Source organism: Aplidium turbinatum, chromosome 3 (genome assembly GCF_918807975.1).
Source record: "Aplidium turbinatum chromosome 3, kaAplTurb1.1, whole genome shotgun sequence".
Lineage (NCBI taxonomy): Eukaryota > Metazoa > Chordata > Ascidiacea > Aplousobranchia > Polyclinidae > Aplidium > Aplidium turbinatum.
Window position 1 is genome coordinate 13797132 of NC_137474.1, and position 65859 is coordinate 13862990.

The 65859-nt window shown below is 40.7% G+C and overlaps 1 protein-coding gene across 1 annotated transcript; it reads right to left on the reverse strand.

Annotated features, from left to right (window-relative positions):
• Nucleotides 1-4861: 4861 nt before the first annotated feature.
• LOC145766565 (pelle-like serine/threonine-protein kinase pik-1) lies at nt 4862-27678 on the reverse strand. The gene is made up of 13 exons (XM_082578283.1): nt 27525-27678; nt 24237-24422; nt 19644-19710; nt 18953-19011; nt 17877-18040; nt 16396-16596; nt 15719-15837; nt 11144-11321; nt 10627-10713; nt 8897-8986; nt 8081-8261; nt 7639-7760; nt 4862-6648 (listed from the first exon to the last, which is right to left on the reverse strand). The coding sequence occupies exons 1-13, from the start codon at nt 27676-27678 to the stop codon at nt 5758-5760; spliced, it is 2499 nt and encodes an 832-aa protein (XP_082434409.1). The 3' UTR covers nt 4862-5757.
• Nucleotides 27679-65859: the final 38181 nt, after the last annotated feature.

Sequence of the window (65859 nt, forward strand, 5' to 3'; positions counted from 1 at the left end):
GTTGTTTGGCATGTAAATTTCGTGTTTGGCATATTTTGAGTGAAGGTAATGATTTGAATGAAGACAAATAATTTTGAGCTGTTTGCTCCGTGGCGCCTCTGACCACTGATCTCATATCAAAGACCAGTTTTTCTTTTTTCTTAATGCGTGACCAATATGACATCACTGTACACTGTGACATCACAATTATTGTTTCTGCGTATTCAGTCGGTTTATCAATTCACTTTTACGTTTAGGTAGTCAAAAGATAAAGTCAAAAGAGAAGCGTTCGTTATTTAGTTAAAGTCCTACTGTCGTGTCGTAGACTAACGTTCAGCTGTTTAGGGCTTAGGCTTATAACGTACAGCTTATTCTCAATGCTTACTGCTTTCTATTGCAGATTATAAATGCCTCGGCTACCAGATCAAAGTTACCGAATTTTCTGTCATCTTGCTACTTTCCTGTCAAAAAAGAATAACTACTGCCTATATATACAATGCCATGTGGTACATGGAAAGACACATATAATTCAGATCGAAAGTATAAGCCTGTTTGGGAGAAAGAGTTTCCATGGGTTGAAAAATCTACTAACAGTAAACAAAAACTTTCTGCAAAGTTTGTAGAAGAACCATTATTCTACCTCGAAAATCTGCTATTCTGCAACATGCAAAGACTAATGAGCACTAGAAAAACAGAGGTGCAGTGTTACAGAATCAGCTTGTGTGGCAGAATTGCAATTAGCTATTTGTATTTGCAGCCATTGCAGCATTTCTTCAATTGACCATATGGGCGAAGTAGTTGCCAAACATGGAAAAAAAAGCAGTATTGGAGCAATAAGTTTGCATCGGACAAAGTGTTCCCGTTTGATAGATGCTGTAGTTGCACCTTGCTTAAAACAAGAGCTGAAGGAAAACATAAAAGGTAAAAAATTCTCACTATCCTCGGATGTTTCAACAAACAAACACTTCTGTGTATGTGTACGCTACTTCTGTGAATCAAAGAAGAATATCGCAACATCACTTCTAAGTTTAATCCTTGTTGTAAGTACAAGAGAAGCACTTCACACTGCTTTAAAAAATTGCTTAGATGACTTTGGTCTACGCTTGTCTGACTGTGTAGGTCTGGGCACAGATGGAGCTTCCAACATGGTCGGGGTACAAAATTCTGTGTGGTTGAGAATTAAATTGGCATCACCAGGCTGCATACCGTTTAAATGTATGTGTCACAGCTTGGCACTATGCATTGAAAGAGCTTTTGGAGATTTACGATCAAATTTAGGTTATCTTCTTGCAGAAGTTCCTGTGTGGCTTCGTCGGAGCTCATTAAAAGGTGAGGAGTATAAACAAATATTTAAAACATGGCAGCCAATGATAATACAGATGATGAATGTGATAACAGTACACTATCACTACCATTTCAAATTGTATGCACAACTAGATGGCTTGTAAGGGGAGAAGTGTTGCAGAGAATCCTATCAAACTGAAAAGAGCTGAAAGCTTACTTTACAAATGACAAATTTGACCATAATGGTCATTACAAAGCAAGATGCATATCTGACATGCTCAACGATGGTATTAATTACTTGTATAGGAGAAACCGCTGCATCAGCTTCTGGATTCAAGGTGGTGTAGAAGGCGATGTTTTGTGCACGTGCACTACTGTAATTACTTCGATGCAGTAGCTGCAATGTTTACCTCTTTTTATGTATTTAACCTTGAATATCCTCAGAAAGCGTCTCTCACGATGGAATTCATATAACGGTACGTTTTGTAATAATTGTATTGTAACCTATGTGTGCCTGTGTGGTTTACTTCACCTTGTCATGACGTAGGAGGTATCGATATTTTGAAGACTGAAACAGTTTTTTACCCTCTCCCTGAAAGGTTATTGAGGTAGAGCCGTTTGCGTCCTTAATGGCACGCCGTGGCCGCCTCTAGGTTTGTCAAATTTGCTCATTTTCCTCCAGCTTGGAGAGTTGGACCTGTTCCGACTTATAAGCACTTGCTATGCACCATTCAAGTAAAATTTTCTTATTCTGTTTAAATGTTATAAATCAACGTGAACTGCCATATCACCGGATATAATCCCATAAGGCAGTGTTTTTCAACCTTTTTGAACTGCGGCGCATTGTTTATATTGACAAAAATCCTACAGCACACCACACACTACCAATCAACTGAACTCCCCCAAAATATACTAAAGAATACATTGCAGGATAATATTGTTCTATAGTCTATACAATATAATGGGAATGTGATTTATCATCTTATTCGTACTCGCTCAGTGTTAAACCGGAGCCTTTTTAGATGGACAAAATAACGGAATCTTGGCATTAATTGCAGAAAGACGAATAAAATCGTTCATTTTCATGTAACATAGACTTATTAAGTAAATGAGTATAATTTCCCAAGGTACATCTAACGATCTCACACGACACACTGGTGTGCCGCGGCACAGCAGTTGAAAAGCACTGCTTTAAGGTAGCCTAATTGTCCAAGAAAGCATCTTGCACTGTTTGCAGGAAAGCATTTTTTACAGGTTCGTGGCGAAGATAAACGCTTAAGGAGGAAGAACCAAAAAACGGTGCAAACAACAGTCATCACCGCGCGTGCTGCGGCTGATAAAGAAAATGGCTGATTTAAAACGTACTCTGATGTCTGCAAATTAATAAACTTATTCATTCTCCATACATTGCCTATATAGTATAGGCTCGATTTCAGTTTGTGTATATACAGTGACACGTTCTTTTATAATACAATTGCTTCTGAAGAAAGCGTTTTTGAAGAATTTCTATTCGCGACAGTTCAGGAAAATCGTAAGTTCGTTAACACCCAATAAGACGCACCTATCCATTGAAAAGAAAAGCGTAACAATTCACTGTATGAAAACGCCAATGTTGGTGTTAATAGCTTGTCTTGAAAAGTTTAAGTCATCATGTTGTCATATTATATACGATGGAGTAAACACTCTTATCACCGTAAAAGTATCTACGGAAATTAGGAGTAAATTACTGTACGCATGCTCAGTACTTTTGCTGCCAGGAAAAGCACCGTAAATACATTTAACGGAAATTAGGAGTAAATTTACGCCAACAAAATACTTACGCTAACAGAAGAAATACCGTAAATATATTTAACGGAAATTAGGAGTAAATTACTTTACGCATGCTCAGTACTTTTGCTGCCAGGAAAAGCGCCGTAAATATATTTAACGAAAATTAGTAAATTACTTTACACTAACTAAATACTTACGCCAACAGAAAAAATACCGTAAATATGTTTAACAGAAATTAGGAGTAAATTGCTTTACGCATGCTCAGTACTTTTGCTGCCAGAAAAAACACCGTAAATTTTTTTTACAGTGTATATATGTTTTGTTACCCCTATGGTGAAAGAGTTTGATCGTGTTAATACGTTTTTTTCAAGCCACCAATGCTGATCCAGAATATATGGCTCAGCAGTTGTAAATGCTGTATTCTTCCCTTAAACGAAGAGTCTACGATTCAAATGGATACGACTATTCTGTAAGTAGAGTTTACTATGGGTCTAAGTTTCATAGTGCATCAATGTGTTGTCAAAACAAAAATGGCTTGGGGTTTAGTGTGAAACTTCAAAATGTTAAAGAAAGATGTAAATTGTTTCTAGTAAATGTTGTCAGGCAAGTGGAAACTCGACTGCCAGCTAACAAAAAAGTTTTCTTTGGCTTGTCTTTACTGAAGCCACACAAAGTTTTGTCACATGTTGGCCGGTCATCTTTCGATCAACTTCCAATGCGGCATTTACTTAATGATGGCAATGAAGATGAAGTAGAAGAGCAGTATCAAAAAATTCTTCTCCAGTCTTGGGCTGAAGAAGATATATTTGAAGGCTACTATTCCAAATGATGCCGTAAAGTTTTGGGCTGGTGTTCCTGATTTCAGGGACAGCAGTGGCTACCCTTCATATCAAAATCTGGCAAGATATGCTTTAAGCTGCCTAACTGCACGAGTGTCTAATGCTTTTGTTGAGCGCATTTTTTCTCATGTTAACGCCATCAAAAGAGACACAAGAAGTAGAATGGGCATAAAAATGCTTGAAGCTATAACAAAAGTGCGAACGACTTTGATGGCAAATGATACCTGCTGCAAAGAGTTTTCTGTAACAAAAGAAATGTTGAGGGAATTTAAGTCTGAAATAAATTACACATTACGTGAATAAATTTGTGTTCTTTTTGAAGTTGATTATTTGTAGTTGGTGCAATTTACACAATTTTTTGATAGTTGTAAATATTTCGTTTCAATTTTCAATTTTTTTTTATCTAATTTTGACCTTGAATTCTTGCTAGTTGTAAATATTTCGTTTGAATTTTCAATTGTTGTTATCTAACTTTGACCTTGAATTCTTACGTTTCTAATTAGGCATATTTAGGGCTTTAAAATCTGGCAACCCTGCTCCCATGCTCATGACGATTGTGTTTCCTGAAATACAAACATGAAATACAAACATTTTTCAAGTCATTTTTTGAATCGATTGCCTTTGAAAGGTTTTCAACTGGTTTTAAAAAAGAAAAGCATTTGCGACTCGCTGCGAAGTGGTCACCTCAAGGCGTTGTGCGCTCGTCAACAGCATGTTGGCAGAGATTTTGTGCAGTCTTTCACGAATCTGCTCAAGTTGCGAAGGGCTTTGTTGTTGTCGAACGGTCGTGATCACAAAGACGTGTTTTCCACTGGCCAGAAATAAACCGTTTTTTTAACGTTAAACGTTATGTTTCTCGGCAGCCGATTTGTAGCAAGAATTGACAGCGATAGACACGTGTTTCGCCCATGAGGCTGGGCTCATCAGTATCGCACCGTATTCTAGTAAACGTTATAATAACGTAAACTGCGTCGGGGATGCGTAGTCAATCAATTTTTCTTGCTGCAAAAGCAAGGAAGTGCCGACTTGACCAGACAAATCAGTCATTTTTACATTGATTCAAAGTCAGCAAACGTTAAATCGATGGTACATTTGTCAATTTTGCTGTCAGCCGAGCCGTGAAGCGGCAGCGAGCATGGAGACAGAACTAGATTTTTAAAAAACACTTATCTCACGATTACGTATATTGGCCAATAAAACTTGTTTTGCCAACAATTTTGAATGAATAGCGGGAACTCTAGAACGAAAATGATTGCACGCTGGCAGCATTCAAGACCAAAGTTTTGCAAGATGGAACTGTCAAAAATAAAAACGACGCAAAACAACATTATCCTGTAGTGGATCTCAACAGGATATCTGGATGGAACTTACAAACTTAGTAGTTTTGAATTTTGACAGGTATTTGAATTTCTTTCACTTTGTATCGTTTCTATTGGGCCACATGAAAATCTTAAAACTTTCCTTCATCCTTTGGTTTTCTTTATGTGAAATGTAACTGACAAATGCTTCTCATTTTATGTTTTCATCTCTGAGATATGATAACACTTCGTTTCGTACTCGGCTTTATACCTGCAAGTCCAATGCCCTTGTTTTCGCATGCCAATACACAGAAAAATACTGCACCAGTTTCAGTTTTACTTCAAACAGTTTGCCATCTCATCTGATTGGCACCCATTTCACAGGTCAAATCAGCCAAGCTTAACAATTCCCGTACTTCATTTGTGAAATGTACTGAAAGCTTTGGTTGAAACACTTGATCAACTTAAAAAATAACAAGCCACAGTCCAGAAACTAGACTCAAAGTTTAACCTACGTTCGAAGCGTATTTTTGCACCATGAGCCAGTTTATTCACTTTGGTGTTTGATCTCGCGCTTTGCACAAAACTTATTTTGAAAAGGTGTCATCTGATGATCCTTCAGTGGGTATTCTCTTAACATCCTGGAAAATTTGGGTGTATGTCTGTCCGTCTTTTAGTTTGTCCATCATGGACTCTTTGACCGGGTTAATGCTCAGCGGGGCAGTCGATTCGCTCATCATGGAATTAGAAGGGTGAAAATGAAAGGAGCTCGGAGGAGTCAAGGGAGTTTGTGATGCACTGTCTATCAGCGACTCCCTCAAATCAGTGGATTCACGGTGGATGTTTGAAGGTCCTGGCTGGCACGGCGATATATCGTCTCCATCCAGATGAGCTCCTTTACTGAACGAAGCCGGCCCCTTGTAGTCGCCGCTGGTGAAGGTACCGGGGGAACAGTCGGCTTGGCCATGCCAGTGGGTCGGCGTCTGATTCTGCTGGCACGAATTGCAGGCACAGGGAGGACGTGGGACTTTGCTTAAGTCCAAGTTGTACGGATTTTTGACTTCTCTATTGGCGGGACAACTGAACGGGCCGGCAGCATAGAGGTTATGATCGTAAGGATGTGGATCATGTGTTCTCAGTGGAGGAGTTCTACCATTCACGTAATCTCTTGGGTAGACAGGTTTGCAAGGCGAAGGGGAAATACGTTGGGGTGGACGAAGGGGCATTCCCGGTGCGACCGTAAAAGGGCTCAAGTGGGGACTTGGAAAAAAGCCATATTGGCCTGGGTTACGTACCGGCAGTGGGAACACAGGGGGCATTTGGTCTGGAGATAAATTGTGCATCCGGTCCCCGGCAGAAGGTCCTTGGCTGTCCGACTCATCGCTGGAAGAAAATTTCATCTTGCCAAACTTTGCTTCTAAATTTGAAGCTGGAGGCTTTTCAGGTCTTTTAACATTGTGGCCGTTTTTACCTGGTAGCTGCGTGAAACAAAATATAATCATTTCACGTTGTGTAATCAAAAGGATACATACGAACACTTTATTGAACAGGTGGTTCCAAAAAGAATTAAACTATAGCGATCTAAGCACACGCCTTGTCAAGATGCGAGCCTGCAATAATGACTGGAGATCTATGTAGTTTTGATTTTGAACTCTATACTCTTGTTCTCTTTGAAATGATGGTTACGAAAAACCAAATTTCTAAAGTGTAATCGCTGCAAATCTCCTGGTTTCATTCTGAAAAAATATAAATCTTTCCATTTTGCGGTATGGCCAGATGCTCTGCGGATTTCCAGCGCAAGAACCAAAATCCGGTTTAATATTTGCATGCTAGTAGCAGTAACACAAAAGTAGACCAACATCACACAAAAACTATCAACTTCTACTAACGATTCTAAGTGCTATCATGCGCAGCAGATTGTTCTCCAGCCAAATTTGAAGCTTGCACGTTGGCAAGGCTTGTGCAATGTGCATACTGCAGTGCATATAGGTTGTCATGGGTTAAACCTATCTAGCTAAGTAAATCGCCCTTTTTGTATTGATTCGTAAAAAAGTCAGATTACTCTAAATAAGGTGGATTCTGATAAATGTGACCTTCGATAGAACAAAAGAAGCAAAAACATTATATATACTTTGAAATGGAATTCAAATTGCCGAAAACCACCCAGGAACCTCAAGTACTGGAGTAAAGTCATCAACACATTCAAGGGTTAACAGAAATAAAAACGATAAAGAATCCGTACATTCAACCTATATATTTTTATAACATGGCAAATACAGTAAGGCGGTGTTTCTTCTCAGACAGCAAATCACCAAGGCATGAAAATCGACTGATTTGCTGTCTGGGTTATGGACTGCACTAACTGGGAAAAAATCCCTAAAAAAACACATGGTTAGGTTCAATTATGATCAAAAGAAGACATTGCTTAGAGACAGAAGTGGCTACTACCAATCTTTCTAGCAACTTACTTCATCCCCCCCGAACGAATGCGGGTCCACAGACTCGACAGGCATCCTGCTCGAGTTGGACACCTCGGATGGATACTTTTGCCGGTTGAACCGATCTAACGTGTTCGTCGCGCCTTTGTTGTCTGAATAGAAAAGAATTCACAAAACCTCTGGGATTGGAGAATAACATTTTGCGTTAACCACTACACTCTGGCAGTTTTTTGTGTTTTTTTAGCGTTCATGGTCAGAAATAGGCTAGTTTTAAACTGACATTTGCCGATTCAGAGCCGAGCACTTAACTCACACTATCAGCGTACAGAAATAAAGGCAATAGGCAAAAACATTCACTACATAGACTGAGATACACAATTGTTATAAAAATTAGGGCCAGTTGATAAACAGTAACTCAACTTCACATTCTCAAGACAAAGCGTAATAGCTTCAGTGATAGTGCAGCAGTTACCATTTGGCATTTGAATGCTTTCTTCTGGCTCTTTGCCGTTCGCCATAGCCACCGTTGTTTCGATCTCGTTTAACTCTGTGAGAGTTTGCAACATTTTCGGTCGTTCCTTTCTCTTCTGGTGGCAACATGCGAGGGCAAGATGTACGAACTTGAAAGCGGGGCCCTCGCTGAGCTTCGGAATCTGAAAGACATGGGCAACACTATTTACCAACGTCATTAAGTGTGTGGTTGGCAGCAAGAAAATGTTGTAGTTGCAAAAATGAAAAGACGTAGTAAAAGTAATCATTCAAGTAACAAGACAATTTACACATAAAAACAGCCTAAAAGAGTTTATAAGCCAGGCTGAATATTGCGAAAATAGGGAATCTTCAGCAAATCTGAGATTACACTTATAAAACTTAACACTTTCAATCTCGGTGACAGGGCATGCCTCATTGATAGAAAAACTCCACAAGTACGTAAAACTGCCAAGATTAAACTAGCAAAACTTTTGTGTCACGAGAATAGAGATTCTCACAATCAATCAACCTGCACAAAAGCTCAGTACACTCCCACAAAGTAAAACAATCTTTTGCTTGTTGGGTCGTCAACACCATCAACTTCGGCAACCGGGCCTGCGTCGGTGCTTCTGAAGGTATGCAGAACCGCCGAGATTGAGTTTAGAAAAAAAAAAAATTGTTTTGCACAAAAGCTTGACACACTCACTACTCACCAGCCAGCCAAGCAGTTTTTTTTTACAATGACAGAGCGTTTGCAGACATTGAAACGATTTAACAATAGCTACTTTTACTGACAGGGAAGCAACCAAATACTCACACGTGGGTCTTGAAGATGGTACAGCTTGGCTTTCGACTTTTCCTCTCCAATTTTATCAACATCATTAGCAACGTCGTCCATGTAGTCTCTCTGCGCGATAAGGAAAAATCGATTCACAATCAAGAAGAGTTTGGCAAAATGATGCTTATCATAACGACACCTTGTCGGAAGCTCTTTTTATCAACAAACAGCACAATACGTTGTCAAGGGGAAAGAGGATGATCTAGCTTTTGTCTTGTCTTATCTAGGTTAATATCTAGCAGTCGATATAGATCAAGTAGCCGGAAAAGCAAAGAAGTCAATCTTTTTGTCAACTTTCAAGCATGAGGTCATGTGCCATGTCAAAGACAAGTGTTATGGGTAGAAGTCGAACTGACGTAAGGTAATTTTAAACGTAGGACAATCACTCTCGGCACGCAGGCTACTTTTTAGTTAATTTTGTTGGTGAAACTCAAAACGCAATTCTCTTTGCAACACAAGCTCACACAGCCGAAGGCATTACGTTCGGAAACTTTACGGACGCGTGAAAGCAGTGACGTCATAATGTAGTTAAAAAAGGTTAGATGTTATCAAAAAATGCAATAGATAAAAAGCACAAAGCATGGTGGCGTTTGTGTGTGTTCAACACAAAAAGCGTACAATAAACTCTAAACACACAACGTGGCACACTATTGAGAGGGAGTGTGGCACCTTTAGAAAAAATTGCGGGTGTGACTCGCACGTATTTCGCGCCTGTACGAATCATGTACGCAGTCTGTAATCTTGTTTGGTAAAGGTGCAAGCCACCAGACAGCAAAATCCGTCATTTTTACATTGATTCAACATAAACAATGATGGATTTTGTTGTCTGGGTGAGCATGCCTTCACAAGAAAGCAGTGCTTCTTATTTCATGGTGTTATTGAAAAGATTTTAGAAATCATTGAATACCTCATCGAAACCAGATTGAAATTATGTAGCAATATGTCGGAAAACCTTGTTTGCTATGAGGGCGTGAATAAGGCTTTATTTCACGTAAGTTTTACGTGCAGTGATGCTACGTCAATGATTCAGTTGCAAGCTGCTGATATCTGCGATACATCTCAGCTGTGATAAAATTTGGTATTTTGCATTAACTTAAAGTTTGCAGACGCTGAAGCAACAAAAAAGGTTGGATTAGCTAAACTAGGCGTCCCATGATCGTCGGCACGATCTCCAGCTGTGTTGCACGAGTGTTACGCAAATGTTGAACTTTTTTCTATTGCTCTAACGCTTAGCGACGTGAAAACAATGTAAAAATGACAACTTTTGTCATCTCGAAAGATATAGTGAAACGTCGCTGCGATTTTAAAACTGGTAGAATTGATAAGTGCAATCAATGAAGGTACGCGGTAATACTGTGAGTGATTGATTAATTATTATTAGATCACCGGCATTTGAAAACGAACGAAAGGTGCATTAAATTTAATCCAACATTCTTTTGAAACTTTTCTAAAATGAGGCATTGTTATATGCAGTAAATCGCATACCATACAATTACACAGTATATTTTAATAAATCTTGCTACCAGAGTAAAGTTAGAACGCTGCCAAAGGTAATTGTAAACTTTGGTATCTAATAACGTTCGTAAAATTTACTAAAAATATCCTAATGGGGTCAACTAAAGTATAAACTTTGAGTAAAACTTTCAATGATTGTGTTTAAAAATATACACAAACGTTGTTATCGTAAGTTTGTACTTCCCAAGGCTTACCAACAAGGGGTTTTCCTTTTGTCTGTCATACGCTCTCCTGCCTGTGTATAGTTCCAGCAACACGACACCAAAGGCGTACGTGTCAACCTGCAAGACAACCTTATGTACATAACCCATACATATTATGTACATAGTAAATATTTCGTGTGAAAATACTCCAGTTGGAAAGTTTTATGATTTCATCAGGAAGTTTTAACCCAGTTCGCAGCATCCGTTCTTTTATATTGATTCAACGTCTACCGGGAACTAAAAAAAAGCAACCGGTCGAACATCAAATAATTTTAATTTTTTTTACAGGCAGTGGTAAAATGAAACACTGGTTTGCTTTTCTCAGTGAAATAGCGTAATTAAAAAAAATTCAAAAGCACTGCATGATTTATATAAATCTCAACAAACGACAATAAAAAAGCAACAATGCTTTGCTAGAAAACATGACTAACTTTATACTTCCAGTATTGCGAATTCGCGATATGCCTCCTTAAAAGATTTTTGGTGTACAAACTTGCATAACGCATACCTCTACGGAAAGCTTTTTCGTTTTAATGTATTCGTTGGCCAGGTAACCCAAAGTTCCGGGTGTGTGTTCATTCCCCAGCTTTATGTAGCTTCCAGTGGTGGCATTGTGGGGCATCTCCCTCGCCAACCCAAAGTCGCCGAGTTTTGCTGTGAAGCTGTTGTCGAGCAGAATGTTTGCTCTGTGGAGGAAAAAAAAGACTTTCTTTGAACACAATAGAATTATAAAATTTGTTATCAGCAACTAACGGGCCAAGTTAGACAAAAATTCCCAAAGTAGTCTCCAACAAGAGGTGAGGGGGTATGATAGCTTTGAAAAGTAAATTTTTAGATAGAGAAAAAACTTAATTTGAAAAAGCAAAATTGCTTGCTGAATAAAATGACGATTTTCTTTATGATAGGGAAATTAGGATTACTTTATGGTTATTGAGTTTTAAACGACCGGGAAAGGGCGGGGAATAAAGTTTCGTTGGAGATTTTTCATCTTCACAAATATTGACACAATCATTCATCTAACATCAAACAAAAAAGGTTCTTAGGAAATGACACTTTCATGATTAAACAAAATTTCCCATACTTTGAAATACAAAATCCCAAACGCATAAGTTTCATTCGCAAACGAAACAAAATCCCATCTAACTGCAGCGACTTCCGGACTTACAAAATTTGATATCCATAGAAAACCAAAACAAAGGCCACAATAGATAATGTTAATCGTCCGAAGCTACATAGGATGTGAAGCAATTAACAAAGATGGCCTTGGCGTAGCAAAAAAAAAAAAGAAATTAAAAATGACGTATCCGAGAAAGGTCCGATGAACATGATACTCTGCCACCTTACCGAGCAGATGAAAACGCTACTTTAGAAGTAATTAATGATAGAGCTTGGCAGAGAATTTGCTTAGTTTTTCCGCAACTCACATAGTAGAGTCGTTTAACGTTTTCACACTTGAAGCTCGTTGTCTTTTAGCCAGTTTTTAAATTTATTTCCGGTTGGTAAACTGTATTGAAACAACCGGGTAGTGCAGTCCATAGACTGTCTAAAAATTGGTAGGGTACAGTAATTTGGCAGTAACTGGTGGAATTAAACAGCCCAATGGCCCGTTTCGGCGAGTCCGATTCGGCGAGTCCGATTCGACTAGTCCGATTCGGCGAGTTCCCTATTCGGCGAGAGCCTTTTTCGGCGAGTGCCCTATTCGGCGAGTTTTTGAAATTTTTAAAAGGAAATTATCGGGTACCGTAGCCTAATTGCAATTGCCGTTTTTACATCGTTTTAACGTCGCTAAACGTTGAAATCGTGCAGAAAGGAATAAAAATAAAATGTTTGAACTATTAAATTAAAATTCGTCATGTTAGTTCAGTTATTTTTATTTTTGACCTTCATATCAAAAACAATACACGTCAACATAGCAAAGGTAGAAGCGACAAAACGCGAACGTTAAAACGTGCTTGAATTCGTCATGTCAGTTCAGTTGTTTATCTTTCTGATCATGATATCAAAAACAATTCACCTCAACATAGCAAAGGCGTAGAAAAAGGTAAAAGCGACAAAACGCGAACGTTAAAACGTGCTTGTGACCGAAGTAAGTTATTGAGTTGAAAGAAATTTGGCAAGGTTGCATCACCTTCAGAAAAATTAAGATATGAAGGAAAAATAAAACAAAGAAAATGTTACAAAAAATATAATGTTTATATATGTCTATAAGTTAGTACTACGGTACTTTTGAATAGTTAAAATCATAGGCGCCTAACTATTTTTTTGGCCGTGGGGGCGAAAGCGTGTTTCATCAGCAGCAACGTAAATTCAGCGAAATGTCACGCAGATGGATGACGTAATTATGTCGCCACACTAGGATTGCTTTTATTGCCACACTCGGAGTTATCGCTACGTTCGACCTACCGTTAATTATTATAAACAAAGCTCGACCAAAACACATGCTTATGCGTCTGCGTTGGCTAGCGGTTGATGGACTGCGACTCTTTAAGCTAAGCGCAACATAAAGTTTAGCAACAAACTAGATTTATTAGCATGAAACAAGAGACGAAAAGGTTTACTAAAAGGTATACTGTAAATGGAATGAAAATACTAACTTGATCATATGCTTGAAAATATACCTGTTGAAAGCAAAATCATTCATGTTTACAGCAATTCAACAGCACGTCACCTTTAATAAATTTAAAAGTTGCTGACATCCGTAAACAGCCCTTGAAAAATAGTTACAGAGAGACGTTTGATTAAGTTTTTGACTTGACATTGCTCCCTTTTCAGTTTTCACTACAATATCGCAACTTATGGCTGACCAGCTTTCAAGTTTCAATTCGCTGTAATACGCCCGTTTTCGTGTTGCAGATGAAACAAAAGATGCGCATATTCCCCGCCTTTGATCGGGTTTCTATGGCAACGGACGTGTGTGCGCCATGCAGTTTGCGCGAGGCCGTTGTTGTGTTGATTATGCCGCTTGTGCGACTGTGGGCAGTGCGGTTTGTACCAGCCCTTGTTACGTTGGTTAGTGGTAACCTCAGGCCGAGACTTCAAGTTCATTTTCACAGCAACCGATTCACTGCCGCGACAATTCTCTGCAGAGGTTTCAACTTTTCAAAGCGACAGCGAGGCTGTTTGCAAGCGCATTAAGTTAAACGCACGATGCGTCTACGTAGCAAATTATGTTGTTTTTGGGTGCATTCAACATCTGATGACATTGAATCGACGCAAAATGGTAGATTTTTGCTATGTCACAGGCAGCAAAATTAGTCATTTTTACATTGATTCAACGTCTGCAGACGTTAAATCAACGTAAAAATGACAAATTTTTTTGCCTGGAGTGGGATTGTAGCATCGCTACTCGTTCTAGTGATTATTTACTGCGAAGCTGTTGCGGTTTGCATTTAAAAATGTTTTCCTGCTGCTTATCGCTAGTTCATCTATTGTTTTATGTATCAATACAGCATAAAAAGTTGCTCCCACGCGGAAATGTGCGTGGGGGCCTGGCCCCCACGGCTTAGGCGCCTATGGTTAAAATGATTAGTTTGGATCAACAAATGTGTGACCTACACTCCTACAGCTTAGATTGAAAGGAAATTATCGGGTAGGCTACCGTAGCCTAGTTATCCCGACCAGCAAAAATTTGTTCCAAGAATCCAGTTAGCCTAACAGTTCATTTTTACATTGTAGTAACAGAATGAAAAGGCTAACCAAATGTGTGGCCTATCGTTTTAACGTCGCTAAACGTTGAAATCGTGTAGAAAAGGGTGCTTTTGCTGACTAGGATACTTTGAAACTGAGAAACATTCACAGAAGCCCTACGATTCGTTGCATTTTTAAGATAATGTATTCAGACGTTGATTCAACGTACAAATGAAATGTTATGCTAAATGGGTTCTTGGAACAAATCGTAGGGCTTCTGTGAATGTTTCTCAGTTTCAAAGTATCCTAGTCAGCAAAAGCTCCCTTTTCTACACGATTTCAACGTTTAGCGACGTTAACACGATAGGCCACACATTTGTTTAGCCTTTTCATTCTGTTACTACAATGTAAAAATGAACTGTGTTCTTGGAACAATTTTTTGCTGGTTGGGATAACTAGGCTACGGTACCCGATAATTTCCTTGCAATCCAAGCTGTAGGCCACACATTTGTTGGTCCAAACTAATCATTTTAACTATTCAAAAGTACTAACTTAGTTATAGACATAAACATGATCTTTCTTTTTTTTTTGTAACATTTTCTTTGTTTTATTTTTCCTTCATATCTTAATTTTTTCTGAAAGTGTTGCGACCGTGCCTAATTTCTTTCAACTGAATAACTTACTTCGGTCACAAGCACGTTTTAACGTTCGTGTTTTGTCGCTTTTACCCTTTTCTACACCTTTGCTATGTTGACGTGTATTGTTTTTGATATCATGATCAGAAAGAGAAACAACTGAACTGACATGGCGAATTCAAGCACGTTTTAACGTTCGCGTTTTGTCGCTTCTACCTTTGCTAGGTTGACGTGTATTGTTTTTCATATGATGGTCAGAAATAAAAACAACTGAACTGACATGACGAATTTTAATTTAATAGTTCAAACATTTTCTTTTTATTCCTTTCTGCACGATTTCAGCGTTTAGCGACGTTAAAACGATGTAAAAACGGCAATTATAATTAGGCTACGTACCCGATAATTTCCTTTCAAAAATTTCAAAAACTCGCCGAATAGGGCACTCGCCGAAAAGGGCTCTCGCCGAATAGGGAACTCGCCGAATCGGACTAGTCGAATCGGACTCGTCGAATCGGACTCGCCGAATAGTAGCAGACCCGCCCTCAAGTGCCACACGTGAGAAAAGAAGCCGATGAGGTTTGGACCTGTATCGTTTTTGCAGCACGTCACGATAACACTTGCTAGAGTAAATCACACGTTGCCTACCGTACACGACAAGGTACCAGGGGGATATTTGCAGGAAGTCACAAAACGAACTGGCTAAATAGTAGCTTGAACAGAGCATATACGAGAAAAAAGCTGTAACGCAGCCATAATAAAATGTGCTGACTGCTGAACCAACATTGGCACATATCCAATCAGATAGTTGTTGTTAAACTCACGTTTTTATGTCTCCATGTATGAGCGCCTTTGATTTCGTTGTGTGAAGGAATTGCAGTCCTCTTGCTGCCCCGCATGAAACTTTAATGCGGACTTCCCAGTCCATGGGAGGAGACCCGTTCTGAACAAAACAATTCAAAATAAACCGACGATTTCAAGACTCTTCAACGTCAAGTAGACTTCTAATAAGAATTTTTAAATCTCGCGATTGTGACAAAATGGTTATGAAAATATTCGCAAGAAACATGCAAAATTTACTACAATCAAGCAACTGTTGATGATTTTTTTGTACAGTAACTTATCTCAAGACAGCAAAATCCGTCATTTTTACATTGATTTAACGTCTGTAGATGTTGAACAAAATGTAAATATGACGGATATTGCTGTCTGGGATTGATACCTTCCACTTAAACCACCTTGAAAAGTGGTGAACAAACGTAAGGAAGCAATGACGCATTCGCACAAGTCGTGTCGATCAATTAACCTTGTGGTGACACGTTCAATGGAAGAAACATCTTCGGCGTTGATTTCTTACAATGAAATAACGTGACCGAGAGGCTCCGGCAACAGCAATTGCGAAATGCCATCAATGTGACGTAGCAAAACACAAATTGATTGATATGTTGTGACGAAGCCGTGACAAATCAACTAACAACAGTAGTAGGCTATTGCCACATACCAAACACTGCAGTCGGTCTTGCAAAGAGCCGTTTTTCATGTAAGCATATATCAAGCAAGGATCAGGGCCGTCTAGCGACCAGCCATAGAGATCTATCACATTCGGATGGCGGTATTCTGCCAGGTAATTGAGCTCGTTACGAAGATCTTCGTGCTGACGATGCTTTTCGATCAATGAAGTCGTCAGTTGATTGTCCTTGTCCTACGCATGTCGACAAGTTGAAACAAATCACTTCACAACCTTACATGTGCAGTGTGCACACCAGCCAGCAAACCTGTCCTTTTTCACATGGTCAGTCAGCAGACGTTAAATCAATGTAAAGAGTTGTTGACAGCTGAACCTAAAGCATCAGACGCGAACTATATTGACGTCATAATTGATGAACGCCATGTTTTATTTTTGTATTGCACTGGCCACTTTTTACCTGCACCTTGTACACTGTATGTACAGTGTACAGTGACATGCTCAGAATAAACCTTTTGTTAACGTGGTGGCAGCGGTGAAATTCGAACTCATACCATCGACATGATTTCCTGACTAGTACTTTCTCAAACAACACAAGCTCTGTGATTGCGGATAAGATTCTCTCTGTCGGGCCGAATTTAACACAATCGGGAATTCCAAGGAAAAAGCTCAAACATGTCACAAAACCCACTTTGGATTTTTAGATCGGCAGAATTATTTAAAAAAATGAGATTGTGTAATTCACGAAACAAGTGGGAGTTCAATTCAGTAGACTACTTCTTTTTAAATCGCGTTCAGGTGCAAGGATACTTCGTGGCTTTTGGGCAACGTGTTTTTTCAAGAAATATCAAGACAAAATATTGTCACTTGCCTTCTACACTTCAGCATTGTTTTTACACTAATTCAACACCGTAGACCTTTTTCAATGTAAAAAAATCCAATTTTAACTGGCGAGGTTAAAAAGTCATTATTGCAAATTCTTGGTAGAGGATAACGTTCTGCAAACGTCAATCTAATATAGTTGGTTTCGAAACAGTTTTATTTGGAGATAAAATAAAAAGAATTAGCTTGTTGAAAATTGTTTATGAAGCTATTGAAATTATATATATATAAATAATGTCACAAATCCTCATACACATCATATCTTGCTGACATAACGTCTGAAGACGTTAAAAAAACATCTTAAAACGTCGTTCCTTGAGACGTTTTGATGGACTAATTTGCTGTCGACAGGCACTACCATTTCTTTAATGATGGTGCGTATTTCAGCAAGATACGTCTGAGTATCAACACGCGAACACATGGAAATGTGAAGTCATGATTTATTTATTGTGCTGACGTAACGTCCAGTAAACGTATGAAAACATAACCTTTCTGTCATTTACAACAAAACATTCTTTTGAGATTAATCAGCACACAAAATTTACTGCGACCTTGGACTAGTTATCACGACAGGTGCAAAACACTGTCACTGGCAATCATCTGGTGACAAAAACAACAAACGAGCAGCAACTCACTATTTTGAGAACTTTGCAAGCGAATAGCGTGTTGTTCAGCATAACTTTGTAAACTTTTCCAAAAGCACCAGCACCAAGTTCCATGTTCGGACTAAAATTGTTCGTTCCTGCCTTTATGACGTCATGAGAAAAGTGTATGGTGTCGATTCCGCGCCATGACGGGCCTGTGACGCATCAATCAGTGTGAAAATAGGTAGTACGCCGACACGACTGGAGATAAAGATCCGGCAGTCCTCATGCTGCTAACATGTTATACTGCAATGTTTTTATATAACGTTGAATCAATGTGAAAAGGGACTGATCTGCTGTCTAGGGCAATGGCGGTACGTGGAGGTAGATTTGGCCACCGTCGGTAACGGGAACGATTAAAACTGGACTACTACGACTATAGAAACGATAAACGATTCAAGTTATTCAGGTTTGTGTTTGTTTCATAACCGAATTAGAGGTTATATTCCCTGAGGTCATAGAGCAGTGGACATCCTTCAAATGCTGTAATTTTTTTTACAAGCTCACCCAGTCATCAACTCAGTCTTTTTGACATTGACTCAACGACTGAAAACGTGGAATCAATGTAAAAAGCGCTTTGGTGAAGATATTTATTTATTCATGACTGCGGTTCACTTACAGTAATAATTAATTTAACTATCAGACTAATTATTGCCATCATCATTATTAGACACAAGTTTAATCTCACATGCGTGGATACAATGTGGAAGAAATGGTTAAACTTTTTCAGCAGAAGCCAATTTTCAAAAGTATATACTGAACTACGTCCGAAACTTTTCGTTATTGAGCCAGAAACTAACCAGACAACAAATCAGTCGTTCTTTACATTGATTCAACGTCTGTAGGCGTGATTTGTTCTCTGGGTATGCACCACCAGATACGCAATGAAAAGCAAAACTATTTGGACATTTGTGCATTTCGTTGTCAATGCCACTTCTATTTCATTCGGCCATGTGTTTCGCAACCATGCCAACTAGTTTAAGCTCGGAGGAAATTCCCATTTTGATGAATTAGGTGGGAACTTTTACAAAATAACAAACATAAAAAACATCATTCCTAGTTCCTACCTTTCGAGTTTTGAACATTACTTCTGTCCACTGAGCCATCGTATGAAGAAAATCCCTGCCTGCAATAAAGCATAAATAAACATAACAACGGCTCAAATAATCGTCCAACAAGTGAGTTGTTTAAGCTTTCAACCTTGTGGCCATCTTTAAATGTCAACATGAACTTAAGTAACGCCCTACATTTATACTTCATGTCTAGAGAGGAATGTCTACACACAAAATGTATCTCAAACTGTAGACATATAGACCACTGTAAATGACGTAAAATTTGATTTAAAACGTTTTCTGACAAACTACAAATGCACTGAAGCCAGGTACACTATGAGCAAAGTATTGGCATACAATTGCAGTACGGTACTTAACACATTTCGATTTTAATACAGTGGTCAGTAGTGTTGCAAAAAAGTCCTCACAATCAAAAATCTTCTTTGCACGTAAAAAAGTGGTTTATGCTTCATCCAAAGTAAATGCATGCACAGTTGCACAGCGGAGCCACTTAAGAGTCGTTCAAACTACCATGAAAATTTATTGTCTTGATTTCGTTTCAAATTGCAGCTTTTGCAAAGATTTTTGTTTCAATAAAAAAAGTTATTTCAATGACTCTACAAACTATTTTCAATTCTATTCTATATAATAGCCTATACATATCCCGATTATATATATGCATATTGCATAGGCTATGCTGTATTACCTGAGCCATGTGTAAGATTCGAAGTTGTTGTTAGGTACATGATAAGATGGGAGGGATTCTTCAGTATCTAGCACAAGCATAAAATACCGTAAAGGCTTTAGGTTTGGAATATATGTTTCAGCATGAAAATAAATAAAACCAAACCAAAAACCAAACCAACAACCACCATGTTCTTATGAATGAGTTACCGGTACTTTCTACTACAAAAATTTTACATTGAGAAATATTCAAATGTGTATAAACTTATTCTTAGCATACTTTTTCATAACTCGAAATAGTTTTTAGTAACGACAATGATGCAGCTTCACCCGTATATCAGGCAGAAATACACCTGGTTGTTTTAAAGGTGAACTCACTTAAAATAAATATGGGATGGACGACAAGTGGCTCCTCGTGCCCCATCCTGTGAGTAACATCTGCACCCAAGCAGATGCCAAACGAAACTTGTCAACCAAGAGCCTCCACCCGGACGGCACAGCTGCAAGGGGCAATGGACAAGTTCAGACGCCCCACCATTCTGCAGCTCAACATAGAAGGCTACACAACAAGCAAGATCAAAGTTGTGGAGCAGCTTGCCCATACCAACCGGGCACTCGTCATCCTCCTCCAAGAGACCCACTGCACCTCTGCAGATAGGCTAGCTATTCCCAACTACACGCTAGCCGGGTCTACCTTAAGCAGGAAGCACGGCATTGCCACGCTTGTGCATGAGAGCCTGAAGTGGACCTTTGTCGACCAATCTCCAATTGATGCTGAGATTGGGTGGGTGTGCAACTGTGCATTTGTATCTCAGACTACAACATCGTTAACATCTACAAGCCCCCACCCTCGCGAATGTTGCCACCATCCCTTCCAACGTTCCCCTCCCCCAGTCTCTACGCTGGCGATTTCAACTGCCAGCACATCGACTGGGGCTACAACAACACAAGCAGCGACGGAGAACTGCTGGCTGACTGGGCCTCTACAAACCATCTTGCCCTCCTATTCAACCCAAAGGAACCAGCCAGTTTCCACTCCGGCCGCTGGGGAACAGGGACAAACCCTGACTTGGCCTTCGCGAGTGTCGACAGCTCTCTTCCAGACAGACGTGTGCTTGAGAAGTTCCGCGGTCCCAACACCGGCCGTCCCTCATCATCGCCCCAAAACTTGTGGCTCCTGTCCCGAGTTCACCGGTGAAGCGATGGAACTTCAAAAAAGCCGATTGGAATCAATACAGCCTCCTGACCAATGAGTGTGCTGCAAAGTTGCCATCACCTGAAACATGCAACGCAGACGGGGCATACCAGGACTTCTGCAATGCCATAATAACTGCGGCAAAGGCCACAATACCACGTGGCCATCGAACCAGCTATACATACACCATGCTGGGACTCTGAGTGTGAAGCTCTCTATCGCTCCTACCTAAGCGCCACAAGTGGTGCTGCTTCTAACACCACCGCCACCAGACTACTTGAGCGGCTGGACACAAAGAAGCTTGAGCGATGGAACGAAGCTGTCCAAACCATCGACTTCTCACACTCAAGCCGCAAAGCATGGAGCATCATCAACAACCTCACTGGGCGCTCAGCAAACTCCCCTCGTCAGTGCCCCGTTTCTGCTAATGCCATCGCTTCCCAGCTAGTGCAGAACGGGGTCTACAAGACAAAGGACCGCAGGGCATCCCGCCTTGTTGCCAAGGAAGTATCTGCCCTTTGGCGAGTGGAAACACCACAAGAGGAAGCAATCTCTGGAGACTTCACTCCAGAGGAATTCGCCACCACCCTCCGCCTAGTGAAACCACACAAATCTCCAGGGCCGGATAAGATCTGCCCTGAGCTTGTGCTCCATGCTGGCCATGCCCTAAAGTCCTGGTTACGTAGATTCCTCTCTTCCTGCCTGCACCATCTCACAATCCCAAAAATCTGGAGAAGAGCTTTAGTAGTTGCAATCCCTAAGCCTCACAAGCCACCAGAGGACCCAAGGAGTTATCGTCCGATATCCCTCCTTTGTGTTCCTTTCAAGATCCTCGAAAGACTGCTGTACGCACGCGTCAACCCAATCATCGACCCGCTCCTTCCAAAAGAGCAAGCTGGGTTTCGGCACGGAAAATCCACCGTAGATCAGGTCACACTCGTAACCCAAGACATCGAGGATTGCTTTGAGGGAAAAAAGAAGGCCGGCGCTGTCTTTCTAGATCTCACAGCTGCCTATGACACCGTATGGCAGGGGTGGCCAACCAGTCAGAGACTAGGAGGCTCATTTCTTACTGTGTTAACCGCAAAGAGCCACATCATACACATTGGCAGTGGTGTAGCCAAGAATTTAGCGGAATGACCCGTTTCGGTGAGTCCGATTCGGTGAGTCTGATTCGGTGAGTCCGATTCCTATTCGGTAATTTTTTCAATATTTTCTTTTAAATTATCGGGTACCGTAGCCTAATTATCATTGCCGTTTTAGGGTTAGGAATTAGGAGTTAGGGTTAGGGTTTAGAGGTTAGGAACTCACCGAATCGGACTCACCGAATCGGACTAACCGAATCGGACTAACCGAATCGGACTCACCGAATCGGACTCACCGAATAGTAGCAGACCCAGAATTTAGAAAGGGGGGGGTTTTGACGGCCGGTGGGCAAAGCCCGACGGCGTCTTTGCCAAAGGCGACACCCAGTGGCGGGGGGTCTGAGGGGCCTCCTCCAGAAATTTTTGAAAAAATTACTTTGAATTTGGTGCATTCCGAGAGCATTTTTAACAAAAATGTGGGTATATAAATATTCCTGTAAAATGGTGCTGTCTGGTGGCATAGCAAAAGGATAAGATCATGTTTTCTTGGGCATTTTTCGGTAATAAAGCTAAGTCTCTATGTTTTCTTGTTGCTAATTTCTAAAAAACACAAATACAATATGAACAAAAGAGCCGCATAATACCGGGCAAAGAGCCGCATGCGGCTCGCGAGCCGCGAGTTGGCCAGGCCTGCCGTATGGCATCGCGGCCTTACTTGCAAGCTGCTTCGCCTGCTTCCTGACCGACATATGGTTCATATGATTATGGAACTTGTCAGGAATCGAAGCTTCACCCTCACCACCGGTAGCTCACGGCAAAGCAGACTTAGACGCCTGAAAAACGGCGTCCCACAGGGATCGGTCCTGGCTCCACTTTTTTTCAACATCTACACCCACGACCTGCCAACTACGATCTCTGCAAAATATGCTTATGCGGACGACCTGGCAATTCTCCACTCCACAAAGTCGTGGGAAAATCTAGAAGACACCTTGAGCCAGGACATGAAAACTCTCTCAGCCTATCTCCAGAACTGGCAACTGAAACTCAGCGAAACCAAAACTGTGGCAGCAGCTTTCCACCTCCATAATCGGGAAGCTGATCGTGAGCTACACGTCCAGAACAGCGGAAAATCCCTGTCCTTCTGCCCTGAACCAAGATATCTTGGGGTGACACTGGACAGATCGCTCAAATACCGCCACCATTTGGTGTCACTGCGCAAAAAACTCACATCCCGCGCTGCGCTACTCAAGTGCCTGGCAGGCTCTAGCTGGGGGGCGAGGGCTGACACTTTGCGTATAGCAGCCTTGCCCTTAGCCCTTGTCTAAATGTCTACTCTTCAGCAGAGTAGGCTACTGTGCACCTGTTTGGTGCCGCAGTGCTCACTGCCATAACATCGACACTGCCATAAACAGTGCCCTGCGCACAGTGACCGGATGCCTGCGTCCCACACCACCAGACAATCTCCCCATTCTCACTGGCATCCAACCCGCTGAGCTTCGTCGCAAAGAAGCCACTCTGTCCCTCGGTCGACGGGCACTGGAGCCTAACCACCTTCTCCACCACAAGATCTCTGCTCTCCCAAACGAGCACCCCCGTCGACTGAAATCAAGACACCCATTCGTGCCAGCCGCTCAACTTCTTATCAACGAAGCTGATGTACAAGACATCTCTGCGGCTGCTTGGGCAGACCATAAATGGAGTTCTGAATGGAAGTCAAGCGCCACCAGACTCTATTTGTTCATCCCCGACGCCTACACACGCTCCATCAGTCTAACACTACCAAGACAGGCACGGGTGCGCCTCAACCGTCTCCATACGGGCGTCGGGCTTTTCCGCTCAACCATGCACCAATGGGGAATGGCCTCTTCCTCCTGTGAATGTGGTGCCGAGGAACAGACCGCAGACCACATCATCAATGACTGCTCCATCTTCAAGCCACCTAATGGAGTGGAAGGTCTGCGTGTCATGGATGATGAAACCAAAGACTGGCTACTCTCTAGTAGCCTTACAGTGTAGTCCGGGAAAATCGTGAATCTGGGGTGGTAAAAGGATAGACCCTCAGCCCCAGACGCTCACACGACAACGACGACGACTTAAAATAAAACATTGCGAGGAGACATTTTTTACATGCTTTTAAATACAAGTTTACAAACAGAACAGACATATATACACAAAATAACCAAAAGAAAGGACCGTCAGCACAGAAGAACTGATTGATTATCTGATCTGGATGCCTGACATCAGGTTTCTGTCATAACAGCATCAATAATTTCACCTTTTTCGTCAAAGCTGATACATTAAGCAAATAAGCATGCCACCACTATGAAAGACTTACCGAAATCTTTGAGATAGGCTTCTGCCAAGTGAACTAATCCAATTTCTGTAAGGATTTGATAAAGATGCCGAATCCGTAACATCTTGTAAGAACAATCACGCAGGAGGTTGTCTGTGGGACTTCCGTGCATCTCAAATGAAAGCTTAAATTTCTTGCTGTGAGTTTCATCAAAACCAAGTCGTTCAACTAAACAACAGTACATACTTTAAGTAAAGTCTACATTAAAATCGGTTTCATTCTCATCAAGTACCATGCCAGGCTTGTACCTGGGTTGTGAAGACTTTTGATGTAATGGATGAGAAAGTTGACCCTGTGGTTGTCTTATCTTTCTGTCAGTATGGAAAGGTTGTGCAACTTTTGCTGTGTTTATATAACTTGCATACTTCAAACATGTACAATTGTACATGCTCTTGGCAAATAAACCATTATTGATATAGTGAAGGTTTAATTGTTATGAAGTATCTTATGATGACAAAGCCAAAATGAAACATGTTGTTGATAGGTGTTGAATTGACAATCTTTTGAGTGCTGGTCAGTCACTTAATTACAATTTGACTAGATTCTCATGATGTTAACACTCTGAGCAGTATTGACAACATTCTAATACTTTACTTTCCCACAAAAATAATCACAGCAACAATGTTACAAAGTCGCTAAGCTAGAGCAGTGTTTTTCAACCTTTTTTGAGCCACGGACACGTTATGCATTAAAATAATCTGACGAAACACTAAACGAAATTTTATAATGATACAATAAAATAAACAACACAACAACAATTCAGTTACTTTTAGTTTTTGTCAGTGCAATATCTGGGCCTGTTTGGATAATCACAAAGTTGATATTCGGGCAGAAATTGCAGAAGACAAACGCGAAGCTGTTGTGATTTTGATTTTCGACCGGTGTTAAATTTGGGAAAGATTTCACTGTTCTACACTGAGAAATATGAAGAGTTACATCCCTACAAAATGTCAATCTCAGTGTATTTTACTCACTCAGTGTGAAAAAGCCAGATTTCTCTGGCTTTTTTTATTTAATAAAAAAAGCCTAAGGAGTTAAAAACAGCCAGATTTCCAAAATCTGGCTTCAAAAAAGCCAAATTGGCAACCCTTCCGCCAGCTGTCACTTTCATGCCTCACTAATTCTCTTGTCTCAACGTAGCCTACAATGCAATTTGCAACCTGCTGTCATCTAGCACTTGTGTTATGTAAGAGTTTTACACGATTACGCTATCAGTCACTACTGCAGCACGTATCATACAAGGAAAACGGTACCCGGTCAGTTGGTCGACAGGACAATTGGTCGACAGACAATTGGTCGACAAGACAGTTGGTCGACAGGACGTTACGTCGACAGAACGATTCATTTTAGGGTTAGGGTTGGTTAACTAACCTTAACCCTAACCTAACTCTAACTCTAACCCTAACCCTAAAATGAATCGTCGTTGACCTAACGTCCTGTCGACCAACTGTCTTGTCGACCAATTGTCCTGTCGACCAAATGTCTGTCGACCAATCGACCGTGCACCAGGAAAACCGGGGCGTGTTGTCACAGGTTTGGGGTTTTTCGATTTGTGCTTTTGCTATATACAATGCAAGTGATTTGGTTATATCATTTGTACACTGTCCACTTACACTTCCTTTTGCCACTAGTTAAACTTTTTAACCGCAAAAGGATTTCAAGAAAATCAACATTTTGTAAAAAAAAAATTGTGACAACACGCCCCAGCACGGGGCGTGTTGTCACAAAGCATGAGGCGTGTTGTCACAATTTTTTTTTTTACAAAAATTTGATTTTCTTGAAATCCTTTTGCGATTAAAAAGTATAACTAGTGGCAAAGGGAAGTGTAATTGAACAGTGTACGAATGATATAACCAAATCACTTACATTGTATATAGCAAAAGCACAAATCAAAAAACCCCAAACCTGTGACAGCACGCCCCGGTTGGCCTTACAAAATCAAATTTTATTACGTGGAATTTACACATTTATACAGTAAACAAGTTGAAAGTAATTCAACAACTGCTTTGGGTCTTGTTTCCTTGCTTTCACATATCGACCAAGGGTTTGGTAGTTTATGCCAAATTTTGCTTCTACTTCTCGTAAGCTGTGACCATCATCACAGCTGTGACAACTCGCCCCGACATACGCAGTCAGACAAAAGTTTTAATGGCGGCTAGAAAAGGCACGCTATTAACTTCTAAAGTGTCAGCTAAACACCTAACATAATAAGCTATAAAATTGATTTCATACTTGCGGTCAGACTGCTCTTACGAAAGCGTCACACAATTTTGAAAAGTTAGTGAAATTTACATCGATGACCAAATTTTTGATAATAATTTAATTTAAGGTAAACCTGCTGTCTTTTCTTGACTTTGCTAACCTCAAAATGAAGATGACTCTTAACGAAGCACGTGCTACAAATATAGACTCGAAGCAGTAAGTGCAAGTACAAAAAAATTGCTGTGACAACACGCCCCTTGGGACAACACGCCCCGGTTTGCCTTACTATATGATTCATATAGTTGTACACTCGACAATGGTATATTATTTGCAGATAATAATTAATTTGTTTTCAAAAATTTTTTTTAGACCAATTAGGTGAAATTGGATAATTTCACATGGCACACCTGACGATCTCACACGGCACACTAGTGTGCCGTGGCACAGTGGTTGAAAAACACTGAGCTAGAGTGTGTTTGATGAGTGATAAGGTAAATAAATCCTCCACCAAGGTCAAAGAATATTTATCTCTTTTAAGTTCAAGAAACTTACACAACGATATAATAATAATGGTGTTGCAAGCACAGCAGTGCTTTTCCACCTTACATGATATATTTCATAACAAATACATATATACAAGAGAAAAAAACAAATTAGAAGATAGCCTATGGATTAAATTTATCTGAATATATGTTCTAGTACACATTACACAAGTAATAAAACCAAGCACAGTACATTTCCTCTGTTATCAACAGTAACATTTTGATGACAAAACAGGACCACTGGACCACTTTATGTCTGTTTGGGTAATACTAAAACACACAGCCATTTATACATGGGTTTGTCACTTAAGGAGTTAGAAATGTTTTTTAGAAGTGCATGTTTTCTAAATACCAACCAGTGATAGCAGTCTATCGGCACTTGGCAGTCTGTGTGTTCTATAGTTACATGACAAAGTGACTTCCCAATAAATTAGTTTATACTGTTACAAAAAATTAAAACATTGCAATTAAAACAAAATTTACAGATGTCCATCCATAGCAGTAGCCTAGTTTCCATGATACTCACTTAATTTTTGCCAATATCCTTCATTTTTGTGAATAGTATAATCAATTTGTGTACACAACTTTTCTCTTATAATAGGTGGTATATCATCAATTAATTGCCGTGATGAATAAGGAATGCTTGCAGTGCTATCCATAGTCGGCCTTAAACTTGCCATGGTTTTGCAAAATAACCCTTACTTTGGGTTATGTTGCTTTTTCCAAGATTCAGTCTATCACAGTAACAACTCAATCACTTAAAATACAGATATATATATGCTAAAATGTTCTTTATGTACTACCGGTACAGAGTAACTAAACTGAAACTAACACAAAATTGCAACAAAAAACATGACAGTTCTGTGCAAAATATAACATATTGAAAGCACAAATAGAAATGCCTTAGTAAGGGTATAAACTTGGAATACCATATTATATAATTTTATTTAAAAAATGGGTCAAGAATTCAGGGTTGATCTCAGGGTTGATCTAAGCGGTTTAAACCTGGTTTTAACCGGTCAAAACTAGGTTTAAACCAGTCAAAACCCTGACCTGACTGGTCAAAACCCCGTAATGAGTTGCTTGATCGTGTTCGCCAGAAAATCACTGAAAACGTGAGGGAGGAGGGAGAAGGTGAGGGAGAAGGAAAAGATGAAATTGACTGGTGAATGAAGCATTTGAATATACTGGAGAGACTTGTTAATTCCAATTGTTCAATTGAGGTGTTCTAACTTGCATAAAGTAGATAGGCATAAGGCATCACAACTTGTTCCTTTTCCGATAATCCTTTCTTGGCTTGATGTGTACTTTGCTTCAAAGAACGAATCATAAACTATCCTGTCTTTAATTTTTAAAGCATCTTAGAATATGCATTCGCATTGTTTTATTTTAACTGGATAAAATTTGATGGCAAATGTTTTTCATAAAAACAAATTGTTGGAATAAATTCTTATACTTCAGTTGGCTGTGCAAATTGTTCATCGTTCTACCAAGCATTTTTTGGTTCATCAGAAACTTATTTTTAGAATTTGAATTTTCTCAATAATTAAAATAACCAACTGATTGAAATATCAAAAACAAACAAAGAAGTTGAATATTTTTTGTTCCAAATCCAGCCTTTAGGTTATTGTTGATCAAAACAAAATATAGTTGAACATCATTACTAATAACATGGAGGGTAATACTTTTAATTCAATTGAAAAGCAACTTGATTCATACACTCAAGGGGTTTTGACCAGTTTTGACCAGCAATAGGAGGTCAAAACTGCCTGGTTTAAACCAGGCGGCTTAAACTGCCCCGGTTTAAACCGATCAACCCTGCAAGAATTTTGCCTCAAAAAGCAAGGGTTGACCTATACATGGGACAAGATTTTGCATATTTTGACTTTGCATCCCCTTCTACTTCGATGAGAGCTTACACCATGTTCTAATGGTTTTTCTGAGGTCAAACTTAAAAGCAGTAGCGGAATTGTTAGTTTTTTCCAACAATTTCAACAACACATAGGTTAAAGTTTGCTGTGAACTTATTGCGCTTACTGGACTGGGAGCAGATCACCAAGAACTTGGACTAATGAAATGAAAGACTGGTCAGGACGTGATTACACAACTGCAATGGAAAAATCTCACAACAAAAAAACTTGGCGCTTCATTGCCTCGAACCCTGGACGAATTGAACCGATTAAGAACGGGAGCTGACCGCTTCAATGCTTGCTTGACATGCTGGGGCATGAGGGACTCTGCTGTGTGTCAGTGCAGTGCAACGGAGAAAACAGCCAACCACATCATCTTTGGGTGTCCGATCTATTCCCTTCCCAATAGAAAAACAGGCCTCCGGCCCTCCGCACACTTCACGATCTGACGAAAAGTTGGCTCCAAGTTCTTCCATTCGGCTAACCACAAACTTTCTGCTTCATATGAACGAACAAACCCTGGACGAGAAAAAGGAACTTAATGATGATGAATGAGGACTGGACATGTCATATATGGTAAGCCAACTGCAAAAGAACTTGTCTTGACTTTGGTAGGCTAGTATTAAAACAATTTTACAGAACAAATTTTTTTCGATTTAATGTAGCACACAGCAGAAGTTGGAGGACATGTGCTGATTTTCATGAATTGATCTCAAAGCAAAAAACCTCAACCGTGAATAGTGTGCCTATTTAACTGGTCTGTTTTTTGGGTCTGCTACTATTCGGTGAGTCCGATTCGGTGAGTTCCTAACCTCTAACCCTAACCCTAAAACGGCAATGATAATTAGGCTACGGTACTCGATAATTTAAAAAAAAAATTGAAAAAATCCCCCGTTAAGGGATCGGACTCACCGAATCAGACTCACCGAATCGGACTCACTGAAACGGGCCATTCCGCTGTTTTTTATTGCCATTGATAGTGGTTTGCAACTACAGTATTCCAATTCACATTTACCGGTAGCCAACTGTGTTGCTCTTTTTATACACTTGTTGAGTAATATGCAAAGCTCACGAGACAAAACAGCAAAAAGAGCTGTTTTAAGCGATCAGTTTATTTATTTTTGCATGTAAGATATAAAATCGTTCTTATTATGTAATATTCCATGGTCGTTGAAATCGATGTCAAACCTTAGCGGCCACATAAAACAATGATGTCAGGTTGGTTAGATGATGATAGGGGTAAGAGTAACTGTATATGGGCCTGTATGGTTTGCCACTAAGATGGCCACAGAAATCAGCGATACTCCAGCAGTACTTTTCCTTATGATACAACTCAGTCGTGGACTTGAGCCAGTAGAAGTGCAGTCTGTCATCAACGAATCGATCAAGCAAAATTGCTATGCAGCTCACCCCAAAAACTTGCTATATGCCATGTTTCATCACAATGGACCTGCCATTCTGATCAACTTAATCTTAATGCAATGGATTATATTGATATGATCGACTGGACACAGATTGACGTTATTGAACCACCATTATTAGCACCTAAGAGTGAGGATCAACTTTGGGATGCAATAAAGTCAGTCCTAGTAAAATCGTCATTCACACCACAGACTCAAGCTGTTGAAAGAATGATTCGTGTAGTCGCTGAGGTCAGCCTCAAAACTGTCGGAAAGGAACTCTATGTATGATTCATTCTGTCTTAGATGCAAGGAAGCAGCGGTCTATATTTGAATCAAAAAAGGACTGTGTTTTTTAGTTTAACATCCAGGTGTGGTTTTAACTCATTAAATTTCAATTGTGTTTTGTTTTCACTGTAGCCTACCTATTGAATACGATTTACCGTGAAGTAGAAAATTGTATTTTTCCATACCACCTGGGGTAAGTGGTTAGGAGCACACCATCACATTGTAATTTTAACACTTTATTTAATATGGCAAGCCTCACCAAAATACCGATTTATGCGACAATCCGACTACTTTGTGTGAAAATCGACCTACCCTACTGTGCGACTGTGCGTACTGTGCTTTCATAAGTTAATTTTGTCCATTTTGTGATGTTTGTTGTCCAAATCATTCTTGGTCTGCCTTTATTTCTTTTATCGTTTATCTTCCCTTCTATTAATGATCTTTGTAACGAGTTTTAACTTAATGTGTGTCCGAAATACTTCAATTTTCCACTTTTGACTATTTGTATGAGAAGTTTGCTTAAATTGAATTTGGGGAGCACTTTATCGTTAGTGATCGTTTGTTTCCATGAAATTTTTAGGAAGTGGCTATTTTTCCACACTTGTTGCCATGGTTACAATCAGGTGTTTCCAGAGTTAGGGTTAAAGTTAGGCAGGGTTAAGGTAAGAGTTAGGAATCAGATTAGGGTTTTAATCTTTGCCAAGGACTAAAAAAAAATTGCAAAACACAAGTTTTTGTTTTCAACAGCTTTAAACTTTTCTCAAATTAGGGCAGAATTCCTTATCTGGCAGCACTATTGAGACTATTATCACACTACATAGTGTAAATATAGCCACAGCCAAATTTTTAACATTTGCCTGTATGTTCAGAGCTTAAAGGCATCGATCCGTTTCTCCATTTTTTGTGACATTGTCCAAGTTTCAGAATTGTATAAAAGGGTTGACCAGATATAGCATTCTAATATCCTTTGACGAATTGATATATAAATATAAACATTGATTGGTTAAAATATTTTTCATTTTTCCAAATGTGGTTCTTGCAATTTCTATCCGTCTTAGAATTTCATGGTCACACCTCCCATCTTCAGTTGTTAAATGTCCAAGATAAGAAAAAAAATTTACTTTTTGTATAATTTCATTGTCAATTATAATTTGGAGTACTGGAGTGTCTGGTGATTTTTAGATTATGATTGGTTTGGTCTTTTTAGCGTTAATTTTCATATTAAATTTGCAGTGCCTATTAAACACTATTTTCTTTTTCTCTTTCAAAGCAAAAGACGAGAGGAGACGAAAAAAGTGCATACAGTATAATAACTTTTAAATTCAATAGTTTTAATCAACTGAATCAGCAGCGCGTACGATGTTTCTCGGGGTCTGCTACTATTTGGAGAGTCTGATTCGGAGAGTTCCCTATTCGGAGACAGCCTTTTTCGGAGAGTTCCCTATTCGGAGATTTTTTGAATTTTTTTTTGAAAATTATCGGGAACCGTAGCCTAATTATTATTGCCGCTTTTACATCGTTTTAACGTCGCTAAACGTTCAAATCAAGCAGAAAAAAAATAGTAATAAAATGTTTGAACAATTAAATGAAAATTCGTCATGTCAGTTCAGTTGAATTGTTTTTATTTGTGACCATCATATCAAAAACAATACACGTCAACATAGCAAAGGTAGAAGCGACAAAACGCGAACGGTAAAACGTGCTTGTGACCGAAGTAAGTGATTGAGTTGAAAGAAATTTGGCACGGCCGCAACACCTTCAGAAAAATTTAAGATATGAAGGGAAAATAAAAAAAAGAAGATGTTACATACAAAATAAATAAATCATGGATTACCGGTAGTTTGGATCAACAAATGTGTGGCCTACAGCTTAGAGGGTCGAACGAAGGAACGCAACGAAGGAACTAACCAAAGGAATTCCAGGTCATGTAACGCCGAAACCCAGGTTTACTCTAAACTGCCACTTAGGTTTTAACTTCATCTTTTATGGCAAACGCAATTTGGCAACTGTCTTTTTTTAGTTGACGCGTTTTAATTGTGACTTTATCTCATTAACCCCTATTGTTAATCATAAAAACTGTTGTTTTGATGTAAAACATTCATTTTGAACAAACCCGGACAACAAAATTCGTCATTTTTACATTGATTCGAACGTCTGCAGACGTTGAATCAATGCAAAAATGACGGATTTTGCCGTCTGGGAAGGCACTCAAAGGTAAACAGTGGATAAAATGCAAGAATGCAAAAGAAACGATATTGTGGAATAAAATACAAAATTCTCTAAATAAACAGAAGAATCGGACATACATCTCTCTGTTATTATTTTTGATGTAAAAATTCCTTTTTGTGGTCCCTTTGTCTGGAAAAAATAAAAACTGTGCTGTTGAAATTTCCGATTGTAGTTTTGGTCTCAATCTCATCATCATGATTCGGAGTAAGATCTTTGTTAGATGATTCACAAGGCTAATTGCTCTGTGGAGTGAGCATTCTGTTGCTCCGGTTTTCTTTGGTAAAGTTGTGAATATGGAACATACCATATCACCAGGGTCTTTCCAGTGTCATAAATATGATTTAAGATCTCAGTGGTTAGGTCTAAACCCCACTCATCTAAAGCTTCGAGGATTTCAACTATAAAAGAAACGATATTGTGGAATAAAATACAAAATTCTCTACTGTAAATAAGCAGAAGGCATTGTTGGATTTAGAATTTTGTAATAGTTGAGGATTCTAATATATTCTAAGTTTGCATGCAGAAGGCGACGCAGGATACATGTCAATTTTATCTGAGCAAACATTAATAGTTCAAAAATAAATTTAATTCGCTTTTTAGTCTAAGATCTCAATGGTTAGGTCTGAACCCCACTCATCTAAAGCTTCGACTATTTTTTTCTGCACGATTTCAACGTTTAGCGACGTTAAAACGATGTAAAAGCGGCAATGATAATTAGGCTACGATACCGACGAATTTTCATTTAATTGTTCAAACATTCTATTTCTATTTTTTTCTGCACGATTTGAACGTTTAGCGACGTTAAAACGATGTAAAAGCGGCAATGATAATTAGGCTACGGTTCCCGATAATTTTCAAAAAATATTTCAAAAAATCTCCGAATAGGGAACTCTCCGAAAAAGGCTGTCTCCGAATAGGGAACTCTCCGAATCAGACTCTCCGAATCAGACTCTCCGAATCGGACTCACCGAAACGGGCCATTCCGGTTTCTCGGGCTGGTATCCCCACGGGTATGAGTTCGATACTACCCAGAAGCGTTTTATTTCAAACTAAATTGCCTGCTAAGAAACACTGCCTAAAAGTAAACTGGACATTGATGAAACCATTTTTTTAAAGGAGTATATATAACTTTTTACAGCCACCAAACTAACTTAAAGTTAAGAGCAAAAATGTAATGCGTCGTTCCCATAGGCGCCGACTTTTCAAAAAACCTTGGGGAGCAAGAAAGGTGATGACGTCATAACCGTAACGTTATTTTACTCAATTAAAATAGTCTTTGATAAAGCTTAGTGTCTTGTTTATATTAACAACTAGGTCGCAAACCGAATTTATTAGAACCGCTGCTTGAAAGGATTAGTTTTACGCATGCAGTAGGCTACGCCTAGTCGAAAAATTTTGATATTGTTAGCTCATAATTGGAACAGTTGGAAAACAAGCCGATTCATTTCCTTTTCGTGCAAGTGAAACCAAGACAGTGAAGTTATCGAAATAAAACGCAAAAAATCATGATCTCAAGCAGAGTGAAAACCCGCTGTCAGTTGTGTTAACAACGACGAAGTGTTTTCTTTTCTGTTTTTTATCGAAAGTCTTTATAGTCTTTTATTGAATACAGTAGGCCATACTCGAGTAAAGGTCGAGATGTTCGCAAGTGATTTTCATCTCAAAAAGACAAGTTCAACTAACACGGGACAAGCTGTTGTCTCCAGCTCTGCAGGTTTCAAAATGAACACACTTAAAATCATTGTCGACATAGATTACGGAGTGTGAAATCACGTCGGCCAAAGTAAATGTTTTGAATACGTTTATTTGCAGTGATTCAAACTTAATTTTCAAATTTAATGATTTCTTGTCAATTCTAAACTTTATGCATTTGTTGAGCAATATGCAAAGCTCACGAGACAAAACAGCGGAAAAAGCTGTTTTAAGAGATCACTTTATTAATTTTTGCGTGTAGGATATATACAGGCCTCGAAATATCCGGCGGTCATGACCTCCGGAATGACCTCGAATGTCTGCCGAAGCCGACTCATTGGTCGGTCATAAATGACCGCCGCAAAATTCTTGACAAAAATAGAGATAATGCAGCAAAAATATATTTTAAATTTGAATTGTTACAATTGTTTGTTTAACGAGAACAAATATGGAGCAGAAACAATAAAGTACAGGCAATTGCTTTAAAGATCACATTAGAGTGGCGTGGTTGACGAGCTGATGGCAAAAGTAGCCATTTTTACATCATTTCAAAGCCTTGCAATGTTGCCTTGAAATGAAGTTGTCTGAACTTTTCGGCAGGATATGTATTGTAATTTTAACAATGAGGATTATTGCGTTACCTTTATCGTTTGTTAAAAAGAAACGTCACTGAGAAGCAAGTCTCAGCTGGGTTCCGCACGTGCTTAGGCAAATGTAGCGACTTTATTCACGTTGATACTGATAGAAATTGTCTGGACGGTCCTGAGCTGGAGATTTGCGACCCCGCGCTGCCAGTAATCGCTTGGCACAACGATTCTATTATGCGAAAACCACAGAATAAGTGATCGTAGTTGCTTTTGTAATAAGGACATTTGGATTGTTGTTTGCAATTGTGTTTATTGCGTCATTACATGACTGTCATTAACGCACTGATTTATTTGCAAGCAATCTGCTCCAGTATACTTCAGGGTCGGTTAATTAAGCCATCAACCATTGCAGAGTTATTCTGTTGTAGAAAATCTTCTTCTACAAACACGACTACTGTAGTGTGATTTTGTGCAAAATCTACATGCAAAACATATGTCCGGTTGAGATATTAAATGTCCGCTGAAAGGGCCAGTCCGGTAGGACATGCTTGACCGCCGGAAAAAAGTACAAATTTCGAGGCCTGATATATAATCGTTCTTATTATTACTTAACATTCCATGATCGTTAAAGTCGATGTCAAACCTTAGCGGCCGCATAAAACAATGATGTCAGGTTAGCTAGGTGATAGTAGCGGTAAGAGATGTCGTTAATGCAGGCAATATCTGCGACCAAGACCATTAAACACCTTTTCTTTTATCGGTCTTCGATTTAATTCTCACACATTGCGAAGAAAACAATGCGTTCTGTTGAATCATAATTGTCTCACAGCGGGAAGACCTCGTTGAAAATAGCGCGTCTAATTTGGGTGCAACCTAGTTCGTACCTTGAACAGTTCGTACCCCCAGTTCGTACCCTGAAAAGATCGAGAGAAAAAATAGAAAAAAGCCGAAGTCGCTGATCGCAGTTTAATAGCACAAAGCCGAAGTCGCTGATTGGAGTTTCCCCAAACAATTTGAAACAAACTGGAGGGTTAGGTTTAGCGGAAACTGCGGAAAAATGTTTATGGAAATTGCGATCAGCAAGGGTTAGGGTTAGAGCATAGATTACTCTAGTCTATAGTTAGGGTTAGCGGAAACTGCGGAAAAATGTTTGCGGAAACTGCGATCAGCGAGGGTTAGGGTTAGAGCATAGATTACTCTATAGTTAAGGTTAGCGGAAACTGCGGAGAAATGTTTACGGAAACTGCGATCAGCGAGGGTTAGGGTTAGAACATAGATTACTCTATAGTTAGGGTTAGCGGAAACTGCGGAAAAATGTTTACGGAAACTGCGATCAGCGAGGGTTAGAGCATAGATTACTCTATAGTTAAGGTTAGCGGAAACTGCGGAAAAATGTTTGCGGAAACTGCGATCAGCGAGGGTTAGGGCATAGATTACTCTATGGTTAGGGTTAGCAGAAACTGCGGAAAAATGTTTGCAGAAACTACGATGAGCGAGGGTTAGCGTTAGGGTAAGGGTTAGCGTTAGGGTAAGGGTTAGCGGAAACTGCAATCAGCGACTTCCGCTTTTTTAATTTTTTCTCTTGATCTTTTCAGGGTACGAACTGTTCAGAGTCTGAACTAGGTTGCACATAAGTGCCGACTCCGGGGGGGCCGAGGGGCAGCGCCCTGTATAAATTTAGCTCGGGGTGGCTGCCCCCCGCAAATTATTTTTAAAAAAATCCTAAAGCAAATGTTTCTAATTTCAAATTTGCGTTAGTTTGACCTTCATTGCGGATCGATCTCAATTAAAAGATCACTTGTTGCAACAAGAGCGCTGCTCCTAAGTCCTAAGATAACAAAAGAAACAGAAGTATGTAGCTGATAAACGCCAGCATTGTGCCGTTGAAGCATAGTAACAATGATTGAAAAACGTTTTTCTTGATTTCTTCACTTTGTTTTTTCTTGGGAGTGTCAATAACGAGGTGCAGTTTGCTCAGTTTAGTATCTACGCGTATTAAGAGCTAAAGTTCAAAGTGACTAGCATATAATTCGAAGTAGCCTACAGGCCTCGAAATTCGTTTAAATTGTTGACGGCGGACAAACGTGTCCGGTCTGAGCAGCTATCTCGGCGGACAAATCAAGTCTCACAGCGGACACACCAGTTTTAGCCGTCGATCGTCATGCTTAATCACTTTATCTTGATAATAACTCTTCGCCATTTCAGAACTATAGCCTAACTACGGTTTTAGAAGGCTTTTTAAAAAATCAGTAAAGTCACTCTGAAAGGCTTTTACCACACCAACGACTTGCGCTTGAAAAGTCAAAGCGCCGTGTAGCTGGTCAATACGTCACATAACTGATTAACTTCCACCGAACGAGGTCGTGTGGCTTATTGCGTCACAATACTCTGGGCAGGAGTCCGAAAATTTCTACACCAACGCTACTATTTTCTGCTGTGCAAAGTTTCACAGGCTTTTTTCTTTAAGTTTATTTTTGCATGTCATGTGAGCAAAAGTGAATTTTCCTTGCGTCTTTTCTTTCTTACTGTAATACCAAAACTTAACAAATTTTGTTGCATCTTGCTGTAATAGCCTACTCGTATAATCTAATTTAGTAACCAACGTTGCCGTATCATTATTACTCGAAGATCAAAGCCAGACATTGTGACGCAAAACTTGAACTAAATTGTGCGTGATTAGTGTAGAAGTACCTGTACTCCTATCGATTCTTAGCAAAGAATGCACCTTTGTTACGCTGATTCAATGTCATCAATCGTTGAAGCAATGTAAAAATCGAAAATTTTTCTCCTTGAATGGAAGATAAGGGATACAGTATTCACATTTTCTAGACGGTACACGACAACTGGGCGAGACAAAGTGGGCGATACCCACTTGGGCGAGACCAGGTTGGCGACGAGACAAGTGGGCGACGGACCAAGTGGGCGACGAGTCAAGTGGGCGATGAGCCAAGTGGGCGACGGACCAAGTGGGCGACGAGCCAAGTGGGCGACGGAAGCGAAAGTTTAGCCGTTCGGAAAAAAATACGTCCTTTTAATTTTTACTTTAAAATACAATGATTGATTTGTGGAAGGGAGGCAATGAGAGTTCTCGCGCTGAGTTTCACGAAGCATTGGAAGCAACAGTTTTATTATTTTTTGTAGTCTAGTGATAGCGCTTGCTGTTTGATGTTAATTTGCATTGTGACATCATCTTGACACATTATTTTGCAATTTGCGGCGTCAGGGTTTATCGTGAAGCTAAAGAGAAACCCCTCAGAAAAGAGACAAACGAATGGCCAAAGAGTGGTTGAAGTCAGTTATGAACGTTCCCTAACCGTTATCAAAGCTTGTCAGTATAAAATATGACTAGGGCCATTTTGTTTATGACCTAAAAATTGAAAAATATGACTTTATTTTTAGAGCATCAAAGTTATGCTAATCTCCGTAGTTAATGATTTGCATGTAAGTTTTTACATGTATTTTGAACAACACCACACTCAAAAACTAACAAAAACTTCTGTTTCGCTTGAAAATCACTACAAACATTCCAATGTCTAATGCATGTACCTACCAAACCAGCTACTTAGTAGTTAAGATCTCAGCACTGGCTGACCTAGTGACCTACCGCAAGTGTTTATAAAATTCAGAAACTGGATTGTGTGTTGCAAAGTAATGTGTCAAGATGATGTCACAATGAAAATTAACATCAAACAGCAAGCGCTATTACTAGACTACAAAAAATAATAAAAATGTTGCTTCCAATGCTTCATGAGAACTCTCATTGCCTCCCTTCCACAAATCAACCATTGTATTTTAAAGTAAAAATTAAAAGTCATATTTTATACTGACAAGCTTCGATAACGGTTAGGGAGCGTTCATAACTGACTTGAACCACTCTATGGCCATTCGTTTGTCTCTTTTCTGAGAGGTTTCTCTTAATCTTCACGATAAACCCTGACGCCGCAAATTGCAAAATAATGTGTCAAGATGATGTCACAATGCAAATTGACATCAAACAGCAAGCGCTATTACTAGACTACAAAAAATAATGAACATTTATGTTGCTTCCAATGCTTCGTGAAACTCAGCGTGAGAACTTTCATTGCCTCCCTTCCACAAACCAACTATTGTATTTTACAGTAAAAATTAAAAGTCATATTTTATACTGACAAGCTTTGATAACGGTTAGGGAGAGTTCATAACTGACTTCAACCACTCTTTGGCCATTTGTTTGTCTCTTTTCTCAGGGGTTTCTCTTAAGCTTCACGATAAACCCTGACGCCGCAAATTGCAAAATAATGTGTCAAGATGATGTCACAATGCAAATTAACATCAAACAGCAAGCGCTATCACTAGACTACAAAAAATAATGAAAATGTTGCTTCCAATGCTTCGTGAAACTCAGCGTGAGAACTCTCATTGCCTCCCTTCCACAAATCAATCATTGTATTTTAAAGTAAAAATTAAAAGTTATATTTTTTTCTCCGAACGGCTAAACTTTCGCTTCCGTCGCCCACTTTGGCCGTCGCCCACTTGGTTTGTCGCCCACTTGGCTCGTCGCCCACTTGGCTCATCGCCCACTTGACTCGTCGCCCACTTGGTCCGTCGCCCACTTATCTCGTCGCCCACCTGGTCTCGCCCAAGTGGGTATCGCCCACTTTGTCTCGCCCAGTTGTCGTGTACCGTTTTCTAGATGCGCGCTAGAATGCGCTGGAAAATATATTATTGCAACAATTGTTCGTGCTATGCAATGACGATTTGTATCGCTAGTTCCTGTGTTATTTCTCGGCGGACAAATATGACCGATCTAGATGGTACTTCCCGCGGACATCACATGCTGTGACGGCGGACATGTCCGCCGTGAATTTCAAGGCCTGAGCCTACATTATAAAGCTTGGCGATATACAATGGCAGATAGACGCAAACAAACATCAATGCTGACAAACAAACATCAGCATTTTGAATGTAAGCAATCGGGCGGATAGAAAGTTTGCCCCCCCGAAAATTTTCAAAACCCGGCGCCTATGAGGTTGCATCCGTCTAATTTAGCTGGTTTGCTTAATATTGCCGTGAATAGTTACGTGACCATTCCAGAAGCGCAAGTTACTCCACCATCTACTTTGAAATTTCCATACCGAATGAGAAAGCCATGCGATCAGCTGAGGTTTTGCGGACAAGAGCAATGTAGGCTGCTTTTTGCTTTCGGCATTCTTTAAGTCCGTTTAAATTATCTAAATCTCTTTCGCGGAGTGTTTTATCTTTGAAACACCACTTGTAATAACCATTTTTATTGCCCCTCAACCATAAATTTACGAGGGGCGCGCCGTCCCCTGGAAGTTGGCGCGTATGGTTGTTCCGTTTGGCAAACACAGTCACATCCTCTTACGACGAACGAAAATTACCTAGAGAAATTCTCAAATTCCAACAAATTAAAAAAACTTTAACTTTATTACTCATATTTGAAAAGACATAAAAAATTGGGCTGCAGACTACTGAAATTAAAAATTGACCACAAAAATGCAACAGCCTAACGATTGAGTCCCTTCAGGTCAAAATTCAGTTTAAAAAAAAAGAACACTTCCGGGTAGTATCGAACTCATTCCCTCTGGAACACCAGCTCGAGGACAAACGTACGTGCCACTGACCGAGTTGAATATGATTGTCGAATTTAGAACTTATATAGGGACTTTTTTCTTCTCTTCTCGTCTTTTGCTTTGAAAGAGAAAAAGAAAAAAGTGCATGTATAGTGACGTCATGACCGGTCAAATAGTGTTTCAGATTCAAAGACCGGAGCCGGTCAAATAGCCACTGCCTTCTTTATAAAAGCTCTCTTGGAATTCAATCATGCTGTCAAAAAGAACTCTTTTATGGCATAAAAGTTCTTTGTCAATTTTGAATTATTCTAATCAGCCAAATTTACTTTTTGTTTCTCTTCTACTATAAATACTTCACTTTTAGGCTTATTTTATTCAGACGACAGCTCCTAAAAAGAGTCAGATGAAAACCTGCAGCTTTGACCTACCATGAGCATTGAGCAGCCTTCTACTCGCGGATGCAACCTAATTCATACCATGACCAATTCGTACCTTGAAAAGATCGAGAGAAAAAATTAAAAAAGCCGAAGTCGCTGATCGCAGTTTCCGCAAACAAACAAAAACTCTTAGAATCATTACCAGAAATTTTAAAATGTTTGCAGAAACTCCGATCAACCCTAACCCTTATAAAATGGTTGTGGAAACTCTGATCAACCCTAACCCTTTTGAAATGTTTTGCGGAAACTGCAATCAGCGACTTCGGCAAACTCTGAGGATCATTACCGGAAATTTTAAAATGTTTGCGAAAACTGCGGAAAAGTGGAAACTGCGATCAGCAACTTCGACTTTTTTCTATTTTTTTCTCTCAATCTTTTCAGTTTGCTTGTTTGCGGAAACACCCTAACTCTATCCCTTTTAAAATGTTTGCGGAAACTCCGATCAACCCTAACTTTTTTAAAAGGAAGTGGCTGCATTTACGGCGCCGTAAATACAGCTGTTCCATGCCTTTTTTCTAATCTTTACGTCGCTTTTAGTGCGCATGCGCGCTGTTGCTGAAAAAAGCTGGATATATAATTAAATTCAACTATTTTTGCCAAGTGATTCAGTGGCGCATGCGGTCTGCGTCTAACTCGTACTCCCAAGGACATGAGTTCGATACTTCCAAGAGGTGTGTGTTTTTTTTTTTAAGTTAAATTCTCACCTGAAGTGACTCAATCGTTAGGCTGCGCATTTTTGTGGCCGTTTAGTTTGTTTTTAATTCTGAACATCACAACGAAAAAACAGTATAATCTTCTTCTTCAAACATAGCAGAGATCTAGAAAAAGGTAGAAGCGACAAAACTCGAACGTTATACCGTGCATGATACCAGATAGCCGAGTGGTGAGAACGTCTGCGCGGCGTTCGAAAGGACGCGGCTGTGTCTCGGTAAAGACACTTAATGCCAAGCCAAAATAAGGGGAACAGCTGACTCGAAGAGTAAATATGTCACTTCGCTGCTTCCCGTTGTCTGTTGTATCGCATCTGTGATCGCAGTGTAGGCTACTGTATGTTATCGCAATGGGCGCAAATAAAAACACGATTATTATTATAAAGCAGGACAATCAGTTTATTATGGTCCGCCCAAGCAGCCGGAGAGACGTCTTGTTCTCAAACCTTTAGTTAGGCTACGTTACGATTCAATCGTTGGGCTACGCATTTTTGTGGCCGTTCAGTTTAGTTTGTTTTTAGTTCTGACCATCACAACGAAAAATCAGTTTAGCCTAAAATATGGCACGGTCGTAAACACCTAAAAAATTTATGAATAAGTTATAGAATTTTAAAGAAAAAAAACTCACTAGCCTTTTTTTTTCTCTTCTAAATTTATAAAAATTTTATTAAGGTGTTACGTCCGTGCCATATATTAAACTGATTTTTCGTTGTGATGGTCAGAACTAAAAACAAACTAAACTGAACGGCCATAAAAATGCGTGGCCTAACGATTGAATCGTAACGTAGCCTAACTAAAGGTTTGAGAACAAGACGTCTCTGAGGCTGCTTGGGCTGACCATAAATGGAGTTCTGAATGGAAGTCAAGCGCCACCAAACTCTATTCGTTCATCCCCGACGCCGACACACGCCCAATTGGCCTAACACTACCAAGACAGGACGTCGGGCTTTTCCGCTCAACTATGCACCAATGGGGAATGGCCTCTTCCTCCTTCTGTGAATGTGGTGCCGAGGAACAGACCGCAGACCACATCATCAATGACTGTTCCATCTTCAAGCCACCTAACGGAGTGGAAGGTTTGCGTGTCATGGATGACGAAACCAAAAACTGGCTGCTTTCTATAGTAGCCATCCAGTGTAGTACGGGAACATCGTGAATCTGGGGTGGTAAAAGGATAGACCCTCGGCCTCAGAGGCTCACACGACGACGACGCCATATTTAAAACTGATTGTCCCGCTTTATAATAATAATCGTGTTTTTATTTGCGCCCATTGCGATATCATACAGTAGCCTACACTGCGATCACAGATGCGATACAACAGACAACAGGAAGCAGCGAAGTGACATATTTACTCTTCGAGTCAGCTGTTCCCCTTATTTTGGCTTGCCATTAAGTGTCTTTACCGAGACACAGCCGCGTCCTTTCGAACGCCGCGCAGACGTTCTCACCACTCGGCTATCTGGTATCATGCACGGTATAACGTCCGCGTTTTGTCACTTCTACCTTTTTCTAGATCTCTGCTATGTTTGTCATATACTGTTTTTTCGTTGTGATGTTCAGAATTAAAAACAAACTAAACGGCCACAAAAATGCGCAGCCTAACGATTGAGTCACTTCAGGTGAGAATTTAACTTAAAAAAAAACGCACCTCTTGGAAGTATCGAACTCATGTCCTTGGGAGTACGAGTCAGACGCAGACCGCATGCGCCACTGTATCACTTGGCAAAAACAGTTGAATTTAGTTATATATCCAGCTTTTTTCAGCAACAGCGCGCATGCGCACTAAAAGCGACGTAAAGATTAGAAAAAAGGCATGGAACGGCTGTATTTACGGCGCCGTAAATGCAGCCACTTCCTTTTTAAAATGTTTGCGGAAACTGTGATCAGCAACTTCGGCAAACTCTTAGGATCATTACCGGAAATTTCAAAAATGTTTGCGGAAACTGCGCAAAAACGGAAACTGCGATCAGCAATGTTCTATTTTTTTCTCTCAATCTTTTCAGTTTGTTTGTTTGCGGATACCGATATCTAACCGATACTCCGATCAACCCTAACTCTTTTAAAATGTTTGCATAAACTGCGATCAGCGACTTCGGCTTTTTTTAATTTTTTCTCTCAATCTTTTCAAGGTACGAACTGACGGTACGAATTGTTCATGGTACGAATTAGGTTGCACCTTCTACTCACAATCTTCAAGTTTTGTACCACCACCAACTCTTCAAATCTTTGAGTCATTTTGCCTACTCTTTGGTGAAATGATGAATGTAAATTTTTCCCTACATTAAAAGAGTTTGCGGACATAACCTAACGTCTTGTCTATATTTATTTTTAAGCACCATCACTACACACAGGGGCCCACTAGTGGATTTCGGGGGTAAGCCCAAGACAGTGCTCACACAGCCCTGAATATAGTAGGCTATACAATTCCTGCGTTTCTGATTACGATTTGTTTATACACCAACAGAACAAAATAAATTGCACTACCAGCAAGAAATTTATTTTGTGTGTGTTGTGTGGTGGTAAATTCACTAATTCACCAAACCAGAGTTGCCAGATGTTATTAAAATTTGGGTGCAACCTAATTCGTACCATGAACAATTTGTACCGTCAGCTCATCTTTGGTCAGTTCGTACCTTGAAAAAATCGAGAGAGAAAATTAAAAAAAGCCGAAGTCGCTGATCGCAGTTTCCGCAAACATGTTAAAAGAGTTAGGGTATCGGACTATCGGTTAAGTATCGGTATCCGCAAACAAACAAACTGAAAAGATCGAGAAAAAAAAATAGAAAAAATTAAAAAAATCCGAAGTCGCTGATCGCAGTTTCCGCAAACATTTTAAAAGGGTTAGGGTATCGTAGTATCGGTTAGGTATCGGTATCCGCCGCAAACAAACAAACTGAAAATATCGAAAGAAAAAAATAGAACATCGCTGATCGCAGTTTCCGTTTTTCCGCAGTTTCCGTTTTTCCGCAGTTTCCTCAAACATTTTAAAAAGGTTAGGGTTGATTGGAGTTTCCACAAACATTTTAATAGAGTTAGGGTTAGGGTGTTTCCGCAAACAAACAATTCTGAAAAGATCGCGAGAAAAAATAGAACAAAGCCGAAGTTGTTGATCGCAGTTTCCGTTTTTCCGCAGTTTCCGAAAACATTTTAAAATTTCCGGTAATGATCCTCAGAGTTTGCCGAAATCGCTGATCGCAGTTTCCGCAAACATTTCAAAAGGGTTAGGGTTGATCGGAGTTTCCACAAACATTTTAAAAGGGTTAGGGGTTAGGGTTGGTTGGAGTTTCCGCAAACATTTTAAAATTTCTGGTAATGATTCTAAGAGTTTTTGTTTGTTTTCGGGAAATTTTAAATGTTTGCAGAAACTGCGATCAGCGACTTCGGCTTGTTTAATTTTATAGTTTCGGGAGAGAGTTTGCTTTTTTATACCAAAGACAGGCAAGACACAACAATACCACAGGGTTGAGCATTACAACAGTATATATTTTTTACATATTTACAAAATAGTTTAACATTCAAACGTTTTCGGCTTAACCTAAGCCCTCATCAGGAATCTGAAAATATTGATAAAATGCAATAAATTTCAACTTCTTGAAGGTAACTAGCTAACTAATTGTAAGCATCAAGAAATACGCAGCGGTTAAAAGCAATAGTGTGGAAAACAAACAGACGAGCGGAAAACAAAATTACATTAGAAAAAGGCACACATGACTACACACAAATTAGCACCACAGGGAACGTGATCCATCTAACTTAGTAAATGTTTAGTAGAATGGACGCGCCGCCAGCAAATAACTGTTTGTTTAAATTTGGGTTGTAGCGTTTGATTAATAGCGCTTCCTGAATTTTTGTGTCAAATTGGGATTTGCCTTTGCGTAAAATTTTAAATGAATCAGCAGAGAATTTTCGATTTGTGCAAAAGGAACACTCCATAATATGGTCTTTGATGGCACTTTTCTTTAAGTCTCCAAAGTTCAAATGCTCCCGTACTCTCGTGGTCAAATGTCTGGTGGACATACCGATGTATGTCAATGCCGAATCACACGGACATGTAAAACTGTATACGACATTTGAACAGAGAGGCTGTTATTGAAACAGAGAAATTAAAACAAATGTTCTATAATAATGGTTATCCAAAATTATACTTTGAAAAAATATTGAATCGCTTTATCTCCACGAATTCCGACCAACAAGAAAAGACTGAAAATGAGTTAAATATGAAGCATTGTTTGTCCATTCCGTTTGTGGGAAAAGATTCTAAAACGTTTGCTCGCAAAATCGGACAGTTTATGAAAAGTAAATTTGATGTGGACGTTTTTCCTGTTTATAAAACATTCAAAATCAGTTCGTATTTTCAACTAAAGTCCCAGACGCCTTCGCCTCTCTGTTCAAATGTCGTATACAGTTTAATAATTGTTATAGGTGAATCGAAATTGTTATAGGTGGTAATTTTAGTATAACTTAGGCTACCAATGAAAATAGCTCAACAAAGCATTCAATCCATTTTGAACCTTTTGCAATGCAAAGTTACAGATCACAGCATCAAATAATAAAGATTTTGAAAGGTCTAATTTGATGCACAACATGCATAAACTGTTCACTCGGTTTTGAGTCGTGGTGGAGCGTAAACAAATCTTACAAATTTCTGTGTGCTAAAACCGCGTTTTCAACCTGTAACCGTTGGAGGTAGGCTAGCCTACTGGTTTACGTAACAAATTTTCAGAGCAACAAAAATATTTGGAAAAGTGTTTCGAAAGTTGCAATCAATGATTTCCTTGAGCCTATATCATGAGCCTGAGGTGATGCGTTGCGGTTTGCAGTTCAAGTTTGCTGGGTAGCTTTCTTTCAAAAGTAGCTTATACAAACTTATCCAAAATTTCATTGTTGTACAACTTGTTTAAATTTGTTCCACATGCTTGCAACTACACATCAGATATACAATGATATTTTTATAGGACTTCAAACTTATCGATATTTTTGAGTTTTTTGATACATTTGTGAATAAACTACCAACAGCTAGCGAATCCTTTGCAACATAGTGTGCAGTAGAATAAATTTCGTTTGTAAGATTGAGCTGGTGAAGCGCAGTTGTTGTAGCGTTCCGTCCCCAGAAAAATAAAATCTTTTTTTTTTAATTCATAGTTCCCATAACAACTTAAGCTTGCGAGTAGTCAACTCTTTCCAGCTTTCTGTAACTTCAATTACATCTTCCTTTAACTTCATTAAATCCATCAGCTTATTGTCTATTCGTAGTCGTCGTGTGGGCCTCCTCTGGGGCCGAAAAAACATTGCACAGTTCTTTATCGCTGCATAAATAGGTTAGTAGAGTGAATCTCGCTTAGACCTGTGATCTACATAATGCAGAGAAACACAGGTTTGAAACTGCTCAGGTAGGCTGCTTGGAAATGGGATAACTTTCTTTAAAATTTCTTATCTGGCTTGGCTGCAATTGAAAATGACATAAGCTTATAGTCGATCAATTAGACTACTCAAAACTGATATAATATTTGGACAACACTGCACACTATGAAGTCCAACTCTAGTGCATTTAAGCAATGACATCCTTAAGCAGAAAATAGGCAAGAATAAGGGTTTACTTCCTTCAATCTTGCTTGGACACTTTTCCAAATATGTTGGATTCATTATCATATGCCTGGCAAACGCAGTTTTTCATGTCAAGGTACAGTTGGTCAAGCAAACATAATACACGCTTAGCCAAAGCAGCACTAGTTTTCAAGTTAGAACAAGATAAAACGTTCAGTGATACAGAGATCAGCAGGCTTAACAGCAACAGACTTCACGCGCTGAAGCAGTTTAACATAGCCGGACTCAAAAGGAGAATGGTTTGTTCTTGATAAGAAACATCTAAAGTAGCATCTACAATGATCGAAAAATAGGCCTACTTGTAACTACGCATTTCATTCAAAAATTTGTTTATTTTTAAGTTGATAAATTTTTATTTTAGTAGTAAAAATGGGCCCCCCTCAAAAGTGACAAAATGAAAAACTACTCGTTTTTCCTTTACAATGTTATGCTAGGGGGGAAAGTAGCCCGACTTCTCCCCCCTCTCGGAGCCACTGGTGCTAACCGACCGCCACCTGGACGATTGCTTTAGACACCTCATGTCCTGATAACGGCAAGCTGAAGTACCTACAACATGATGACTCTAATATCTCACTGACTCATTAGAAGAAATTTAAAAAACAGTGATTGGTCTTGGGCCTTATAGTTTAGGTGAACCTTATATGACATATAAAACGTCATACGAAAACTGGTGTTCCTGGTCGTTGGCAGATCGGAGAAGTCATTGTCAACGCTTCATGGTATTTGCTTCAAAAACGGCAAAACCGTGCATTTCGACAGATGGAAGGTTGCATACAGTGCCTCCTCCCAATTCATGTGGTAAAAAGCCAGGGCAGAGAAAACGTAAAATGCCTGAAAAATGTCATTATCGTTCTTATACAGTTCATGTGCAGAATGATCCCAGCCAGCAAGCCCATATGGGCCCCATATACTATTTTAATGGGCTTGTGGGCATGTGGGTTTTTGTGTTTTTGCCATATGCGCCCAATATGGGCTTTCTTGCAGAATGTGTTGCTAAATGACAAGGTGGAATATAAAACTTCCAATCTTCAAATGCGTGATCATATAAATGCATTTTAATAAATTTAGCCACATAAAATTATTGATCATGGGCTAAGCATTAGGGTGGGCCAAAAAAAACGACTTTGGAATTTCGTTCCAATAAATTGGAAAAAGTTGCCATTTTCTATATGATTAGCAATGGCAAAAAAATTTTTTTGATTAAAAACCTTTTAAGAGTCCCGCAAACGCCCTAAAGTGCGCGAGTTTTGTCAAATTTTGCAAAAAAACGACATAAAACGCCAATAAGACCTTCTAAGTTACCACCAATCTTCCTCATATTTGATACGCGTATGAAGCAACCGGATGCGCAGCATATTAAAAAAATTTGATGAACATGGCTCAAATACCTTGTGAGATATTCATGTGGAGAAGATGTTTGAATATTGAAAATTTTAACCACATGGTGGCGCTGTAGTTTTATATTTACTTTAGTAACTGGCGACACACTGAAGCTAGCGACACATTCAAGGTATCAATAGAAAGACAATTAACAGGGCTAAGCGATCATGTATTAAACTTGGCCAAACTAATATTTGATGACGTCACTATGACGTCATACTATTTAAAATTGTCTTTCTGCAATTAATCAAATAAAATGTATTAAAAAAAAAACTATGGCTAATTGACGAATCACCTTTGCTAAATTTCAACGCTGGTGTTCATAGACTTGGATTTATTGGAAAGTATCCTCCATGTGGGAAAGAAGTCTTGCTTCAGTTCCATGGTTATCACACAATTAAGCAAGAAGAATCTAAAGGTACTTCCCCGAAACGAGAAGCAATAATTCTAGTTATCGAAGATGTTAAACAATGGTGGAAGAAAACAGGAATCGGTCTTAAAACCACAGATGCTATAACTTACATGGTCAAGAAGTTGACAGACCGGTATGAAAATTTGAAAAAATGCAAACACAGAGAAGGAAAAGAAAGAGAAACAGAAAGAAATTTTTTGATGATCTGCAAGATACGCTATGGGTTGTTAAGAAAAACGTAGAAGACGATTTGAGAACGTCTACCAACCCTAAGAAAATGGAGGACTGGAATTATTTTGAAGCAATCTGGGGTAAAAATCGAAAAGCCACTTTGGGTTCTTTAGATATTCAAGAGCAAATAAAAATGAAAAGAAAGAAAACGAGACAAGATCAAGGTATAAAACGTAAACTTAAAGATGCTTTAGATACACCACTTCCGCAAGATTTGTTGCAATCCAGTACTTCTTCAGAAGAAAGTGGAGAAGATCTGGATCAAACTTATTTGGGGGATTTGTCGGCAAAAACAAGCAAGACAACGGAAACCAAGAAAAAGCAAGTTCTTACACCCAAAGTTTGCAGCCTGGCAGCCAAATATTCTTTGTCGAACAGGCAAGTGTTTAAAATGGTAGGTGCCGCGACGGCAGAAAATAGTCTTAATAGCAAAATTCTCTCTGTAAATACTGTACGCCGAAAGCGGATGAAATTTTCTACTAAAGCAGAAAGAAATCTCTTAGCTAATGAACTTTTATTCCGCCACATTGAAGAAGCTAAACAATTTTTGAAAAGTTGGTTGGAAAATGACACAGTGTTAAGACATGATTATTTAGAAGTGGCCGAACTTTGCTACGTGTATCTTGGTGGTATTCTTCCACGAAAATATATGCCATTTAAGCTGCGGGCACCGTCTGCCTACCATCATGCCAGATGGATGTCTAAAGTTCTCTACGTTATGAAGTTAACAATGCTTAAGCCATAGGCTACTTTGCCCATGACTTAAACTCCGGAGTTTGACAACATTCTACAGCGTTTACTATGCCAAAGCGTGGCTAACATGCATGTTTGCTTCCAAAGCTCCCTCAAATAACTTGACTTTCATCAAAGCACTAGAGGAAATCTGCAGTGCTAAAGGAATATTGCCCTATGAGTTTTTAAAGATTGTCCAACCTGCTCTAGATAAGATTCAAGATCACACTTGGTACTTGAGTGAACGGCTAGTAGGTCTTGCTCTTTTCGATACATCAGTGGATAATTCAACCAAAGAAGCAATGCGCTCAGCTTTCTTGAAATACAAAGGAAAACCTCTTCAAAAAAGTCAGGAGATGCCACAATGTTCTTCATTCTCCAATAAGCAATTGAAAGATTTTGTTGGGGCCGACACATATAGACTTTTTGATCTTCTACATTTCCTTGAAGAGTTGCTAAAACTGTCAGCGCTTAAATGGCCTGAATTACCAGACTATCAATATACCGTATCTGTTGTCAAGTCTGTCAGTGGTAAATGATTGTGCCGAAAGAGCACTTGGCATGGCAACATCTCTTCATGGTCCTACAAAGCCAAAAAATGAAAAGCAGCTACAAGCAACATATAAAGTGATTGATGCAGTAAGAAAATTCCAACGATCTGCAGCTACTGCATCTGAATGAGAAACCAAAAAAACTTTGGCTGATTTCTTGACTTATAGTGTTGTGCATTAGTATCAATTACTGTCTGTATAAGTGTATAATTACACACCATGTACTTCCGATTACCTGCATCTAAAAGAAAATGTTACTTTAAACTGGGAAGAAAATATCACTAATTAAAAGTTGTACTTTAGGAATTCGATATACTGTAAAAGGCAAATGAATCGTTCATATGAACTCAATTTTCAATATATTACGTCATAATGACGTCATCAAACTTTATTATGACCAAGTTCAATACACAATCGCTTAGCCGTGCTAATTACCTTTCCATTGATACCTTGTATATGACGGTGGCTTCAGTGTGTCACCAGTTATTAAAGGAAATATAAAATTATAGCGCCACCATGTGGCTAAAATTTTCAAAACTTTAAACATGAATATCTCACTAAGTATTTGAGCCATATTAATTAATTTTTTTTACATGTTGTGTATCAAGTTGCTCCATTGTCAAGTATAAGAACAATTGGCGATAATTTAGATGGTATAATTGGCGCTTTAATTCGTTTTTTTGCAAAATTTAACAAAATTGGAGCACTTTGGGGCGTTTGCGGGACCCTAAAAACTTTTTTATTTAAAAAATTTTTTTGCCATTGTTAACCATATAGAAAATGGCAACTTTTACCAATTTATTGAAGCGATTGAAAGATAAATTTAAAAAACGCCCAATTTTGGCCCCCCCTACTGAGCATGAAATATTGATGGGCTTCCCACTTTGTTTATGGGAAGACCATGGGCTTCCCACTTTGTTTATGGGCAGACCATGGGCTTCCCACTTTGTTTATGGGCAGACCATGGGCTGCCCACTTTGTTTATGGGCAGACCATGGGCTGCCCACATTTTTTATGGGCAGAACATGGGCTTCCCACATTTTTTATGGCCAGACCATGGGCTACCCACATTTTTTATGGGCAGACCATGAGCTACCCACATTTTTTATGGGCAGACCATGGGCTACCCACATTTTTTATGGGCAGACCATGGACTGCCCACATTTTTTATAGGCATACCATGGGCTGCCCACATTTTTTATGGGCAGACCATGGGCACCCACACAGTGATTCAAAGGTTTGTGGGCAACCCATACTAATATGATATACACCTCGATCAGCATTTGTCTAGACTTTGAGATTTTTAGTTGTCTCAAACGACTTTTATTGGTCTTTTAAACAAACACAAAATGAAATTGAACAAGCAAAATTACTGGGGGCACCTTGCTATGCATTGCGCAAAGCTCACTGCTTGCAGTTGGAGCACTTTGGCAAGGTTAGCAGTAGTACTATTTTTGATGCTTACGTACCACAAATAGGAAAATGTAACATGGAGGTATATACCTTCATGGCCATTCCTCTTCCAAGCCGCCCATGCAGACCTCTTCTTCCAAGTCTCTCCAACACTACCCATCTCACTCCTCCTTATCTTTTAATCCTGTTTCCATCTGTCCTATACAATCTTGTACCTCGACGCTGTCTGCCGAAGCCCAACCCTTTACCCCACCTACCCAAACCACCCACAATGAATTCCATTCAACTATCTCTTCCCAAACCTTGACTCGACCCCGAAGCGACACCGTGGCATGCAACCAAGCCACGCATGACCCCGGACTCCCACAGACTACCCCAGGGATGTCCATCACACTCAACGATCCATCCAAGACCCTGTTGAACCGGTCAGGGAAAGTAAGACGAAGAGCTCCAGGCGGGCTCTTTGCAGTTTAGTGAACCTTACTTTAGCGGGTGGCATAAATTTCGACCAGTTCTGCATTGAATTGGAAGAGTGGACCGCTGGCACTTCGCCGCCCAAGAGGCCACGTCCTCGCAAACCACGCTTCAATCGTGGCGCCCGGGCTCGCGCGGCTCGCCGTCGTTCGAACGGGGGTTCTCCTCGGTCGGACGGCGGGGGTTCGCGCGGGAACGAAGCCGGATATCGTAGGGGAGTGGAGTTGCGAGCCGCCTTCTCGCGGGACGCGAAGGGAACGGTCCGTCGGATCATTGAAGGAAAAAACTGCAACCTTCACTGCGAAATTCCCCCTCAAGAAATTGAGGAGAGATTTCGACGTGACATGACCGCTCCTAAAGCTGGGAGTTGCTTGCAGATGCCTGAGTGGATGAACGCCCACCGTTAGAAGTATGGCAATGTAAACCTCTCCCTCATCGATGACGGTGAAGGTCCCATTACGGCCCGGGAGGTGGAAGCGGTCCTCCAGTCGCTTGATGTCGGTTCCGCCCCTGGTTCTGACGGATTGTCCTACGGTTTCTGGAAGACCCTGGACCCAAGAGGGGGCCTCTTGGCCAGCCTTTTCGAGACCTGCCGGATCAACCGTCGTGTACCAACCGATCAACCATCTGCCGAAACATATATAAGATTTACGCCGCCGTATTGGCCCGACGCCTGCAGCGATGGGCGGTGGAGGGGAATATCAGCCGAGAGCAAAAGGGATTCATGCCCACGGAGGGCGTCTACGAGCATGTGTTCATGCTCGACACCATCCTCTCGGATGCACAGTCACGCAAAATGCCTGTGTCGGTTGCGTTTCTGGACATTCGAAACGCCTTTGGCAGTGTCCGGCACGAATGCATAGCCGAGGTCCTGCGTCATTTCGACGCCCCCACAGACCTTATTGAGTGCATCTCCGACATATACGTCGCCAACACCTGCACCGTCCGCTGTGGCAATGGTGAAACCGACCGTATCCCTGTGGGGCGGGGAGTCCGTCAGGGCTGCCCGTTGTCTGGCCTGCTATTCAATTTGGTCATCGAGGTGCTCCTCAGGGGCGTCCGTGACAAAACGGCTTGCGGCTACAACCTTCCTGCTAAAGAAGACATCAAAGTACGTTGTATGGCGTATGCGGACGACATCTGTCTCGTTTCTTCCGATCGCGAGCAGATGATCTCCCTCTTATCTACTACTGATCCCTTCTCTTCCTGGTCCGGGCTACGGTTCAACCCACGCAAGTGTGGCACCTTATCCTATAGGAAAGCGTCGGCGTCCCGTCTGCGGGTCGACCCGGAACCTTTCTCCCTAGCCGGGGAGGAAATCCGAGTCATCCCCAAAGGCGGAACGTACAAATATCTTGGCGCTCGAACCGGTTACGCCTCGGATGCGCCCCTTACCCAACCTTTCATCTCCACCCTGGAGAAACACATTTCCTTTTTAATGAAATCTTTCCTCACTCCAAGCCAGAAACTTCTGGCACTTACTTCTATCATTCTTCGGTCCGCGTCATACCATCTGCGAGTGCGGCGCTTCAGACAGTATGAGCTTCTGAAGCTCGATCGACTGGTATTGCAGTGTTTGAAGGTGGCGTGGCGTCTTCCCAGGTGGGCGTGCAGCGCTTTCTTTTACTGTAAGCCTGCATTGGGGGGCTTTGGTGTGTTGAATCTGTGTCGCGAAAGCGACACGCTTTCGATAGCCCAGGCCTTCAAGATGCTGACGTCTCCTGACGACGGTGTCTCTGCCATCGCTTTCGGGCAGCTTAGGCGTTGTGCCAGTCTGAGGTTCGGCACTCCAGATCCTACCCCGTGCCAGCTAGCCAGTTACTTGAATACGGATCCCCCCTTGAAGGTGCCCGTTCTCGACCGTGCCCAACAGGCGAAAGCTTGTGGGGCCGCGTCCCGGCGGCTACCCGTCGTCTAAATGTACGTTGGTCCGCACGCCGGATGGTGGTCTCGAGTTGACCGCGGAGCTCCAAAATCACCCCTCCCTTAAGAAAAAAAGTGGTTCCGACCCTCCACCAACACAATGACTTGTGGTGGAGGAGACAGTGGGAATCCAAACCTGACCAAGGCAAGACGGTCAGTGCCCACTGTCTGTCTGGATTTTCGAATTCTTGGACTCGGCGACCGAAGCTCCTGGATCACGCGAACCGTGCATTTGTTTATAAAGCCCGCCTAAACCTACTTCCCGTGAAATCAAAACCAAGCCATGGCCGCCCTTATAAACCTGCCATATGTCGCGCGTGTGGGAAAGCGGAAGAGACTCTTCCTCATATATTGAACCACTGCCCTACCGTGATGCCTGTTGTCACGGAACGACACAATTCAGTATTGTGGGAGATCGTGAAGCATTTCCCTGCCGAATGGCAACCCTTGCTTACCATAGATAGTACGGTTCCACAACACGTGGAAGCGGGCGGTGCTGATCTGCGCCCTGACATTGTCCTGCAACGCCCTGACGTGTCACGGTTGTATGTGACGTCACTTGCCCGTTCGACTACGGCGCGGATTCCCTTCGAAAAGCCGCCGACAGGAAACACGACAAGTGCGGCGAGTTATGTGTAAACATATTGGAAGACAGGAAGCGCCCTTGCAGGGACGTCCTCTCACTTCCGTTCGTCGTAGGCTCCCTCGGGAGCTATGCTCCGTTGAGCTCTCGGGCTTTGGCGGCCTTGAGTGTTCCTGCTCGTGGGGTAGCAGAGGTGGCTAGAAAAGTGGCCTCCCTCTCAATCGAAGGTTCCCTCCGTGTCTGGAAAGCTTGGAACGCCGGGCTCACTCGTGGAGGGGCTACGTCATAAAAAAGACGATTCCAGCGATCAGAAGCTCAATTCCCCAACAACAGAAGCTCTGCAGTAAGCATCCGAGCGCGCAAGACAGCAAACCAAAACCCGCCAGTAATTGTGTGACGTCATAGTATGTTAAATCCATTGTTTCATTATCAATTTATCTGTAAACAATTGTCGTTTCATCAGCATGCTGCAGCTCAATGAAGAATACAATCATCATCAATAAAATAAAATAGCAATATATGAATTAAGTATATATTGCATATCGTGAATGGACTCATATCATCTATCAATGACGTAATATCATTAACAACACTGGATCTGTATTTTCATATTTTCAATATTTTAGAATATCACACACTACCTTCTCCCGATATACTGCTCTTTCCCGCTCGGATCAACCTCGCGTTGCTTTTAACTCATCGATAAACATGATTTCCCGATCAACTCGATGCAACCTCCAAAGTTTCATCCCACTATTCTATATTTTTCCTGGTAATGTAGCCTAGTCATATCTACGCTTCGATCGCTAGTCCCCCCGAATTTTATATAATTTTCGTTTCCCACGAGTATTCAAATCGTCCTTGTAGCTAAGCTTCTCTTCCTCGTGGGAGACCCCAAAGTTTATCCGCTCTGCCTACGGGCAGACCGGGTATAGGAGTCAAACGTATCTGTGTTACGGTCACGTGATGGAGACGTGGGCGCTGCCTGGCTTTATAAAATTTCTGTCGCCCGGCCCGTCGTGAGCTGACCTTTTTGCGTTTGCAGAAAGCTAAGCCCGTCTCCCTGGCCCGTTTCGCCATTCTAACTTTTGCGGACGAGTCGCACAAAATTCTCGATCCACACTTTCCTTCCACAGGTACCTAGACTCCCCAGCCTGGCCCCCGCGACCTAAGCTGGTGGACTTCCTTCCGGGTGCATCGCCACCCCATAATCACGCCGCTCCCCGCCTCCACGGGGCGTGGCAGGCCGGTTCTTTAAAGTCTCTGACCTGGCTATGTTCATTGTGTTCTTCTCGCCGTGTCAATTATTTTGTACTCGTGCGTCGTTGATCAAAATAAAACAGTTCATCATCTGCTCTGATGAGACCGGAAGGTCCGAGCGCACTGTCTGCGGTATTGACGCTCTTGGCTTACGCCGATTGAGCACTTTACTGGGGGCACATTGCGCAAAGTTAACTGCTTGCAGTTTGAGCACTTTGGCAACTGTCTGCAGTATACATATGGGCAGCCTGTATTAGATTTATGGGTTACATATGGGTAGCCCATATTAGATTTATGGGTTACATATGGGCAGCCTGTATTAGATTTATGGGTTACATATAGGCAGCCCACATTAATTTGTGGGTTGAGTGTGAGCAACCCATAAATGAATATGGACAGCCCGTATGGGCCCAATGTGGTGCCCGCGGACACAATGTGTATGGGCCCCATATAGGCAGCTCACATGGGGCCCGTACATCAGCCCATATGGGTCCCCATGTGGGGCCCATACGTGCTTGCTGGCTGGGATATAGCCTATGCCTGACTATAAATGTTGTTCTGTAATTCTTTGTGTTCACATTTTCTGCCTAAACTGGCGGTTGACTGAAGGATAGTTTTTTCTTGTTTTTGCAAAATATGTTTCAATATTGAAGGCCTAATCTGTTTTCGTATATTGCATTTTCGTTGTTATTTTACCGAATGATTATCACATTGGTAGTAAAGCCATTTTTATTTTAATCTCAAATTAAGTTTTTTGGATTTTTTTTTCAATCTTGATTAGCCTACAATACTTTCACAAAGGAAATCTACCTATCACGTTAAGTAGAATTCGTCATCGTTTAATTCGTCAGTTCGCCTTATTCGTCACATTTTATTCGGTCCCGACAGAATTCTTATATAGTTCGTTTAATTTTTCGTCGTCTAATTCGCTCAACTCGTCAACTATATTTATATCCCCGAAAAGCATTTTGTTGGGCTAATTCGCCATTCGATTAATGCTTTCAAGTGTTTACGTGCTTAGATCGTTTGTTTGGCATTGACTTCGCTCTAACTATAATCCTGAAATGAAACGCAAAAAACGCAACTCCGATTCGTACTGTCAAGTGAGGAAGCTTTTTTTAAAGCTAAAAACCTGTTTAATTTACTTCTTATGTTTTATGTCGCTCTATTTAAAATTAACATTTCTCAAATGTTTACTAAACTTACACATTTTCTACCTGCTTCACAGTAAGGATTTAGAACGCGTCTCATACTTCGTCCTTCGCTTAATGCTATAAATTCACAGCTTTGTTAGTTGCAGCAACTTAGATTATTTCACGCAGTCTCGTTAGCAGGGCCGGATTTAGCTGATGGGGGGCCCGGGGCACTTTTAGATCGGGGGCCCCCCTGCAAAAATTTTTTTCAAGCCTACGGCGCGAAAAACCATCTCTACGTCTACAGTAGCATCAGTCCAGTACTGCACAGCATTTTGCAGAAACTTTAAAGGCCAAAAGGAAAAAATAACACAAAATCACATTTTTTTTCACATAGGGGGGCCCTTCAAAAGTCGGGGGGCCCGGGGAAACTGCCCCCTCTGCCCCCCTAAATCCGGGCCTGCTCGTTAGTTAGATCAACAGTACGCGTGCGGTCCCAAATAAACAAAAGGTCATTTATAAATACAAATAAATGCGCCATGTATACGAGTCGTTATAGTTTTGATCTGTTTGCATAAATCGTCAGTTCGCCTAATTTGTTAAATTTTTCTAATCCACTTGAGGTGACAAATTAGGCAAATGCTAGTCTTATGATTTATTGTTTTGATGCTTCAGCAAGATTTTGCGAGTCACTGGTGCAACAAAAAACGTACAAACTAGTGTATTCCTGTTCAGTAGCCTTGTTTTTCTTCGTCCAGTTCTCTGGTACAGATATAAGAGCCAATGCACAATGACATTTCCAGTGTTGCAGAAGATTTGCTATGACAGACTAATCCTACATGGACAGCCACTTTATCTGGTCCAGATCTGGTCAAATCCGTACCCGATCTGGTAAAGATCTAGACCAAATAAAGTGGTTGTCTGGGTATAGGCCTACATTGCAGGTAAATGTTGATTTCGAAAGTACTTTATTATTTTGACAGAATCTACAATCGAATAAGCTTTATCAAAGAGGTTTGGTTGATTTAACAGATCGAAATTTTTCAACCATGTCCAAATAAATAAACTTGTAGTTGCAGTCCACTACAACACATGTAACCGAATCGTTCATATCAAGCATTCTTGTGAGTTTGACAGCCGACAAAACAAAAAAGTATTTACAAGAAAAGTTAGAATAAAAACACCTATTTAAAAAAAGTTTGGCCTACACGTAGGCGTGGATGTTTTACTGAAGTAAGGTAATTCCAGGGGGATCAGAATTCCCACTAATTCTGAAAGTGATTTTTCAAGTTGCCGATTTTCAGTCTAAACGATTGTTATATGCACTATTTGAGAACCCAAATGTCGCGATTGTCGTGCAACATTTTGTGCACCATGCATAGGCGTAGCCAGGGGGGGGCGAACGGGGCCATGGCCCCCCCCAAATTTTCAAAGTTTGGATTCCGAAGTTGAACCCTTTGTTGAAAATATAATATAATTTGTATAAATTTATATTGTTTTCCAAGACATCTGGCTATTAACACCCCCCAGGACTTGTTTTAGACACACAGAAAGACTAAAGACACCAATAAATTTTGCAAATCGTAAATCGTGCAAAGTTTACGCGATTTACGCTTCTTTTAACTAATCTGTGGAAGCAATTTCAGAATCGCTTACTCTCTAGGGTTTTTGTGTAGCTGAGTTTTTTGTGTTCTCTAATTTTAGCCGCAGTTTTTGCCCGTTTGTGTGTAGATAAGAGCTACCTTTAATAAGTTAATAGCTGTTTATCTGCTAATAAGTTTCATACAAATATTACCCTGAAAGTGTTTCCAGAAAGCGTTATAATCCATTATTTGAGTGTAATTTTGCAAAAATTTTCCGGGGGAGCATGCCCCCGGACCCCCCTAGAATACGCGTGCCTTCGGCACGCTCTAACCCCCACCAGCTTTATTGCTTCTCTTGTTTAACCCACCAGGATGCGCCACTGCACATCAGGTGGCGATGTCCTAAATCAAACATTTTGTCGTTCTCTTCAATTCATCAAATATTTGGCCCCCTCCAAAATTTTTTTCTGGCTACGCCACTGGCACCATGTAGTTTGGCTGTAATTGCGTAACTTTGACCAAACGTTTTTGAAGACAAGCAGCGAAACCCTCGCATGCTTAGGACTGGGTTAATAAATACTACAACCCAATGAATGTCTTTCGTTCAGGTTTAAATATGTCGGTCAATCAACAAACAATCCCCACAAAACAAAGATATAAAGATAGAATGACAACAGTGCACGACAGTTTTGGTTACTACTTGTCTGAATACCTACTATTGGCAATTTTCCCTTCACACAATCCTGATATATAGGCTATAGCTTGAACAGTTTTTGCGTTCTATCTGTGAAATGAAGTCACAAACTCGATCCAAACTTGTTGCGACGGGTTTGACTTCTGGAAACAAACTCATCTACGGTTTCGATGAGATCGAGGGCTTCCACATGATCTCAATAAGTACTTATGATAGCCAGGTCATTTAAACGCTGCTGTGTTTGTGTATACCGTAAATACGTTTACAACCTACGCAAAATAGAAAGGGATCATTCTGCTGCCCATGGAAAATGTTCGACAATGCCTGACAAACGTGTCAAAAACCAATAATGATCGACAATGCCTGGAAATCCTAGATAATGCTAGGAAATGCCCAACAATGCTTGAAAGTAGCTTAATCTAGAATGCCTGGCTACCCCTGAAAATGCTAGACAACCCCTGAAAATGTTCGACAATGCCTGACAAACCCCTCAACCACTAATAATGATCAACAATGCCTGGAAATCCTAGACAATGCATGGAAATGCCCAACAATGCCTGAAAGTATAGCTATTCTACAATGCCTGACAATCCCTGAAAATGTTCGACAATGCCTGAAAATGTTCTATAAAGCCTAATAAGCCTGGCAACCACTGATAACGATCGACAATGCCTGGAAATCCTAGACAATGCCTGGAAATTATCGACAATACCTGAAAGTAGTTACTCTACAATGCCTGACAACCACTGAAAATGCTCGACAATCCCTGAAAATGTTCGACAATGCCTCAAAATGTTCCATAATGACTACCAAACCCCTCAACCACTGATATTGATCGACAATGCCTGCGGAAATCCTAGACAATGCCTGGAAATTATTATCGACAATGCCTGAAAGTAGCTACTCTACAATGCCTGACAACCCCTGAAAATGCTCGACAACCCCTGAATATGTTCGATAATGCCTGAAAATATTCGACAATGCTTCACAAGCCTGTCAACCACTGATAATGATCGACAATGCCTGGAAATCCTAGACAATGCCTGGAAATTCCCAACAATGCCTGAAAGTAGTTATTATAGCCTACTCTACAATACCTGAAAACCTCTGAAAATGCTCGACAACCCCTGAAAATGCTCCACAACCTCCCAAAAAGCTGACAATGCCTGACAATGCCCGACAATGCCTGACAATGCCTGACAATACCCGACAATGTCTACAATGCCTGACAATGGGTATTTAGACATACCCCCTGAAAACCCCTGACACCTGAAAATGCTCGACAACCCCTGAATATGTTTGACAATGCTTGAAAATTTCCGACAATGCCTAATAAGCCTGTCAACCATTGATAATGATCGACAATGCCTGGAAATCCTAGACAATGCCTGGAAATTATCAACAATGCCTGAAAGTAGCTACTATCTACAATGCCTGACAATGCCTGAAAATGCTCGACAACCCCTGAAAATGTTCGACAATCCCTGAAAACGTTCAACAATGCCTAACAAGCCTGTCAATCACTGATAATGATCGACAATGCCTGGAAATCCTAGACAATGCCTGGAAATTATCGACAATGCCTGAAAGTAGCTACTCTACAATGCCTGACAACCCCTGAAAATGCTCGACTACCCGTGAAAATGTTCGACAATGCCTCAAAATGTTCTATAATGACTAACAAACCTGTTCACCACTGATAATGATCGACAATGCCTGGAAATCCTAGACAATGCCTGGAAATTATAGACAATGCCTGAAAGTAGCTACTCTACAATGCTTGACAACCCCTGAAAATGCTCGACAACCCCTGAAAATGTTCGACAATGCCTGAAAATGTTCTATAATGATAAACAAACCTGTCAACCACTGATAATGATCGACAATGCCTGGAAATCCTAGACAATGCCTGGAAATTCCCAACAATGCCTGAAAGTAGCTACCGGTACTCTACAATGCCTGACAACCCCTGAAAATGCTCGACAACCCCTCAAAATGTTAGACAATCCCTGAAAATGTTTTATAATGCCTAACAAATCCGTCAACCACTGATAATGATTGACAATGCCTGGAAATCCTAGACAATGCCTAGAAATTCCCAACAATGCCTGAAAGTAGCTACTCTACAATGCCTGACAACCCCTGAAAATGCTTGACAACCCCTAGAAATGCTCCACAACCTCCCGAAAAGCCGACAATGCCTGACAATGCCCGACAATGCCTACAATGCCTGACAATGGGTATTTAGAGGTACCCGAATGAAACCACCAACCAATCATAAGCTACGGTTTAAGTGACGTAAAAAATGTTTGTGGAAACTGCGATCAGCGAGGGTTAGAGCATAGATATCTTACATATAGATATGCAACTCAGCAATCGTGGAATTATCGTCACGCTCGACTGACTTTATGGACACAATCAACAATCAAGGTTGCCAGCTTGGCTAGCGTATCTATGGTAGGCTATTATTGTACGGTTTGGGCTTGGCGAGTGGCGGCTTTTGAGCTCCTTTGGAATATTTTGTTTGGCGTATATTTCAAGTTTTCACAGAATAGCCTACTATGAAAAATCAAGACAATAATCTTTCTTCACGTAGGTTATGCAACTTCTGTTTCATGATCGTTGGAACTACCATTTAAGCTTATTTCCAGTGACTCATTAAAGCTTGTTGTAGGCAGTTTACAAACCTGAGATAGAGGGGCGCCGGAACGATTTTAGGGTGAGATATACGGTAGCGATAATGCTGGGCAACTCGTTCGTTTTCCCGCTATTAGCCATGAAAGTCGAAATGTGAGACAGATGAATAATTGCAATAACTTGAACAAGAAACGAAAGGTAAATTTCACATTCATAGCATCACAATCTGCTGCAAAGTATAAAATGTGTCCACGGGATAATTTGTGTGGGCCTACTGTAGGCTATAGGCCCTATAATTTGGCTAAAAGCGAATAGCAGAAGTTGTTAGCCTATATTGCAAAATGTGCAGTAGCTTACATGACCTTAAAAGGGCACTATTGCCCCCATCCAGAGAAAATTTGAGGGCAGGGGGCATCCTCCCCCCTGCTGAGACAGCTTCATTAGCATCACGGATCCAACCGCCAAACCAAGACAATTTTAATGTTTGGTACACACCATAACTAGGCTACCAAATGCTACAGCACAGCTTTCGGTAGCCAGCAGTAACTTCATTTTGGTAACACTCAGTAGATTAATTGAATAAAACTTCAGCTTGTCCTGGAACTACAGCTCCAAAAAAGGTCTTTACCTACTTATCAATGGTTGACAGGCTTGTTGTTAGGCATTGTCGGAAATTTTCAAGCATTTTCAGGGGTTGTCAGGCATTGTAGAATAGCTACTTTTAGGCATTGTCTAGGATTTCCAGGCATTGTCGATCATTATCAGTGGTTGACGGGTTTGTTAGGCATTATCAGAGGTGGGCAGTAGCGCGCTACTTTTGTAGCGGCGCTACTAGCGGCGCTACTTTTTTGGTAAAAGTAGCGATAGCGGCGCTATTTTTTAGTTAGAGTAGCGGCTGCAGTAGCGGCGTTATATTTATTCCAAAGTAGCGGTAGCGGGAGAGGCGCTACTTTTTTTCAGTCGCACTTCCGCTACCGCTACTTTTTAATTTAAATTGAAAAAAATGCTTGATTTTTTTTTTTGCAATACTGGCGTGGTCAAGCAGCTATATAATCGGCTTGGTCACAAAGTTTCGGTCTTTTCTAGCTGACGTCAGTTTCTTCCGGGAATATCTCCGTGTGATGAAGCATATCTGCCAGGCTTTAGACATTCTCCAGGGCGAGTCCAAGGCGTATTACGGAGTCTTGCTTCCAACCATTACAATTTGCGCGAAAAAGTTGACTGAGATCAGTGATCTTTTGACCTGTGAGGAGTTGAAAGTGAAAGTCCTTGAAGGGGTGAAGAAACGATTCAATATGTGTTTCAACAACATGAAATGCGTTATGGCATCATGTCTTCATCCCTCCTTCAAAACGTTGTGGCTACAACTGCACTACGTTTCCACGGATGATGCTGACGCACTGCGAGAAAAAGTCAAGACAGATGTAATTCGACTGTTGCGGGAGACATCAAGCCAGGTTGATACCGAGAAGAGTGACACCAACACCAGTCATGACTCCGAGGATGTATTTTTCGGAGTGTTTGCGCCATCCCGTGAAACGTCGGTGCAGAAGGAAGCAACAATAATTGTGGACGCTTTTTTTTCGGACAAGAGCAAGTCCTTGAGCTTTTCGAATACCGAGTTAAAACATCTGTTCATTAAATACAACACCCCCATTCCTTCCAGTGCTGCGGTGGAGAGACTATTCTCTGTTGGAAAAGATGTGCTTAAGCGAAAGTGCGGGTAGGACTTAGTGACTCTCATTTTGAAATGCTCGTGTTTTTGAAAGATGCGTAACAACAAATTTTACTTAGAAAGTGTTTTCTATAACGACGTCAAAATGACAGCGTAAACGAATGATAACATTCGTTTTCAAGGTCATTTTTGCGTCACTAGGGACTTGAGTGTTTCCTAGTGTCATTTTAGACAAAAGTAGCGGAAGAAGTAGCGGTAGCGCGCGCTACTTTAGCCCGAGTAGCGGTAGCGGGTAGCGCGCTACTTTTGTAAATTGGTAGCGGGTAGCGGTAGCGCGCGCTACTTTGGCCAAAGTAGCGGTAGCGGGTAGCGCGCTACTTTAAAAGTAGCGGGTGCCCACCAACATTTTCAGGCATTGCCAAACATTTTCAGGGGTTGTCGAGGATTTTCAGGAGTTGTCAGGCATTGTAGAGTAGCTACTTTCAAGCATTGTCGGAAATTTTCAGGCATTGTCAAGGATTTCCAGGCATTGTTGATCAATATCAGTGGTTGACAGGTTTGGTAGTCATTATGGAACATTTTCAGGCATTGTCGAACTTTTTCAGGGGTTGTCGAGCATTTTCAGAGGTTGTCAGGCATTGTAGAGTAGCTACTTTCAGGCATTGTCGGTAATTTCAAGGCATTGTCTAGGATTTAGGAGGGGGCAGAGGGTGCAGGTACCACGGACCCCCAACTTTTAAAGGGCCCCCTACGTGAAAAAAATGTGATTTTGTGTTTTTTTTTTTTCTTTTAGCTTTGGTGGTTTCTGCAAAATGCTGTGCAGTGCTGGATTGATGCTACTGTAGACGTCGAGGGGGTGTTTCGCGCCATAGGCAAATTTTTTTTCACGGGGGCCCCTGATCTAAAAGTGCCCCGGGCCCCCCATCAGTTAAATCCGGCCCTGTGTGAAAATGAAATCAGTTTTTTATCAGATTAGAATCAAAATCAAATATCGTAGTCTGAAAGTGCCGCCCCCAGACGTGCCGCCCGGGGCGGTCCGCCCCTCCCCCCCCCTAGCTACGCCACTGATTGTCGGACATCTTCAGGCATTGTCTAGGATTTCCAGGCATTGTCGAACATATTCAGTGGTAGATAGGTTTGTTAGGCATTGTCGAACGTTTTCTTGGGTTGTCGATCATTACCAGGTTTTGACAGGTTTGTCAGGCATTGTCGATACTTATGATAGCCAGGTCATTTAAACGCTGCTGTGTTTGTGTATACCGTAAATACGTTTACAACCTACGCAAAATAGAAAGGGATCATTCTGCTGCGCATGCAGAGCTGGGAATGAAAATGCATGAAAATGTTCGACAATGCCTTACAAACGTGTCAAAAACCAATAATGATCGACAATGCCTGGAAATCCTAGACAATGCTAGGAAATGCCCAACAATGCCTGAAGGTAGCTTAATCTAGAATGCCTGACTACCCCTGAAAATGCTAGACAACCCCTGAAAATGTTTGACAATGCCTGACAAACCCATCAACCACTAATAATGATCAACAATGCCTGGAAATCCTAGACAATGCCTGGAAATTCCCAACAATGCCTGAAAGTAGCTACTCTACAATGCCTGACAACCCCTGAAAATGCTCGACAATCCCTGAAAATGTTCCATAATGACTACCAAACCTGTCAAACACTGATATTGATCGACAATGCCTGGAAATCCTAGACAATGCCTGGAAATTTCCAACAATGCCTGAAAG

Bases quoted from the DNA above. Each gene is read 5' to 3' on its own strand.
- LOC145766565 (XM_082578283.1), bottom strand. From the start codon at position 27,678: ATGGCAAGTTTAAGGCCGACTATGGATAGCACTGCAAGCATTCCTTAT. The intron at 18,041-18,952 runs GTAGGAACTAGG...GATGCGTCACAG, and splicing joins TAATGTTCAAAACTCGAAAG to GCCCGTCATGGCGCGGAATC. The intron at 16,597-17,876 runs GTGAGTTGCTGC...CGACATGCGTAG, and splicing joins CTTGCAAAGTTCTCAAAATA to GACAAGGACAATCAACTGAC.